Here is a 72,089-nt window from a genome sequence, read left to right as displayed (position 1 = left end):
TTTCCCAAATGAAGATAGGTTGTATTGCCAATTAAACTTAATGCAAACAAATAGAAATTGTTTAAAAATTTCTTTAAAAATATTTATTTTAAAATACAACATTGTTTTGATGGAGAATGATCCGACGACGATTGTTATTTTCCCTATTTCACTGAAGAGATTCCGGTAAACCGTTTTAAATGGTTGTGTACCATTAGGAATTGACCGATTTATGTTCCTGTAATGGTATAGTTGCCACATAGCTAGTTTTCCCCAAAAAATTATATTTTATTTACGTATTCATATATATCTGTCTTGCAATGTAACACAGCCTTATACATAAGTTGATCATGTATGCATTTATATACTAGTATATCAGGGACATTATCAATTTTTCATTTAATAAATAACGTAAACGAATAAGTACTTATAAAAATTCAAGAGTAAACTTGTGATTATTATTAAATTATAAATTTAAAAAATATAAAAAAATATCCATCAAAAATTTCGCCTGTGAATTTAAACAATAAAAGAAGAAAAGAACAAAATAAGTTAAATAAAATAACAAACTATGTTTCATTTTTGTTTAAAAAAATAATACTCAATTGTGTACTTTTAGTTTTTGGAGCAAAACTAATTAAAAAACGACTTCGGAGCAAGAATAATAATTATTTTTGCATTTTAAAATAAAAATTTTTTGTTTAACTTAGTATAAAAGTACAAGTTATTTGTGCATGGAAAAGTAACATGTAAAATATAACTTTTATTCTTGAAACAAAACTTAACGCAAAATTAACTATTATATTTGATTTTTAATTTAAAAAGCGAATATATTATATATGTGTATGTAAAAAAAGCATATTAAGCACAATGAATGATGTCTGAATGATAACTACAAACTTAAAAAAGAATTTACACAACTTTTGTCTGCAACTTTTTTGTTGAAAATTTTTATAACTATTATTTTTGATCCTTACTATACATAAATATATACTTATATACATATGTATATAAATTCGACAACATTATTTTTAGTTTTTAAAACAATTTTTAAAAAGTTTTACAATATTGCCTTCAACTATTTTGCTTTTTGCTTTTTATTTATTTTAAATATTATACTCTAAAGTGGCTATTTTGGTTTGAGAAGCAAAAAGATATTGTATTGAAATTATAGCAATTGGCCCTACGCTCCACTGAGAGATGAGGATGCAAGAAAAATATCAATTATGATGCATACATATAGTAATGATTGTTAATATACATCACGTCTTTGACGTTGCATTCATTCGAATTCAAAACTATGAGTTAATGGCACTGCGGTTCATCGCCATATGAAATTCACGGATTGTCTTTAAAATATATCGAATATTTTAATAAATATATCCATCATATACTTGATTTACCAAACTACCAACCAAAAACAAAATAATAATCATCACCTTTAGTTGTAACAAAGCACTATAATCGATTGATAACAATTTAATAGTTTGATATTTCATTTTTAATATATTGAACTAAAATAATAGAAATTGTGCTAAAAACTATGTGTTCCGAATAATTTATTTTAAGTATTATCGTGTTATTTTTATTTATTTTATTTATTTTATTTATTTAATTTATTTATTGTAATTTATTATAATTTATAAAGTCTTATAACTAAGATAGGAAAGATTTTTAATATTTTTAATTAACAAAATTTAATAAAATCAGTAAAAGGCATAAAATGTATTTTTTTCTTCCATTTATTATAATTTATTTTAAGTATTACCATATTATTTTTATTTATTTTATTTATTTATTGTAATTTATTACAAAATATAAAGTCTTATAACTAAGATAGGAAAGATTTTTAATATTTTTAATTAAATAAAATTTAATAAAATCAGTTAAAGGCATAAAATGTATTTTCTTTTTTTCATTTATTCTACTCAAATGTCAAAACTATGCAAGTTCATTGATTGACTTTTTCTTCTAGTTTAGTTCTGCTCCACAAAGTCTTTTATTGATATTATGAAATACACTTGTCCCTAACACTCCAAACTTCAACAGAAAAACTTTTAATCCAAATAATAGAAATTGTGACAGAGCAAATAACAGAAATTGTTTTGGAAGTAATGAAATACTTGATTGCCCACCAAAAGTTTATGAATTGCTATTAGTTTGCAGTACTAGTGTTCTGGCATTTCCAGCATTTCAGAATTTTCAGAATTAAATATTTAAGTAATTGTCGTAAAATGTACAATAGATTCACATTCTCTATTAGTTTGACTTATGTGGAAAAAGTAATTAAGTTTTATAACAGTATTTTAAGTTTTTTAAACTAAATTTTTAGCACACCTGCCTTTATAACAATATACACCTTTCTTTAATTAATATAACAATCTTAAATGCAATAAAATCACAAGTGTTATTTTAAGATCATCACAAAACTAGTTTATGGTTTATTATGTCAAGAAGTCTTAAATGTGCATTCACACTACAATTAATTCTCTGAGCGACTGCAAGCAAATGTTTAAGTAAAATATGAGAACAAAGAGAGACAACAAAAGCAATAAAATAACAGTCTTTGATACTGCGTCCTGATATTTAAGCAAATTTGCAAAACAATTGCTCAAAGCATAAATATAAATAGTCTCTCTGTGCTTTCTCTCTCAATTGTAGTGTTCACAGCAGTGACGCTATAGTCTTTAATTGAACAGAGTTAACATTTTGTGAGGTAATGTTAGACATGATCCTCGAGACAATCTTCGAAACAGTCTTCGAGACAAAATGTCTTTAAAAATGTCGCAAAATGTCTTTGAAGACATTTGGCTAATTTGTTCGAAAATGTCTTCGAAGACCATCATACATTTGGATCGATCGGTCTTTATGTATATATCCATATCTTGAAGACGTCTTCGATCACGGATTGATCCATTTTCTACTGGGTGCAGATAAACACAAAGAGGAGTAGCGGATTTCTTCAACTTTTCTAACGTAAGAAGGTTTAAAAATAATTAGAAGACTAAAAATATATGAGTTACAGATTTGCAACTACTAATGAGGTTGTACAGCTAATGAACATTTACGAATATTAACTATTTAAATACCAGCATTTCTACTGGTACCTTCTTAAATTACCTAATGAGATCGAAGAATTGAGATATAGATGTTAATAGTCGAACGATAGCTTTAAAAAGGCTGGATGTGACTAATTTTCTACATGGGATGAACAGGACGATATTCCTTTAGTTTTCTTAAATAACATTGATGAAGACCATGAATTGATGGAACAAAATTATTAAGCGTGATTTAAAGTTAATAAAATAACTTCCAATGCTACTCTTATCGATTATGTTGAGTTTGACAATGAAATTTGTATATCAAGCTTTCCTACAGATGATGATATTATTGTGCATTAACTATTGCTCTTAATTAATGCATCCGATTCTAAGCGCAACAGAAAGTGATGATGAAGGTTCGGTGAATGAAATTGTTCATTAGTCTTCCAAGAATAAAGTAGAAGATTCATTCAAAATTTTAAATTTTTTTTACAAAGGAATGATACCACAACTTGGAGGCTTGCAATAAATTTGAATCTCTTTTACTGAAAATAGAAAAAAATTAAAATCCCAAACCCTAATTTCTGAATATTTTACTTCACTATAACTTCTGTGCTGTATTTGATTTTGATTAGTTGATTTTGATTAGTAAAAAATAAAAAAATTCTCTAACTTGAAGTCTCCATAAATCGAACCTTTTCTTTGCAAAAAGAAACTTCGAGTTATGGAAGTTTGACTGTATATATATTTTCACCAGTCAAGTAATTACCTAACAAAAAGCTGGATTAAAAAAAATGAATAATTAAATAATTATTCTTAGGCATTATTATTAATTATACCAAAGGAAAAAAATTAATTTGTCTAGACGTTAAATAAAATAAAAGGACGAAAACATAAAAGTCTATACTCTAAGCTTGATATCTTTCATAGTGTGAACAAGCTAAGTAGTTAGAATATTTCTACGCTCTCAAAAGCAAAATTTTAAAGCAATTATGAGTTTTTAAGTCATAAGCAGCATGTTATGAAAATCATTATAAATCTTTAATGAAAACAGATTGTAAATATAATTAAATTTAAAGAATCGAAAATTGTGCTTATTTATTTTTTTACCATTTCGTGCGTAAATTTATCGAATAAACCAAAGAAAGTCAGATTGACTTAATTTAAAATATTTATCGTGTTAAGCTCATGTCTTAGCAAACTGTCTTAGCCCAACACAAATAAGGCATATATATTATAAATTATTTAAATTAAGTATTAATATATACAAAATGTAATCTTGAGGGCGTGAGAGACAAAGATTTATGTTCAATATCAATTCGATTTAGGGAACTTTTTTTTTTGTTTCCTTATTTGCCCTCACAAAACAAATAAATAAATTCCTTAAAAGATTTTTTTCCTTCATTTACTAAATTTACATATTGATTTAAAAACTGCTCCTCCTGACTATATAGGTTAAGTGTAAATTCGAAGGCACTCTCCGCATGCCAGGCTTAAATTATTTGCTTTGGTAGAAGGCAAGTATTTTTAGTTTTCCTTTGCTCATTATACAAATTTACAAATTGAGGCAATTTCGGTATCCTTGCCGCCGAACAGTAAGCGGAAATGTTATTAAAATGTGGGCAAATTGCCTTAGGAAATTTGAACGTGATTTGAGTTCAAATGTCCTTTAGAAAGACAGATAGGTTTTTTTAGTCTATTTTGATATAAACAAATAAAAAACAAATTTTAATGTGTTAATGGAAAAATAATTGAATTATTTACATAATTTTAAAATTTGATTCAAAACATTAAAATTTAAGTGAAATACTCAAATAATCGAATCTTGCGTTAATAGATGAATTAAATTGCAATGAGATAAGAAATGAGGCTAAAAATTGCTCTACAAAAGCAAAAAAATAAATAAATTTACATAATTTGTAGATAAAATTTTAAATTTAGAGTTTCGTTATATTTAAAAAATATCTGAGATAAATACGTAGAATAAAATGATAATGAACTCTTCTTTTAATAGGAAACGAATAACAATTTAAATTAATAATAAAAAAATTTGTGATTTAAAAAGTATTACATTGAATTACATTGAAGTAATATTTTCCTTAAAAATGAATAGAGAAGAATGAAGTTTCACTAAACTTACGATAAACCGATTTTTAGTGTTAAAAAAATGGCTAAGAAATAAACTGTGAGGTTAGCCCTAGAATATTATTGCCATTTATAAATATAAATCATACTCTTTAACTACCAAAGAAACTAGAAAACTAAAAAAACTAGAATAAGAAATATAATAAATAGAGAGGACACCAAGAAAATACGGTGTAAAGTGGTGGTCTGGACGCAGATCGAAAATCAAGAGAGTGGCTCGAAATGCCAACATAGAAGAGACCCTCCTCGAAGTAATGCGAAAGCGGTTCCGAGGGGGAATAGTCTCGCTGAAGAGCGGGTGTTTTAGTGTCCGTATACTACATATTAATGTTAGGGAGTCGGACACACCATTCCGACGACGGTTGGTTTTACGGTGCATAAAGCATTCCACCTCCTCACCAAAAAAAAAAAAATTAAACTACCAAAGAAGCTAGCATACTTCAAGTTGAAGTTCTAGCGATAAGGATGATAGGTTGATTAATTTCAAAAGAGAAGTGTAAGGTTGCTATTTTCATTTTTTGTCAAGCACCAATAAAAGCTGTATAATTTTTATCATTTAATCGAAACTGATCAGGTATATATAGGATCTCTGACGAGTCGATCGTTAAATCAACTCAGTGACATCACTCTGGTTTACGTTCCAAGAATATTCAAATGAATAATAAGCTTACAGTTTAATCTGCACTAATACTTCTACAAATGTATTCCTGGAAACTATTAAAGAGTGTACCTACCTTTGTTTACTTCAGTCGACTATTAAGAAATAGAGTATACTGATCCTACAACATACTGGTCCTAGCATACGACCCGGAACTCATTAATTATCAGGTCTTGGAAATTTATTAAAAGGAATAGTGTCAATATTCATAGGTTAATTGCAGTTCTCTTTGATTACTGCTGTATAGGCACGAATAGAAACTATGCATTTCTTATAGTTGAAAATACTTGAAAATAAATATTATTTTATAAAAAGGATATAAAAACTGATTGCAAATCAACTATGATAACAAAATATATGTTTTAAAATACTTAGCTTTAAATTTTATACAATTGTTGTTTTAATTAAATTTATTTTTTTATATATTGTTGTTGTTTTTTATATTTAAAAAAACGTAAAAGCAGTGGACTTTAAAGTAAAATTTTTATGGGTTGACTCTCAACAAAATATATATTAATACTTTAACAAAGTTATAAGTTTATAGTATTTAAAATGTAAGCTCTGTAAGTCTATAAATTTTTTGCTTTAAGTAATTGAAGCTGGCCTAGAAACCATGCCATAAAAACGTAATTCTTTCAATAAATCTAAGAATATGTGAGTCTCTCAGATCTTAAACGAAATTAAGGTACTTTCAAACAGAATCTAGTATATCTACATTTGTCTCAAATTGTGCTACTATGTATGCGTGAATGTCTTATGCAGGAACAAACTCGCAATTATATAAGCGCCGGAAGCAATTGTGACGACTATTTTTATCCTTTGAATTTAAAATGGCAGTGTAGAGAGATGTGAGACAATGCCTGCAACCGTTTAATATAAGAAAATAAGTACTTCTGCATACATTTCAACTTATTATTCTTTGTTTCTAAAGATGATAATATCTGTTGAATACTTAAAACTTGCAATTTTAAACTGTAGCAAAGTAGAGTAACAATTTGTAGATATTTTATTAAACGACTGTATTCACTTAAGATGCAAATGAAAGTATTTAAGATAAGTTGTCGCGATTTAAACATATTCTACTAAAAACACATTTCCCCTAAATAGCATTCGTTATAAAAAAATAGAAACTTTAAGTATATGAAATGTTCGAACTGTACTTAATTGAATTCAAAAAACTTTAATTACATTTAACAACGAAATAGAAAAAAAATACTTAAAAAAGAAAGTTTTTCCATACCAAAAATCCAGGATAAAAATCTTATTCTGATACATATATCATCAGAAATTTACTTCATATATTATAAAAATTTTATTTTCTACAAAGCAGAAAATAAAGTTCATCATTATTTGCACAATTTTAAGGCATTCAGCGGTTGCTAAACGATTCATATTGAAATATGGCACATCTTCAATTAAACATATGATGCCTTAGTTTGTCTTATGTCGCTTAAACATTGCTACTACTTGGTGCAGTGTCAACTGGTACCGGCGAAATTACTTGGAGTTCCAATATGGCGGTCATCGGCACATTATACCGATACGTGTTTTGGTAGCACCGCAACGTTGCGCCTTCATTGCAGCTTTTCATGTTAAAAAGCTACCAAATCAGGATCGCAAAATAATAACCATTCGGTATTAAGTCAGCTTTCTGACTTATCAGAATCAAAGATATCAATCTTGTGGTAAGTTTGCTTACAGGTCATTGCATATTAGGAAACCATGCTAAAGTATTGAATCTCCCCTTCAATCATACCGGTCACAGCTGTGGAAAAAATGAAGCAATTGCCTCTCATTTACTTTGTCTTTGCCCGGTACATGCACAGTGGCGACTTAACATGTTAAAGGCCGGACCACTTCCTTGAGGATCTTGTTTAATCACAAGACCTCCCAATAAACAGTATTATAAGCTTCGCCAAAGGTTTTAAGTGGTTTTAAGCTTCGAGTTTCTTTAACATGCGGTAACACAATGGGCCAATAGGCCCAACTTTGTTACAACTTATTTAATAGTTCATATAAATTTCATTTTAGTGATATAATCCTTCACGTGAAAATTAACCATCAATGATTATTATCAGTTTTTTTTATATTATTTATTGTTTTATTATAACATAATAATTATTATTAAAATTTTGAATATATTCTGGATTTAAAATATTTGGAGAGCAGAAACTTTTATGTATTTAAATTTCAAAAATACACCTGCTTTAAGCAAATAACACAAAAAATACCAAAAATTTAATTTCTCAACCAAAACCCTTTAACCAGATGGATAAAAATATAAAACTGAAATAACTCAGTTGGAAGTAATTTGGAAATATGATACATGATGAAGGTAGCAAAGTTGAAAGGACAAATATAAATTCAGCACACTTTACAAAGTTGACTTTTTTACTCATCACATAATTTACTAAGCTTTGGCTCACAGTGGCACTCTACAGCATACAAAATGCTGTAGTCCTGGCAGACATACATGGACTCTGGAATAAATTATGGTCTCTACAACAAATTTTTCACGCACAAAAATGTTTACTTAAAAAAATATTTACTTTATCGCTATGAAAAATATTTAATATCAGTTTTGTAAAATTTAAAGTCAAAAGAATTTTTTCGATTTCATTCAGTTGACTACACATATATTTTTAATTCAAATTTTTTATAGTTTTAATTTAAATAACATACAATAGTTTAAAGTTTTATATTGACATTTTATTGCAGCTGGGAAAAATATATATTATTGCACCACGACTGAAAAATTAAAAATATATATAAAACAATATTTAATTTAACATTTTGAGACAAACGAGTTGAACATGTTTAACTTTAAAAATGTTGCTTTAGCACTCAAATTAGTAATTAAACATGCTCAACTTCAAAAATGTTGCTTAAGCACTTAAATTACTAATTAAACATGTTTAACTTTACAAATGGTGTTTAAAAGCTTAAATTACTAAGTAAACATGTTTAACTTCACAATTTTTGTTTAAGAACTTAAAGTAATGTAATAACAATGTAATTTGGACAGAACATATGCATTGCAATGTTACCATGTTAGTCAAGCCCTTTATTAAATTAATATTTTCATCAGACCTTAAGTACATGCATATTTAATACTTCCAGTTTTCCAACGCGTAAAAGAAAGGTTAATTCTAACATCTTCTTTACTCTAGGTCCATAATGATAGCAGTACTCTGTGAGCTTTTAAAATTTTTATTTGAAAAGCTCAATCGTTATTGTTCAAATTTGATTTCAATTATAATATAATAATAATAGAGAGGTATTTTTAAACAGTAGTAAATAACAACAACAAAAATTTATTCATTTTTTTTATTATTACTGCTATAATTTACTACTATTCGAAAATACCACTCTAATAAAACAATAGTCTCTATAAAAAATCGTCATATTTGATTTTTAAAATCAAATTTATAATAACAATAGTTAATAATATATTAAGTGATGTTGGTTAAAATTAAATGAAAAAATATTAGTTACATGAAAACCATGAATTAATGGCAAAAATATGTAACCATAAAAAGGAATGGGTATTCAATCCGAATGAATGGGAATTATTGATAATTCTTTCAGAAGTTTCTTATAAAATAGAGACTAGATAGGTAGGTAGGTTTGTGTGGCGGCCTTGTTTCAAAAAAGCCCACTTGAGCTCAAATGATGGCCCATTGTGCTACCACAGGAATAGCGTTGAATTTTTTTTAAACAAATCCCAACACTCTTAATTAACTCAAATATAAAATTAATATTAAGAGGCATCAATATAAATACCAACACTTTTGAGTTACAATGTTTGTTAATTTATTTTGCCTTTGAATTCAATAAAATCACTTAAAATATTTATTACTTTGTTAACATTTTGAAATCTGTTAAACAAAATTTATTAGATTTTCAAAACTCTTTCATTTTCTGTTATCAATAATGGGTTTTTGCATGTAAATGATAAAATATACCTTGTTTTATAAGGGAACCATCAAAGGACATTTGCATATGGACTAGCTATAAAATTTCAAAAGTTTATGTAAATTCAATAAAGATCAATGTTAACGTATAAAAGTTTTTATACATATTCATGACAATTAAATACTAAAGTTTAACATTTTGAGATTTTTGGAAAGATAAAATAAATGTTGTTAAATAAATTTGAATATAAAATGTGTAAAAACCATTGACAAGGATTGGATTATATCAAACATTTGTATCTTTAGAGTTGTAAAATTCAATTGCTGCTCTAAAAATATTTTGAATTTTAGTTAAAGGAAAGTAAAAATGTCAAAAAAAAAGTTTTCATATTATTCGGCATACGAAATATCAAGAATTATTCAACTATGAATATAAAATAAACCCCCATTTAATATGTATATCTTTGAAACGAGTGAATTATACTAATTTTGCTATAACAAAAGTAGTGGTGTTAAATATACAAATAGATATTGTAAACGTTTTTTTTAAATACAATACAATCACATTCAAAAATAAGAATATCAATCAGATTCAAGTAATATCTGATAAAATATATATATGTAAAAACATAGGTGTGATATATATATCTGTGAAAGTAGATTAGATTAGATTAGATTTTAAGATGCATTGGAAACTTGTCACCACATCACTGCATCCTTTTAAGGGGAATATTGTGACATACCCACTTCAGTTCTTTAGACAAATAGCAGTTAAGAACGCCATTATGTCCTTTGGAGAGATGTTGCCTAATTCCGTAACAAGTGGATAGCCAGTGGTTAAGTCTGAGTCTGGCGAGACTATCACAGTGACACAGAATGTATTCTGCTGTTTCCTCTTCTTTGCAACAAAGTCTACAGCTATCGTCTCTAATAATACCTAGGTTCGATAGATGCTTTTTAACTCCGCAATGCCCACTGAGAAATCCTGTGACAAGTCGGGTGCCACTTCTGTTTAGCATAAGTAGCTCCCTAGTTCTGGCTTTTTTTGGCACATCATAAGTTCTTTAGCTTGTCTGCAGACAATTGTATTATCTTAATCAGTCTGAGCTGCTCTTTCTCTCCATTCATTAATTTTAAGTTTGAAAAAGCTCCATGAAGGACCGCACCTTTTCTGGCTAGTTCATCTGCTTTTTCATTTCCCTCAAATCTGCTGTGCCCTGGGATGCATTTTAAAGTAATTATAATTAATGTTCTAAATCAACAGGCATTTCCTTCGTAACGCATTGCTGGTTGGATACAATTAAAATATACTTCAGTTTTTCTAGCCGTCACCACACAACAATCGTATAGATAACTCCAGTAATCCTCGTTGTTAGCACATCACGAAATCATTCATAATATCATGCTTACAAAAGATAAAATAATGCATCTATTCATTATTATTATTATTTGATTGACAAATTTTGTACTTAGAAATCTATTGTTCCTTCTTCGTGGATTTGGACTGTTTTTTAGCGTTTAAATTCCTGAATAAATTTTATATTAAATTAAGTTTAAATGTTTGTTTTGACGAAATAAAGTAATTTATTTATATAAACTATTACTTTCAATAGAGTGGTTTTTATCGAACAGTAGTGAAATTACAACAACAACATTTTTTTTTATTATTTTTAATTAATTGAAATTTTGGCTGACCATACAGCTATTTCTAGTATTGCCGTTCTACACTTACTATTATTATTATTCAATTATTGTACTGCTAGTTTATGATTTCGTTCTGATATAACACAATAAGTGAATATGTTAATGAACTTTCACAGCAAATTAACAAAAAATATAAATCAGTTACGGCTTGGGGTCACTTGCCCCAATTATTATTCAATTATTGTACAGCTGGTTTATGATTTCGTTTTCATATAACACAGCAAGTGAATTTGGTAATGAATTTTCACAGCAAATTAACAAAAAATAAAAGTTAGTTACGGCTTGGGTTCAGTTGCATATAATGAACACCGATTCTGAACTTCAAATTTGGCAGGGTACGATACTTGGTACTTGCACTCTCAAAAAAATTATTTACGAATAATTAAATATTTACAAAAAGTTGTAAGACCACTGATGATGGGTGGTAATACTCGAATTAACTGTATGGTCAGTCAAAAATTTTATTAATTAAAAATAATAAAAAAAATTTTTGTTGTTGCAATTTCACTACTGTTCGATAAAAACCTCTCTATTGAAAACAATAGTTTATGTTATTTTAACAATAATATTGTTTGTTTATTGTAACAAAAGCATTTTATTTCGTCGTTTCCAATTTATCGGATATAAGCTAGGAACCTCCCAAGATTGAGGTTGTTTTTTTTTTAAACCAAATTAAAGTTTTTAATTTTTTTATTTCACTTTTAATTTTCTTGATATCAAAGTTAGTTTGTTTTGGCTTCGCATTGTTGTTCAACACAAGTACTTAGTCCATAACTCAATTTATATTTTGCGGTTGTTCTGGTTTGTCTTAATGCATTTATGTTGTTTTTAAGTCTTATAAATAACAACTTCTAAAACTTTTTCAATGTAATTGAAATACAACATTATTTCAAGTTTTTTTTTAAACATTAAAATGATTTAAATGTCAAACTTAGAGTTTGGTTCCAATTCAAAGAATGATGCAATATTGTTAATGGCCAGTTTAAACAGAAAAAAAAAGACTAAAAGGCTTGTTAATAAAATTCGAAAATTTAACTTTTAAACAAATGAATTTTCTATATTTCTTATTTTTTAGCCATTGATATACATGTAAATAAACAAATATAAAATATTAATCAAATTTGATAAACACAATATCTGTCCATCCATTGGTTTCCATTTAATCCAGTTTGCTTATGCTTAGGTTTTTTTAGATCCCATTAAAGAGAACCATTAAGTTTATTAAGAAATATGTACAGTGATTTGTACTGGCCCGTGATCGCATCTGGCCTGGACAGCCTTGGTGTAAGCGATGGAGATTTATTATAGAATTAAATATTGAATCTGGTTTCCTTAATCACGTACTACAAATATATAAGTATAAGATCATTAAAACATTTATCTATTATAAGTTTATCTATTATGAGTTTTATAAGTTTATAAGTGATCTAAAAGTAAAATTAGCAGTTCATTATTTACTATTTATTTAAATAATGTGTAGTTTAAAACACAAAACTCAATATAAATATAGTATTTCTGAGAAGAATAATACTTCACTTAATATTATTATTAAATTATTAATATACTTAAAAAACAAGCCAAAAATCTGATATAAAACAATATACAAAACTTACTCATATTTTCACTAAAAATCTTTTAATATCAAGTTTTCTTTTATTTTTTACTTAAAAACATATTTAACTATTATATTATTCACATATTACCTCCTTTCATGCAAAACTATTATTTCAAAATGTTAAGGAACAAAAGAGCAATCTATTTAAAATAAAGTGCAGAGTACATTAATTAAACTTATTCATATTTATTCCTGGTGAGCACATTTGCATAAATATTTTATAAAGGATTTTCTACTACATTTAAGTGATATAACCTCAAAAGAATTTTGTTTGAAGTGTTTTGCTTGAGGTACCAAGAAGCTTTGAATAACTGAAGCAATAGTTGAAAGGCTGGTAATAAATTTCCTAACAAATTTAAGAAGTCTTGCACTCCAGGTGTTAGGAACATTGGTAGGTGCAAATATAGTTTACCTAACTAAATAAGTAGAATTACAAATTGCGACAAGCACAAGTGGTTAGAGGTGAGGCTGGAGCTTTATTTATGGTTGGCACATGTGCACTGCAGTAGTTGGAAGAGGAAACTTAAATAAAATAGATTAAAGCACACTACTTGGTTTGTAAAATATAAGCAAATTAAATCAAGGAATTTAATTTATTTGACTCAATGAAAACATGTACAAGTAAGGATAGAATATATAAAATAAAAAAATATAAAGAAATTCCTTAAGAATTACAATATTTTTATTATCCTTTATTATCACACATATCTTTGTTTGACTTCAGTCTTTTTTATTAATTATTGCTAGAACTGAGATTGATTCTGTGATTCAATGATTCTACTGTAATGTATTTGACATATTCCAGGCAGAGGCCGATTCAAAAATCCTTGACTCTGCACTTAGGTGATACCTAACCAAGTGTTATATAAGATAGTTTAATACTAACGAATTTAAAACCTTTTTTGAATCGGTCAATAATAATCACTTTAACCTCGGAAATAGAAAGTTACTATATACTCAAATAATTAGGCCAGCACTACTGTACGGATGTGTTGCATACAGCAAAGCCACATATACTTTCACAAAACAATTACAGATAGCACAAAACCTGGCTATAAGAAGACTATTTTAGATTCCATGGTATATTAGAACAACAGACATACACAGAGATCTAAGGATCGATTTAGGGACAGAGCCCTAAAACTATTCACAAAAGTTAATACGCTGCCCAAGGCCGTCATAACAAACCGCAAGTCCACCTCAGGACCCACAGAAAGATATGCTGATCTACGGTCTGTAATCAATTAAAAGATAAATAAACGATGTGAATTCCTGCATAGTTAAACCCTATTGTGGGGCAGGAATAATCCCCCCAGCCACAAAAGAGTAAAAGTGCGCAATAGCACTAACTCAAGAAACCACAACAATAACAACAACAACATGTTATTTGTCATATATATTCATATATATATTATAATTAAAGAAAATTATATATATGTTGAATAAAAGCTGAGACAATATTTTCTTTATTATATTTTATTTCAAAAAAATTTTTTTTTGAATTTTTTTATTTCCTTTAAGTTGGCCATTACAGGTATGAGCCGTCCTTGGCTACGTCGATTAGCCTCCGCCAGTCAGCCGAATCAATGATTTGGTGTCGCCAGTTAGTGTTACCGACTGCCCATAAATTGTTGATCACCTGGTACTTCCACCAAAGATACAGACATCCTATACCGCGTTTTCCACCTGCAAGTACCGAATCAAATACCTCTAGCTAGAGCACTTTCTTCCATTCGCACGACATGACCAAGGCAGCGCAGTCACTGAATTTTTATGAACTTAACTATGTCAATGTCGGGATATAGCTCATACACTTCAACTTCATTCCGTCTAATTCGATATTACCAACGCAAAAGGAACCATAGAACTTCCAAAAAACACCTTCCTAACACCTTCCCATCATTGTTAGTAATTGTCCAAACTTCTACACCATAAAGCAGGAGACGCATGATATGAGACTTCTTAATTGCCTACTTAACCGGAAGTAACATCTGTTGGCAAGAGTGATTCTTCGTTAAATCTCTAGAATAACTTTATTCTTGATATTTAAGGTAGTTCCCAAAAAAACAAAATTTTTTTACAACTTTGAACTTATAGTTGACAACAGTGGTTTGGATCCCAAGACGCTGAGGAAATTTGTTGTTGTCCTCATTTACCACAAGATCCATTTATTTCGCATTTTCTTCGAAGTTAGAAAAAATGACATTGATGGCGTCGGTGTTCAGGACAATTATATCAATATCATCGGCATACGTAAGCAACAATACAATTTATAATATATTGTGCCAGTATGGCTTAAATTTGCTGCTCGGATTATCGTTTACTATATCCATATTATACACCCACACATTATGCAATACTATATTATTACATTATATGAATATTTTTTTCTACTTGCAGCTATCCCTGAGCAATATATATATATATTTAAAATAGTAGTTTTCATTTAATTTGAAAAAAGTGATAGTGTAAAGCATCTAAGTGTTTGTATTTATATTTATTATTTAAATTATTTTTAAATTATTTTATAATAAAATTTATTACAACTTGACATGTAACGTAGACTCTTAGGTACAATTGTAACGTGAGCCCTCATAGCGTACTGTGATAACTTAATTTCCTTACACCATTTTTTTATATTGCATATACATATGTTACATATATTTTAATTAAAAATTTATTTATTGTTATCATTGTATATTAATAATAACAACTTACATGAACCTACAATTAAACCAGGTTCTTCTGTCTGCTATGCATGGAGCACATACACTCCTTTTGCTTGTACCAAAGTTATCTTTTTACTCAATGAAAACCCCATGTGGAGTTAATCCCTTCATTTAAAAACACTGCATAATTACTGTAATAAATTTTCAGGATTTTTTTTCCACATCTTTACCATGACAATTATCAAGAAGTCACTACTAAAACCACCCAATCTAGTCTCAAATTATTCCAATACAGATTTCGGTTTGTTTTATTCTAATGAAAAGTATATTGAAAAGGATTAATTGCGAATGTCTTGCTTTAATTCCAATGTTTTCAATAATAACAACATATGTCCCAGTTGTTTTATTTTCCCACTTGGGCTTCCATAGATTTCAACTGAATGCCATTAGATTGACAGCTTTTATAGTTTCTTTGTTTATTATGCGGATTTAATAGTTCCCTAATGCACTTAAGTGCACAGGAGATATTACAAACCTATTACTGCGATTAGGGAGAACTAAAGCAACGTAAATAAAACTAACGAAACAAAGCTTAAAAGGATATTAAATGGAAGCGAAGGACAAACTAACTGCATTTCCAAGTAAATTGAACATTTTTACAAATAATGTAGTTTACAGAACAAATTGCCAATTATAATAATAAATATTGTCAAATTGCCTTTAATGTTAGAATGATAGTTTTCATTTCGACACGTGGAAAATTATTCAAGATTTCATGAAAAAATTGAATAAAAAAATTTATGGACACGTATACTATAGACATATATATTATATATACACATATAGTGTTACAGTTGTATAGTTTAGAGAAAATTCAGGAAAACCGCAAGAAAAAATATATTTCTTCAAAATTATTCCTTTTATATTAAAATTTATGTATAAGAAATAAATAAATAAAGCATAATGAATCTCTTTGTATTTGTAAAAATAATTAGTCTCATATTATTGTTTTTCCTTTTTCCAAATAATCTCTGAAAATTATTCCACTTGAATCTCAAAATACGAAAGCCAAAAATTTTTCAACCGATTGTTGACTTCGTGGTCATTTGGGAGCAATAACCCCGAGGTCCATCTCGGGCTTGTTGTTTTTCTTTAGGTGTGAAGTAATGGAATCATGTTTTATGAATTGTCACTACTCGACTCTACTACTCGCAATCAGCTAGATTGTAAATAAACATTTCCAAACAATGTTTTGAACGATCAAGTCGTTGTCTTTGACAAACGCGGCACCCATCTTGTCGAAAGTTTTTTTATATCCAAACATTCATGTAAAATATTCGATATAAATTTGTATGATATGTTTGTCATTTCTGTTAAAAAACACGCAATATATTTTTGGATAACCCAATAAAATATCGTGGATGTCTTCAATGATTTTCCGGTTGCGACCTCTTTTGAAGGACCCGGACGCTCTTCATCAAAAACACTTGTACAATCAAGTTTTAATTTAGCTTTCTAATATTTATTTACTATTATTATTGACGATGGTGCAAGATTGGCATAAACAGAATCCATTCCCAATTTAATTGCATCATTGTTCATTTCTTTGAAATGGAGGAAATTTAATACTAAACGATAATCTATATTTTTCAAAACTTTAACAGCTTGCGAAGTCAGGAAATTATCAATATACCTTGAATATGCTATTGAACCCATCAATCTCAACTGAAAATTTTTTGCGAAAAAATTATCTTCGATTCTATTTCAATATTTCAGACAAAAATTTTTGCCATTCTGCGAGTATGTTCTCTTACTTTGAACATCGACTTTCATGAAAAGAAGGTGTATATTCTTATTGTCATTCAGGCAGCTATTTAAGCTGTATCAGCAGTCTGCATTTCATCTAAATTAGTGAAAGAGTGAAGACAATTTGTTAAGACACGAAGCGAGATCTCCAAGGTAACTCTACTTTGGGTTCCCGGGCATTCTAATATGGTAGGAATTTAGCGCACAGATGAGCTTGCTTGATTGGGTACCTCTTCTACGGACACCTTTATTTCAATCCGTGCGCCTGCCACCTACAATCGTAAATTGATTTATGACCATTTTTTACGATAGACTAATTAAGAGTGGGCGCATACTTTCTCAGCAGCCAGGTCAAATAACTTGATACAAAGAAGCAAATCAGGGGTACCTAAGCTAATATATGTCTTTGCAGGGCACTGGACCACTGGACGACATGAAGTTAAACTCGGTCTAACGTATTGCATTTCCTACAACACGTGTATGCCGGCGCTGGAAGAAAAGACACCAGAACACCTGTTGTGTCTATGTCCAGGTTTATCCAGAACCAGGCTTAAGCTTTTGGGGATCCCGTTTTTTAACACACTCAGCGTATCTCCATCATTAAGATTACTATTCGTCTAGCCATTATTACGAGAAACTATGGAATGAAAATTGCTTTCTAACATAATTGAGGAGAACTCATTCCTCCCTCCCTCCATCTAATCTAGATGGCAGTTGGAGTAGATATCAAATACAATCGAAAGTAAAATAATATAATGATGTGATCCTATTGTGATACCACAATATAAAGACTTGACACTCAAGCAAAAAATCACTAAGCAGGACCAGCAAAGTGCTGCCGTGTTTGACACACCTTCATATATAAACTTTGCAAACAATTTTTCGTTAATAATATTGAAGAAATGCAAACATAAGTTATACTAAAAACCTTAGCAATTATTTAATGGTCTTGATTTATTTACTTTGTTTTAAAAACTTTACCTTTTAAAAAAAAGTATATTAGTATAAAGGTTATTTATTTGTTTTAATATATTTTCATTGTTCTTTTGTCTAACTGCATTGAATATCGTTATTTAAATTCTATATCAAAAAATTTCCAAATATTGAATAGCATGAAATTTTTTAAACTCACTTAATCCGCTTAATAATGTTACTCATACGCCATGAATAATTCAATATCCAAATTTTAATCAATTTGACTTAATGTTTATCGTTTACTTAAAATTCAATTTTATTAAGACAAAAAATTTCATTTGACTTATAATTTTACTTGAAGTTTAATATAATAAAAAAAATATTATGCTTCAAATAATACACTGCCATTAATATGTGCTCTCTTATTAGGAGTCTAAATCTTATGTACCGGTATATATTGTATAAATATACACATATGTGCATGTTTGAAATAATATAAATTTTGTGCGTAAAGCATGAAATACTATGAATCCTTAACATTTTCATGAAAATGAAATATTTTTCTCACCGTTGAACCAGAACTTGTGCGAAATTTGACGCCTTCACGTCTGAGGCAATGTACCCACATGTGTTGCAGGATACATATGATTTTTGTAAGGTAAATGTGTGTGAAATTATATTAAATTGCTATTACAACGATATAATGTGTACTTCAGGCTAATAAACAATTTATTTAAAATTTAATATTAGCTCTAAGAAAGTGCAAATACAAGTACACATTCATATTTAAAACATTCTAACATCTTTAAACGCACACAAACAAAACTGGAAATTTAAAAATTTAAATAAATAATTTAATTTGTTTATAGCAGATATACTTATGCTGGACTTATCACACCATTTATACTGTTTTAAATCAAAGGTATGAAAACCTATCATCGGCCATCGGGTTTATAAGAGGCCGAGAAAGAGACATTGGAGAGCATGTGAACTGTTTGTATTCTTAATTGGCAGTTAGAGATTATCCGATATAACGATATCTTTGTATTTACTTGAATAGTAGTTGATCCATTTTTTAATTCAAGTGAACGAATTTTAAACACGAGTAAAATTTGTTGATAGTTTTGTCGAAGCTTTGCCAGTGAAAGAAATCGTTTGATTTTAAACAACAGCTTTTACTGGTATTTGGTGGTTTATCAAATGTGAAAAATCATAACCACCACTTCGATTATATTCCACCTATCAAGAAAGTAAAACTGATGTTTAACGAGAAAAAAATTATACGACATAGATGAATGGATAGAACTATAGTGCCATAGGTAAGGTTATACCGGCGATTCCTGGGGGATGCACTTAAGCCTATTGGCGCATTGTGTTACCATATATATAGGGATAACTCAGGGTTTAAAACCACCTAGAATCTTTGGTGAAGCTCAAAATACTGTTTAGTATCAGGTATTTTAATTGATCAAAATTCGCAAGAAAAGTGGCTCCTAAAGTCTTAAATGGCCGCCATGCATGAGCTAGGCAAAGACATAGTAGATGTGTGCGACTCTCATCGTCTTCCAGACAGCTGCGACAGGTTTGATTGTAAGGGAGATTTAATCTACTAGCATAGTTCCCTAGTTTATAGTAAGCTGTAAGTAAAAAGACTAACAGACTGACATCTCTATGATGCATCTCATTGAAAATTTTGGATAATGCCATAACTGACATAAAATTTTGGTTTGTGAATTTTTATATTAAAAAAGCACTACTTCATTAAATATGACATTTGGGAATACCAAATGAAGCTAATAAAGACAAAATTAATGCATTACATTAAAGCATTAATTTATGTAAACCACTAAAAAATAATTTTTTAGGTCGCAGAACGACTAAATTAATAGAACTCGATCGTCCATAATCGCGTAAAAAACATTGATTTATTTTTAATTTTTGTTTACAGACGAAAAGTTAATCCATCGTATTGACATCCTTGATTTTCCTCTAAAAAATTTAAAAACGTTCGATTAATTTTTTACTAAATCATCACTGAATACTAGATATTAGCTCTTTACAAATGTCAATAAAATGTGGATTCAACAGGTTCAATACAGGTATCCTTTAATTACTAGTGATGCTATTTATTTGGTGGAATTTTAAAAGTATTGTTGTCATTTGAGCTTTTACCGAGCAACTCTGATAAAAAGCTAAGGTATACTGTCATTAAGTGGATATATAAGTTATTCATTTTAAATAAAATTATCTAAATTTATTAATAAAAGCACAGTCTTCCACTGAGATAATACGAACCTCTCCAAAATTTTTGCTGTTTGGATGAGATGTACTATGATTTCCATATATAGCACGTTATAAAACCCTTATTTAATACAGGATAACGAAAATTACTTAGATCAGCCTTGTGTCAAATAGGTGGCAAAAAATACTGGACTAAAATGTGAAATACGTATATCATTACAATATCTATACACATTCAAAAAACAAGACTGCTTTTAGAACAATCCAATAGTACATAAATAATTCGTAAGTTATTTTATTATTTATTAGTTACTTTTAACTATTTATAAAGGGTTATACAATTCATGATCCTAATTTGACAAAACTATTATCAAATCAAATATATATTTATTTAAAAATTTTTCGGTATCCTTCACTTTTCCTAAAATTTTAGTTTTTGCCGGAGTAAAACTTTATTAGTTCATAAACAGCGAGACTTTCTGATTACCGTTCTTTCAAACTAATAATGGCAATTTGCATGCCATTTCTAGTTATCCCTCTTGACAATCAATGTGCCCCACCTTGAGTAACACTGGACTAAAAAAAATCTGCCTATACCTCACAAATCTTTAATATGTCCATATTAATCAAATTTGACTACCATAATAAAAATAGTGAAAACTGTTAGAGCATACCTAATCCTATGGAAATTTCAATATACAAGTTAAGTAGCAATGACTGATCGGCCTTTTTCCAAAAATAATAAGACTCTTTTCCTTCCTTCTGTACTCGTAATGATGTATTGTTCCATATAAAAATATCTTAAGTTGAGGTTCTGAAACCAAAAATAAGAAGAAAAATTTGCTTACAAGAAATATGTATAAATTGAAAAGCTCCTTTTCGTCCACCCTGTATTTTCTCAAATTTTAATATAAATTTATGCAGAAGACTTCACGGCTTTTTAATAAGAATAATGACTTTTTTCTAATAGCAAAATTGAAAATATTAGCACATGTATAAGAACCTTGAAGAAATAACGATTTTTAAAATTGCCTCTAAGTTCTCTGTAAATTATTTTTAATGTAGCATAAAAATGGACAACAGATGTTCTAAGTGGTTTTGTGTGAAAGGAAACTAAATATTTTTCTTCTAAAAATATTTAAACATTTGGGCGTAACACATTTCTTGTAAGAAAATTTAAAACATAAAAAATTATGGGTATTTTCTACTTCAAAAGATTCATCAAATAAACTATAAACAAATTAAATATTGGAATATGGAAATAAGAGTTTCAACTTTAGTAATTATTCACAAAGTAGGTAAAATAATAATAGAAATCTCAGGATGATCCAAAAATTTTTATACGAGGGCTGCCTTTTAAGTCTTGCGCCTAATAATGAAAACACAGTGATTAATCAGTGAAAATAGTTTAATTTTATTTCGAGGTATTCACCATAATGATCAATAAATTTGTTACTCTGAAGTTGGTATCTCCAAAACCTAATTAGATTTTGACTGTCCTTTTCGGGCGTAGAAAAACGAAATATTTTTTTCTTAATATTTGGAACTGTAAGACGAATGACCTATCAATGCGACGTTTTTTGTGCTCAAAAACTTTTTTGTTTGAGTTGATGTGTGGAAGCTCGCATCGTGTGATGGAGCATGATCTGCCTTCGACGGTTGGTTTTCCTCAATTCTTCGTCCACCTCACAAATATGTTATCTAGCACCCAGAATTGATCGTTCTTTGTTGTTCAAGTGGTACAGTTGCAACATGACCGGTTTATCTAAAAAAACAAGCGAATATATACTTGGATTTATTCCACCCACTTACAATCCACACTAATACAGTAGATTGCTATTTTGTGTCAGGCGTAGATTTATGATTCGTCACCTGTTACGATGTCGTAGACGTGTTTTGAGCTAATTCTGCCGTAACTTTTCAGCATTTTATTGCACCAATTAAAACGAGTCTTCTTTTGAGCGATTGTCAAATCATGGGGATTGTCATACAACAGGCACAAATTTTTCTGACAACTAAATGTATAAGTAAATGCGTAGTAAAGGGGATGCCTCTATCCGATCCATCTCAATCATTTCTCACACTGCACCGATGTTTTTCTATACAACAGTCGTTTTTGGACAACCTTCACCACGCTCGAACTCACAAAACCAACTCTATCAAATGAGACCGAAATTATGAAAGAAATAATGAAGATATCTCCTTTATTGGTTTAATTAAAAGTTATTGTTTTTTGTAATAGTATTTAATTCAACGAAATTTGATTAAACAGTAATAAGTATTATCTTTTTCTTTCTTTTCAGTTTCCTATATCAAATGCAACCGTATTTTTATACCAAAGAAGTTCAGCGTTGCAGTTAATCTGACTATATCTGGGCAAAGCAGTTTTGAGCTCAAATTGGCTGAAGCTACGATTTGGGATGGCATGTTTAAAGGTGGACATTGGGTCGTGCTTAAAACAATATCTAATCTATCAGGTCCTCACATAAGAAATGTTCTACATTATGGAAGAAGTTAATACTCAAACATTTATATTTCGATTATAATTACTAAATTACCGAAAAATAATATATTCTTAACATTATTAATATATATTATAATTCTTTTATGTTAATTGTATACTATAATATAATTATAATTATAGTTATTATATAATATAATTATATAAGTGTAATTATTATGACCTTACATTATTCACGATTCCACCAAATTTTTTGTATATGTTTTACTTTCGCAAATATTAAAATCAACCTGTGAAATATATAACATCCAAATGATTTCTAAAAAGATCTATTAGTCACTAGCGATGTCAGATATGCATATAATTAAAAAGTTTCATTCCTAAGCCAATTATTTTTTAAAAATTTTTTGTAGAACTTTTTTTTGGAGACCTTAGTGTTATTTGAACTCATATACTACATAATGCAGTTCCAGCATACATACTGTACCCTTTCAGCAGTAAGATTTCTACATTATGTTACTTCTAGTTAATGTGATATAATATTGATATATATCTTCTTTTGTAACATTAAATGTTATAATAAATAATATGAATAATAAAAGACATTCATATTCACTGCTCCTCATTTCTTTTTAATACACTTTTTTCATAATTTACAAAATACTTTTATGAAGCTTATTTGTGCTTTATTTTAAAAATTTATTATTATGGTATGATGTATATATGTAATCATGATTTCTGTAATTTTGTAAATCGGACTTTAAGAAGTTTTTAATATATTAATTTTAATGCAAAGCTGAAATTATATATTTTTATTTTAGTCTGAAATTAAATTAAATTAAGCGTTAAAAAAAATTATAAATTTTAAAATAATTGTTGTTACATAGACAGTTATTGAACAATGAAATATATGTTGTTAAAGGCTGGAAACTAAAAAAAATAAAATACTAAATAACAGACATTTATTTTGTTTCACACAAGTCTGTAGCAACATAAATAATACTATAGTATATCGAATTACTAAATAAAATAATAAATATAAATTATATTAAATAAAAATAACACATATGGACACAGAGACAATCATAAAGTACACAGCCTTCCTAGAGTAGACACACTGATCACCGCTATTTGATTCTCGGATATCGTTTTCTGCCTTGCAATAGCTAAATTGACAATTAAAGTAAATATTTGGGGTTGGCAGTAAACCCCAGAGCATAGATTATGATTCAGATCAGAATACATACCTTATCTGAATTGTACAGTAGTTGAACCAGTCAACTATTCCAAATAAGTGAAATCAACTCAGTGCAATGGTGTCACTGCTGACAGAAAACTGCAGTTTAGCAAGACAAGCTTAAAGACTTGCTGCACTCCGCAACAACTTTTTTTCGTGAATTTGATTATACCTAGAAAAATGTTCAAAGTCTTTAGGGTCTCTTTTCTTACTAACTTACAACGTTGTCATCCTTTTAAATTAGCTCAGTTGTGTTTTTTTGAAGCGAAAGTGTTTATGAACTAGATGTTTATCTGTCCTTTTATGATGACTTTTTAGTTTTGGCCTATGTACAGTGTCTCATCTATAATATCACAACTGGTCGTATTTGCGCTGGAGTAAACTGTGACACGCAGGGCTGTCATTTCACCCTAACCTAACATTTATTGCATTGTAAAATGTATCAATTATTGCATGAAAAACTCGAACTTGATCGTCTGCTAATAAAATAATCAAACTTGATCGAACTTTGACTTGATCGTCTCCTAATAAAATAATATTCTTCCCACACCATTAAGGGCTTTACTGAATTTTTGGCATAAGACCCGCCTTATATCTTATAATTACTTTATAAAAAGTAAAATTTACATTAGTTAATCGTTAATATTATACAACATGACTCAGGTGTCCTATTGTTCTAACCCTAGTTGTTGAAACTACGGCTTAAACATGTTTGCGTCCGAAATGGAAAAGTCTGTTACTGCTCAGTTTTCGGCATTTACAAAAAATGTGTTTGGATGTTTCAACATCCATTCGTTCAACATCAATAGTGGCAAATGGTGGTCTCGGAAAGGCCATTTTGTTTGCGTTATAACTGAGTGAGACTTTTAACGTACTTTCTGCGATTTGCTTAAAGGAGCTGATGTATGTTCCACATTATGTTTGACTTTAACAGTTTATTTAGAAGTTTCTAAATGATGATTTTTCCTACTACCTACGTTTTTTACTATTTATCACTTTACCTGTGCTCAGGTCCAATTAACATAAGTGAGTTTGGGCTTATCATTTGGCAAAACAGTCCGCTGTTTCATCGCCTATTTTGACTCATGTTCCGGAACTTCCCGAGGGGTTTTTATGGTCCATTTTATTAAGCAGTGATAGTGGTTGTTTAATATTATTAAATGAAATTTGAATGAGTTTAAAGCTAATGAACCGCTAGACTGTCATATATGTGTATTGTTTTGTCGCTCTATTTGTCTTTGTCTCAGACATTCGCGAGCAGAGATTTCAATAGGAAACACCTCTGTTTAATATTAAATACTTTTGTGAATTGTTAACTACATAAAATACACCCTATGCATTGCTTTTCTTTATTATAATTTGTGGTTATCTTTTGAAAATAAAAAACTTTAATGATCCTAACAAAAGTCAATACTACAATGAACTTATTTCCAATTACGGGTACCTGCAATTCTAGACTTTAAAACTAAATTGTTCGCACGCAATAAAAGGCCATTCTGCGCTAGTAATTAAAGCAATTACCTGCAATTATCTTTACTATTGCAGTCTCCAATTGCAAGTGCACTAATTGCCATTTATGAAGATATTTTCCCTTTATAGCAGTATTGGGGGTAAAATGCTGATTGTCATTCCACAGAAAACAAGACACAGCACAAGGATACACGGCTTCATGCCTTCACTGAGTCAACTCAAAATTACCTTGCAATTGTGCAAATATTTTACAAGCGTTGTGGCATCGAACTAATTGCATAGTCTAAGGTATCTCATATCAACAAATGTTATTTTTATAGCCCATTGTTGCCCCTTATAGCCCCTCATAGCCCTTTATTTGTTCTTTTAGAAACCAATGAGTTGCCATTGTGAGCGGAGCGGTTAGTAAATTTCATGTGGTTGTGGTTCTACATTCACTGCCAGTCACGTAAATTTAAAATTGCCGACATTTGAGGAACATTTTTCTGTTGACCTTTTTGTTGTGGTCTCGTACCTGGCAATTCAATTGAACAAATATAAACGCGGTACGATATCGTTAAAAATTCATAACTTATTACATTAACTCAAAATGTCAAGTCATGTGTCAACCAATAAAATTTTGCAATTATTTTAACAAAGTATTATATAGTATGTAAACAAATTTTATATTAGTAATGATAGTACTATTTTTTAACTTGAGTTCTTTTTTGTAATTTAACTTTCAACGGTGTTTACCCGCTCTGCTCTGTAATTGTATGGTTTACAACAAATTCACTATAAACAGCGAAATCTATCTCTATCTCTCTCTGATATCTGATATCTCTATATCAGCTAATATAGAAACAATATAACAGCTTAAACCAATATAAAAAACAAACAAACTTGCCAGAACATAACGCTGAAAAAAATTCGAAAACCTCTATAGTGGATCAGACCGTCAGATATACTCATAGATTTGTCAATTGACACCATGTCATTGAAACACAATGCTCTCCACATTCTAGACGATGGGTAACCCCATCACAAGAGTATTACATATGCGTGCAAATATTCACTTTAACTTTATCTTATAATACTAAGTACTGAGACTTGTCTAAACAAGATATATATGGTATTAAGAACGTTGTTAGATCAATGTATCCATAAAAAGGTTTTACCGTCTTTTGTGTCACATTTATTAACACCATGAGAGAAATATTAAATTTCCTGTTGTATGTTATTAATAAACTATAATTATCTTACATATATTTATTTGACTTAAGTTCTTATTTAATTAAAAAAAAAATTCATATTACAAAATTCTCTTCTAATTAAAGAAACCTATCTACTTCTAGACTTTAAATTGGAAACTGCGTACTTACACTAAAAGTTAGCCGGCAAATACCATTCCACGCTAGTAATTAAACGAATTATCCGCAATTATCTCTATTATTGCAGTTAGTAATTGCCAGTATACAAGTTGCTGTTTATAAAGGAATTGACTTTGTCTTTTCATTGGTTTATCCTATACACTAATTACCATTACCAAAAACAAGGATTCATTGGTGAATAGCTTAACGATTTTGACTTGAGAATGCAAAATAAAAGTATTTCACAACTATTTTACAAAGATTTTGGCATCGAACTAATTACGCATTCCAAAATTTCCTACATAGACAAATATTGTTTTTACAACCTCTGCCCCTTTGTTTACTAATGACAACCAACAAGAAACAATCTCTCCCCATTTATTTATTAAGGACAATCAACAAGAAGAGAAGAGTTTATATTGAAGACATAGTCACAGTCAAATTGCTTGCATTTTCTTACAAATAAATTCAAAGATGATTGCATTTGCTGCATATTCTCAAACTCAATCTTATAGTTAGTATTACCATTGCAAATTCAACTGATTCAACTAAAGAACTACATACGAGGGCTGTTTGATAAGTAGCCTGTAACTGCATTAAATAGTTTTAAAGTATTTTTGTTTTATTTTCTTTTTATAATCTGGTATTATTTGTAAGTTTAAGTCTAGATTATGTCTTCAATATAGGAGCTTGTATTGTCTAGACAGCCGTAAAAGCATGGACAGAAAAGCATGGACATGACAGAATAATGAAGCAGCGCTTGTATTGTTCAAGAAAAAAATTCTTCGTAAGATCTTTGGTCTTCTACGAGTTGGCGACGACTACCGCATACGAATTATCCACGAGCTGTACGAACTTTATCACGACATTGATATAATTCAGCGAATTAACAACCAGCGGCTTCGCTGGCTTGGTCATATCGTGAGAATGGATGAAGATGCTCCACCGAAAAAGGTGTTTGAAGCAGTAGTTGGCGGAAGAAGATGTAGAGGTAGACCGTGTCTTCGGGAGTGTGATCAAGTTGAAGAAACACTAACTGGACTTGATATACGACAATGGAAAAAGCGCGCACGCAGCAGATGCGACTGGGGAGGCTTGCTACGTTGGGCCGAAAAGTCGGTAACGGGTTGTTATAGCCACATAAGTTCGGGTGAGTCTGTAAAAATATCGAAAGAAGAATTTTATAGCTTGACTTAGCACAACTTTTTCTCTAAAACAAAACAAATTATACTATATGGACTATGAACTAATTAAATAAAAATTCGAATATTTCCTAAGATCACTGATGATCAGTACTTGGCGGTACTCAAAATAGCATTGTATGATCAACCAAATTTCAAAACAATTAATCAAATTTTTGTTGTTGTTTCTTTATTATTGTTCAAAACCTTCTAGTTCTTTTTCCTCATACGCGCCGCATTCGACAAAATAAATTAAGAATAAAAATAAAGTTCACCTTACAATATGGAGACTGAATGCCTCTGCAAGGAGGGCTTATCAAGTTTAATTAAGGTTATGTGCATAAAAGAGGCACTAAATGAAATGAAGCCGCTCATCTAGTGATAGAAACGCAGAGTATACGAATGAACGTGATCCAATTTTTTATCACTCTTTAGATGTAGTATAGTGGTGTATACTATACTCCACAAAAACGTTATGTAAAGAATCAAATACTACCTAAATATAAGCAAAACGTCACAATGTTATGTGACATTTTGTACCATCTATATGATGAAATTAACAAAAAGAAGAGTTTTATTTATTACGAAACGAATTAGCTCATTCATTATAAATAGCAACAACTAGAATAGTCAATTCATGTCAAGCGGTGCTACCATATCCAACCTATTTACAAAAATTTGACCAAATTTTGATCTGAATTTTATTTATTTTTAATATGAAAACATGGCTTGTTAGGAAAGGATTTCAAACGAATTCAGTGGTAAATATGTATATGAGTCCTTAAAAATCTTGAAAAATACTGCTATAAGGCATAAATAATTTGGAGTGTCTTTGGAGGAACTCTATTTTTAGAAAGTTTAGAAAAATTGAAATAGTGTTGTAAATGTGAACAGCTCAAAAAGATTTACATTAAAAAAAGCAAACTTCATCTAATCAAAAATGCCATTATTTTTTTTATATATCATGGATTCATCAACCAGACCCCTGTCTTTTTATTAATTATACATTTTTATAAAAGGTAAATATAATTTTTAACTATTAATGAAACTATGAAAATCACACAATTATTAACTTATATACAAAATATAAAATTTCATATAAGAAGAAAGCATAAATTTAAATTAATTTTAAAATTAATTTATTATATATATTATAAAAGATTATTCATGAAGAAAATATATCTGGTTCAATTTATTTTAAATCCGCTTACTCTTTCTGAGAAGAAATGATTTTAAAATTGAAATTTTATGTTCTCTACTAAATACGTAAAATAGAGAATGACAAATGCAAACGACATACACAGCCATCCTTATAAGATCTTAATACATCCTTAAGCTATTGTCTCCTCCATTGTGTTTTGCATAAATATTTGTCCAGAAAATCCAAATGCACATCCCGGCAGAAGTGCAGTTTGTATGCAATCTGCTTTTGCATCACTTTGGTTTGTCATTTCCTCGACAAAAAGACACATTCAACTTTGTAGTGTCCATAGCAAAGCACTTCCTTTAACGGATGTGAAACCAAATTACTACAATATGGACACATGTAAATTTATATGCAAAACATAAATGCAACAAATCCCTCTTTTCCAATAAAAAAGGAACTTCAAAATGTTGAGTCAAATTACCATAAAATGTCAACTTAATGCAGTAGAGAAATAAATCTTTTTTAAGGAGCAGCACAAGTCCTTGTAAGATTCTTAACATTTATTTGTATTAAAATTTTTATTGTAAAACTTAAAGACTGTACAATTTTATTATAGATCTATTTCATGCTCATAAAAAATCTTTAAGTTTAAGTAAACAATCTCTCAACACTATAATCATATTTTTATGTATATTTGTCAGAGAAATCCTTTGCGCTGATAAGAGTAAAACATAATATTAAAATATACTAATTTATATTGTTTCATTTTTACACGAATGAAAATTTGTTTATGGTATATAATAATCCTGGAGAAGACCAGTTTCAAAGCGACACTAAGACTAAGGGCACTTTTTATGCCGCTATATCTGAATTTGGTATCCCAACAAAACTTATAACGGCTGTGTAAAATGACGTTGAGCAACATCACCAACTCTGTTATAGTTGAGAAGTACCTCTCCGAGTCGTTTGAGACCTAACAAGGTTTCAGACAAGCTAAATCCTTGTTGTGTAACTATTTTACCCTAATGTTGGTAACGATAATCCCAGCAGCAGATTAAAACCACACTGGCACAATATTTTACAAAAGTGTAATGTTGCTTGCATATGCCGATGATATGGATATCATTGTCCTGAACACCCGCGTTGTCAGTGCGACATTTTCCAACTTAGATAAACAAACGAAACAAGTAGGCAATTATAAAATAATGCCCTCTATAAATTTCTTGTCATGCCTATCCTGCTGTATGGTGAAGAAACTTAGACAATTACCAACAGTGGTGAAAAGGCTTTAAGAACATACGAAAGAAAAATTATGCATATGAACTGTATAGCTATACCATGACATTAACATAGTAAAGCCCATAAAAATATAGCTGCTTTGCTGACTTGATCATGTCATACAAATGGAAGAAATTCTCCAGCTAGAAAGGTGTTTGATTCGGTACTTGCAAGAAAACGCGGTAGAGAATATCTACATACTCGATGGAAGGACCAGATGATCAACTATGTAGGGGCGCTCGGTACTACTAACTGGCGACAGTAAACCACTGATAAGGCTACCTGGCGTGGGCACTGGATGTTAGCAATTGGGTATATAAAATATTATTCAGGGGCGCTCGGTACTACCAACTGGCGACAGTAAGCCACTGATAAGGCTAGCTGACGTGGGCACTGGATGTTTGGATTGGATTATAGTACGCTACAATATTTCATATTAACGGAGTCCTACTTAAAGGAGTCTTTTTAATGAAATATTTTTCTACAACATTCCGTACTAAAAGTGTAACCGCACTATATATGACACCCTTAATTCAAACATAATTCAATAGTAAACAATAATTCAATTTAAAATGAATCATATAACGAATTCTTACCAGATACGTAATATGAAACTTTATACTACTCCGTAAACACCACCATATCTTATCTATCTCATCTAAAATCTATTATGAAGTATAACCTGATCCAGAATATACAAGACATCTTGTTAGTAATATGCTCTACGGATTATTCTGCTAAAGATAGTCATAATTAACATATGCCTATAATTATGTTTACCTATAAATTTTTTATATGTAAATTGTGGAAAGGATGAAGTGAACATCTCCCAACTGATTTGCCGATACATCGTACAATAGATCATGTTATCGAAATTCATACTTTGTTAATATATTCGATGAACTAAATTATTTTTTCTCTTCAGAAAACTAAGATTAACATTTCGGAAATACAAATTAGAATAGAAAATTACATTAAGAAGTTGAAAGCCATAAGTAAATCATCCCTCCAAAAAATGTATGAAGAAATGGGGGCTCAGGATAGCGTTTGCACTTGATTTGACCCACTTTGATGGCGACAAAATAAATTTTGATTGATTGATGATTTGTTTTTGTTATATTTAATGAAAATGGATGTTGTGTACATTGAGATATAATCAAAAAATATTAAGATTTTTAAATAAAAACCATTTATAGCGGTGTGTTACAAAACGATGTTAACATCGTTTCACTGTAAATTTATAAAATCTTTAATCTATAAATCCATAAAAAATGCATGTATATTTTATAACATAAATAAGGCTATCATTTTATCGTAACAACGAAAGCAATATATCACATCACATATCCTTATTCAGTGTATTGTTTTATTAGAAAGGCAATTCCCCTTTTGCTTTCACCGTTGGTACATAAGAAAACCAGCAGGATCGTAAAATATCACGAAGTCATGTCAAAATAAATAAATTTCTTTTTAAAGGATAATATTTTTTCTTTAACTTCACTGTTATTACTGAGCGTGGTAGAATGTGAACTATTTTATCACATACATGATATAAAGTATTGTATATGATGAAGCTACAAAGTTTATGACATTTTATGAGTACGAATAAAGTAGAATGGCAAGAAACCAAATGGAAAATATAGATATTACTGAAAGAAAAATTATTAATGTAAAATTAATTTAAATAAAATTAAATTAAAAATTAAAAGAATTAAACAAAAAAAGAACCTACAATAAATATTTGAGTATTTATTTTAATATTGCAAAATATTTATAATAACATATCTATCTAATATAATATATCTATCTACTCTATCTATCCGTAAATAAAAGTAATTTAGAAAAAAAATGAAACGACAGGACAGTTTTTCCGACGACTCTTGAACATTTAATAAGTGCTGATCTTGAGGTTTTCACTCACTACGTTCGCATAAAACGCTCTAACGGCACTTGATAAGTTTCTAACTGAGAATTATAGCTAGTTCTTTCTATACTTACTGATATCTATACTTAGTGACATCTATACTTACTGATTTCCATATAACTGATTTCTATACCAAATGTCGGCCGTTGAAGACCTCCTAATGTCAGAAGGGGAGAGTAGTTCTCTGACCCAATGACCTCCTCCTGTTCCAGATCAAGGCTAGGCAGTCACAGAGAATGTGACTGGAAGTCTCGTCTGTTTCTAAGCAGGTATCAATCTGTTAAATATTCCACCAGCAACCTCAACTCTGTTCTGCTTACCATAACTGAAGAGATGAACTAACTCTTACCTGGAATGTCGCGACTTCTTTCGGTTGAAAATCATTAATCAATCAAAATGCATCAATCAATATGCATCAATCAATATGCATCAATCAAAAATGCATATTTACTGAACTATACGTTTACTATAAGAACTATGTATACTATCACAAGCCCAGTCCTGAAATTGTCAGATTGCAAACCAACCTCAACAGTTAAGAAATAATTTTTTTGAATATTTACCTGGTTTATTGGTTCGTGAAGTAGTATAGTGTAATGTTATAAACTTGCTAGGCTTTGACATTTGTGAAGAAAATATTCAGTTGTTCTTTTTTGACTTCTTCCCCGTAACTGCTGCATTTCTGGTCCAAATGGGTGCTCAATGTTTCAGCATGTATGCCCACTAAAGCATGTTCTCATAGCTCCTGTGGCACATACGCATGCTATTGTCTATATATGACCGATTTTAATAATATTGTATTGCCTCTGAGTGCTGACCAAACAAATTACGGAGCCTTCCAATCATCATTAAACTAGAGTAAAAAGATATGTATACATTCCTCAACTATTCTTTAGCGTTTGCATTCCGTTTACATTCCTCAACTATTCTTTAGCGTTTGCTTGTCAATTAAGCTATACACGTTTTTGCTCATTATAACCAGAGTAATAAGGATGATTTACCATACAAAGAGATTTCATATAAATGAGCTCATTATTAATAAATCAGCTCATTTATAGCAAAATATGACAAATTTAAACCTTGAAAATAAATTTCCCACAAGGGGTTATTATTATTATTTTATTATAAATACTAGTGAAAATAAAGGAAATAATCATAGCACATTTATATAATATCTTTAAATATGTAAGGATATATTATTCACATGCATTCAATTATGACCTAGGAAATTGAAGTTTCCTAGCGATTTTTTGCACTGCACTAATATAAATATTTGTTTACACTAATTTATTGCACTTATTTATTATATTTGGTTAAAAGTTTTCAAGTTTATTTATTTATTTATTTAACATCTTATAAAATTTTCACAATGGTAATATCTAATTTACCCTACTCGAAATTGGAATACCAACATCGCTGCCATATCGACATAATTTACTATTTCCCTCAATTTACCATCAAATTACTCGAATTCACATCCATTCAATAATATTGCTAAATATAAATTACATTAAAAATGCAACCATGTGCTTTGTTGTACAAATACTGTTGGTCAATATCAGCTGTTTAGTCTCACAGCCGGTTAGAATTACGTCGAGTACATAAACATTGTTTACTAACACGAATTTAATATAAATTAAAATAAAATGCGATTAGTAAGAAAAAATTTAAACATGTGCTCACTTTTCATAAAATTTATATTCTTTAACTTCTCATATTTCTAGTATTGTCTAAGTAATGATTTGGCAAAACCTTGTTATGTGCTTACTTTTAGAGGACTGCGTGTCATGTTGGACTGCGGTCTCACCGAACAGACAGTGTTAAATTTTTTACCTTTACCATTTGTGCAAAGTATGAAATTATCTAATTTACCAAACTGGATACCAAACCGTGATCATGATCAACAAATGGATGGTGAACTAAAGGAATGTTGCGGTCGCGTTTTCATCGATTCTGCACCAGAATTCTCCTTACCTATGGACAAAATGATAGAGTTCAGTGAAATTGATGTTATATTTATATCTAATTATCTAAATATGTTAGCATTACCATATATAACAGAAAATACCGATTTCCAAGGCAAAGTATATGCAACTGAACCTACTTTACAAATTGGTACATACTTTCTTAAGGAGTTAGTACAAAATATAGAAGTTGCTCCAAAAGCAAGTACAGCAAATTTATGGAAAGATATGCTTAGTATATTACCAACTCCATTAACTGAAGCATTTCGTCCAAAAAGATGGAAAACCATTTTTACACTTAAAGATGTTGAAAATAGTATGTCTAAAGTTATGTGTACAGGATACGATGAAAAATTGGTAAGTGAAGAAGTTCATAGTTGTGCTCAATAGTAATTATGATATTTAGGATATATATGGAGCATTTATTGCAACGCCGGTTAGTTCGGGCTATTGTTTAGGATCCAGTAATTGGGTTTTAAACACAATACATGAAAAAATTTGTTATGTGAGCGGCTCTTCTACTTTGACAACACATCCGCGACCGATTAACCAATCTGCACTGAAACATGCTGATGTGCTTATAATGACTGGATTAACGCAGGCACCAACTGTAAATCCTGATACAAAATTGGGTGAATTATGCATGAATGTTGGTAAGCTTTAAATATTAATTATAAGAAATAAAGAAAAGTTTATTTTGCATATAAAATAAATTAAGAAAAATTACTTACTAAATATAAACATTTTTACCTTCTTATTAATTTAAAAAAATTAGCTTTGACAATACGCAACAATGGCTCCGCACTTATTCCTTGCTATCCTTCTGGGGTTGTTTACGATCTCTTCGAATGTTTGACCTCTAATTTAGAAAACGCTGGACTCAACAATGTGCCTATGTTTTTCATTTCACCAGTTGCAGATTCTTCACTTGCTTACTCCAACATCTTATCAGAATGGTTAAGCGCAACAAAACAGAACAAATGTTACCTTCCTGATGATCCTTTTCCTCACGCTCACTATTTACGTAACAACAAACTAAAAGCTTATAAACATGTCTTCTCCGATGATTTCAGCAAAGATTTTCGACAAGTATAAAATTAAAATATTTATAAATCCATCTTTAATTCACAATCGTTTTCCTCTCATTTTAGCCCTGTGTCGTTTTTTGTGGGCATCCTAGTTTACGTTTCGGTGATGCGGTACATTTTATAGAGATGTGGGGCAACAATCCAAACAATTCCATTATATTTACAGGTTTTTTATTAAACTAAAAATTTTTATATTAACAAATTATTTAAATTACACATTTTCTATATTTAGAACCAGATTTTCCGTACATTCAAGCATTAGCACCATTCCAGCCTTTAGCAATGAAAGCTTTTTATTGTCCTATCGATACATCACTCAATTATCAACAAGCGAATAAATTAATAAAGGAACTTAAACCTAATGTGCTTGTAATACCTGAAGCCTACGTTAAACCATTACCAAATGCGCCAAATGTATTCATAGATCAACCAGTAAGTTAAAATTAAGTTATGACAATGTCCCACAGTTCGATTATACTCGAAATTTTATAGATTTTGCCAGTAAGATTTACAACATATATAACGTAATGATTTATGATCTATATTATTCAAATAATAAATTTTTCTTGATTGACGACATTTATTTTCGGAAAGTTTTTTGACACAATGGTGTCTCGGTCAATATTGAAAATAGATTCCTTTCTGATATCAAACATACTGTAAAAGTTATTAAGTATTTTTTTCATAATCTAAATAAATAATTAGAAACAAAATCATAAATACTTAAATAATTATATTTTTATTTATTTATTTTTTAGGATAAAAAAGTAATGACGTTTAAATGCGGTGACATTATTCGACTTCCACTGAAGCGAAAAATGGAAAGAATTTATTTAAATCCAGATGTTTCGCAAGCCATAGCACCACTTGATGTAGGAAATGGTTACTCTATAGCAAGTTTGACTGGGTTCATAGAAATCAAGGATAAAGTACATAATGTTTATGATTGTACCATTGAATCGGATCTCTCAAATGGTGGGCCTTCAACAAGTAAAATTGGGAAAATGACTTCAGCACCAATACCGGAAGAAACATTAAAAAAGGAAAAGATTTTATATGGCACACTTGATTCTGATACAATAATAAAATGTCTTACAAAAGACGGATTCAAAAATATTAAAATGGAGCGATTATCTAATACAGTATCACTAATACTAAACGACGATAACGCCACTATAAAATTTGAAGATAATGAATCAAATATAATTTGTGACAATAATGCTACACGTAGAAAAATATCTGAATCAATGAAGAAATGCTTTCAATCGTTTTAAATGAGATTTAGCTTATATTAATTCACCAAGATATATTATTTAAAGCTATTTATTTTAAACTCAAAACTTCTGTACAACGTTGACAAATACACGTCTCATCTTTAACAGCATACCGCCTACATCTAGGACATAAAATAATATCTAAAACTTTTATGTCAATCAAAAAGTCAGTCTCGGGCGTTCTTGCACTTTCAGCTATACTTGATAATAAAGTAACTTTGCCAACCTGTAAAATTTCACATAATTCTGACCTGCTAACAGGAGTATCCATATCAATTTGTAGTTTATTTAATTCTTCCAACGTCTCTTCATTCGTGGGTAAAATTGAGACTGCCAAAGTCCAAGTGTTGACATCACTCAATTTTTGATTTATTAAACGTTTATATTTGAGAGCTGTATTTAAAGCATTTTCAATGTTTTCATTCCTCCATGACGGATTCGATAGCACTTTTTGTTGATAAAATGCATTCTTAGCATCTAAAACGATAAAAAAAAGGATATATTTTGATATACTTACATCAATGGCTGTTCAATACTTACCATAAAAGCTCCAACTTTCTTCTATCAAAAATGGCGTAATTGGCCACAACGATTTGCACAGTATTTCGTAGCATTTGCTAACTGTATAGCGAATACTTGCTAACTCATCATTATCACCGCAATATAAGCGATCCTTGATTAAATGCAAGTACGTGGCTGAGATTTGGTTCGCAACGAAATTCAATATGTGTGATACAACACGATGATATTCGTAGCAGTTGTAACTGTTTTGACACTAAAAATATAAAAAATTATTTAATGAAAAATACATGTCAAAAAGAAAAGCTTAATACAAATATATAAATAATAAAGGATTGTGATTTGAAGTAAAAAATCTTCTGAAAGTTATAAAGTTTCTAAAGACACATCCTTGGTGCGTACTAATTATATCGCTCTCCACAAAGTTGAACTCATAAAACTTTATAACATTATCAATCTACTTTTCAACGACACAACAGATTACCTACGGATTAAATCAAAATCTTATAGATGATTACATCATAATAATGACTTTCTGTCTTAACAGCTTTGCCAAGTACGATTTCTAAATCGATACAACAAAGCATCTGCGATTGTGTTTTCATCAGAATGTGGCTGGCATTCTTTTAAAATAATCTACAGGCGCCGCAAAAAAAAATTGTGATAGATGGCGGAATCTATTACAATATGATTTGTTTAAAAAAATTCGCTGCTGTATAAACGATTTATTTTTGTTTGTTATATATCATAATAACATATAAATGTGACTTTCTATTTGTCACAACTAATTAAGTAAAACGGTCTATGACTCAGTATCAATCATCTATATAGACAACAATGTGCTGGTCATTCCTCGAATCAGAAAATTAAATGTCACAATCAGGACTACAACTACAATAAATATTTACACATTGCAGTAGTTTACCTAACAATATGTCTTCGCAATCAATTAATAAAAAACAAACTACATCCCAACCATCAAAATCGGATTATTGCCTTTATAACTATTACATAAAATATACAAAACATTTAGTTTTGTATATTAAAGAGGTATATATTTGAGAGATGATACCTTAATCGGAAAAAGTCGTAACTCTACAACAGAGAAAACTTTACCAATTAAAAATTTTAATTCATAATAACCGTAATATCTCAAGAGTGTCTAAACCGAATAGCTTACGTCATATATTTTTAGTTCATTAAATATGCCTTATTTAAATACTTAATCTGTTATTTTATTTTTGTGGATTTTAAATTTATAATAATTCCAACTTAAATTTTTTAAATATTTTTGTTTTTTTCTAATAATAAATTCATTTCTAGATATGGATTATTGTGCCGGTCCGAGTCCGTTTATTAGTTCCAACAATACATAACTACTGGGTAATTTATCCAGAGAGCGAGTAACCACAAATAGACCATTTGTTATTATATGAGTCGACTTCGCAGTTTAAATTCTAACATATTTTATAATCTAATGGAGGATGCTTTATAAATCATATATAGCTATACTCAACTGCTTCTCATCAAAGGCTGATCATATTAAAATAGATTCAGATTCATCGATATATTATTGGTGCAATAAAACGATTTATCAGTCTACGCGGCATATCAACAAAAATATATCTGGCTGACTTGGTGGGAACTGATAAAAAATTAAATTTTTTTAGAAATCTGTTTCATGATTTAAGAAATTGATCACGTGTTGTTTTCGTACACTGTTACCACTTTCCGGTACAATAATACAAAATAGAACGGTAACTCCGAAAGAAGAAAGGGTCTGCTCAAGGGTCTTTTTTTGGCATTAACAAACTATCTTATTAAATAGTTTAAACATTGGCGATCACAACACATTTATTCGCAAAGTAATATTTTTATTGTTATTATACAACAATATATATTATATATGTTGCGAGCTGATTGTGTTAAAAAGCACAACAAAACAAAAAGCATTAATGTAAATGCAAAACTAATGTACAAAAAAATAACAACTAATTTACAATATATCTATTTCTGACAAGGATATACCAATACAAAATAAGCCTGCTTAATAGTGAAAAAAGTTTCAATGTCTGATTTAAGAATTAATATTAGGAAATTTTATATTCGTTTTATATTTATATAACCTTTTTTAGCTTTGGAGTATTTTTTATAAATGAAATAAATTTTTTTTCAATTTTTTCTGTAGTTTACTAGTTTAAAATTTTTTTATGTCATTTTGTTTTTTTTCTTTGACTTTTTCATTGGTATTTCCTTTGTAAAGTAGATTTTACCTACTTCTAAATATTCATATATTAAATATCATGCAGTTAAAATCATACCTTTTCTTCAAAATCCACCAAGCAACTTAACAAGTATCTATTTAAATATGACTGATCATCACTATCCCAACTAGTCGTAGATTTTTCATTGATTACTCCATTTAAGTACCGAAGAGTAGCACGTATCTTGCTTAGACTTTCAGCAGATTGTTGTAAAATTTTATCGCTGACAATTATGGACATATTTTGTGTAGCATGTGAAGCAACCCACCATCTAAAACCAACAATTTACGTGTTAATAACATTTATAAAAATTATTGTATATTTTTTTTATCACCTTAACACATCGACACCATATTTTTTTGTAATTTCCTTAGGTGATATAACATTTCCAATTGATTTAGACATTTTATTACCTTTCTCATCCACTGTAAAACCATGCACAAAAATTGATCTGGAAGTATATAAAATCATTTATAATATATAATGTTATACATAAATAATAATTCATACTTGTAAGGAGCACAATTCCTTGCGGCAACACTCGTCAGTAATGACGACTGAAACCAACCAGTAAATTGATCATATCCCTCTAAATAGACATCTGCCACTTTTTGTTGTTTTAAAACACTCGACCAAGTACTGCCAGAATCAAACCAGATATCAAAAATATCTAAACCTTTTGTTATATTTTCAATAGGTAAATTCAAATCCTTAATTAATTTTTTTGGTAAAATATCATCTACAGATTTTGACCACCAAAAGTCAACATTACTCTCCTTTTGAATAATATCACAGATATGTTGTATTATATCCCTAGATAAATGAAAATAATTAATTTTCTGATATTTTTCTGAAAACTTTATTTACCTATTTATAATAACTTCATTTGTTTCGTTGTTATAAAATGCTGGTATAGGCACACCCCAAGCACGTTGACGCGATATGCACCAATATGGACGCTTTAGTAATTGTGTTGTTAAATTTTTCTTACTTGCTTCAGCATTAACTCGTGGATATATCTCAACCTTCTCCAACTAGAAGAGAAATATTTTAAATATTACTATTATAATTTTAAAAATTAGTATGTATTTGCTTGCGTCATAAGTTTTCTAAAAAAAAAGAATTTATTCAATTAACGCACCTCCTTCACAGCCCGATCTTTTATTTCCGCAGTATTAATAAACCATTGCTCACTTGCACGTATTATTACCGGCTCTTTAGTACGCCAATCAATGGGATAAGCATGTGTAAATTTACTAGCATGTACTATATCTTTGGCTATATGATCAATAACGAGTTTATCACCTTCGTCCAGCACAGATTTACCACGCAAAAATTCTGGTGCTTCCATTGTATAAACTCCATTTGCATTTACGTAGTTTTGCTAAATTGTATAATTTATTAATAAAAGTTGTTTAAAAAAAAGTTTTTATTAGATACATTAATAATAATATGTACGTACCACTTTTAATTTATGTTCTAAGCTAACAAGAAAATCTTCTGGTCCATGTGCAGGTGCTGTATGCACTAATCCAGTACCTTTTGTATCTTTTACATGGTCTGCAGCAAAAAATGGCAAGGTTTGCTGATCTTTATATATTGGATGTTGATAGGTACATTCCGATAAGTCTGTACCTACTCTGGAAAAATTAATATTACAGTATATATTGTACACAATATCAAAGCAACATAAATATAACAGGTTATATTGATCTATAAACGACAAAAAAACCTTTATCTTTGATCTTTGGAAATGAGTAATCATTATTTTAGACAACAAGTGCCAAACATTCACTGCTACCAAATTTGAAACGGAACCTCTAAACGGATTAAACTATATTTAGCCGTGTTAAACTGTGCAGGTAATAGGTTTGTTCCACGAGCTACACGTATTAACTTTGAGTAACACTGTGTATACACAAGTGCGTTCCACCAGCAAATTTTCAAGTAAATGATTGAAAATGATGTCAAAATTTGAAAATGCTACACAAACTTTACTTGAACATTTTCTTTCAAGTAAATTTAGTGGTAACCAAGTTTCACTCCTTTTAGTCCATTTTTTTATATTAGCTTATTAGGAAGATCACTAGTAATGTCCACAAATTTGGAAACATTTTTAAATGAAATAATTTTATATATTTATCAAGAAAAACGTAATATAAAACTATTTTAGATCTGTTCCACGAGCTACTAGTAGTAACTTTGTGTAGCACTGTGTATAGACAAGTGCGTTCCATCATCAAATTTTCGAGTAAATGAGAGCGTCTGAGAGAGCGTAACATCCCTGTCGAAATTTGAAAATGCTATACAGACTTTATTCGTACATTTTATTTTAAGTAAAATTTGTGTTTATATGTGAATCAGCTGTCTTGATTTGAATTTAAATTTTTGTATTGTTTATTTACGCGGCACTGGTGTTCGCACCAGACTTTACACAAAAGTGTTCCATGAAAATCTGTATAAAGAGCATAATGTACTACTTTATTTGGATTACGCGCTCAGTTTGTACTTTACTTGTGTTTTACTCGAGTTTTACTATAAGTAGCAGACCTGGAACAGACCTAATTTATGCTTAATCAAATTTATAGTTTCATCAGTTTTTTTTCTTGTCTTCTTAACAATAATAATGATATATATATGTATGTATTTTACCTTTTATTTTATGTAGGACTTCACACTTATATGTTGTGGTCTCTTCAAATTCTTGTATTAAATTTGTTGCTATCAAGTACAAATCACTCATATCTATTTTATTGGAATCATGCAACTTTACTATCGCATATTCTAATGCTGAATTATAACAAATAGCTTGATTGCTAGGCAATGTCCACGGTGTTGTAGTCCATACTAAAGCATGTATTTTACTTTCCATTTTGGTAATATTTGTCGGTAATTTGGTTAAAGCGAAACGCACATAAACAGACGGGCTAACAAAATTTGGATTATATTCCAATTCAGCTTCAGCCAATGCACTTCTAAAAGGAAACATATTTTATAATTAATAGAATTTCAACTAAAAAATATAGGCATTCTTTACCTTGAAGACGGTGACCAATAAACCGGCTTTAAATCACGATACACTAATCCTTTTTCATATAAATTCAAAAACAATTTTAATTGATTTATTATAAAATCTGGATTTGTCGTTAGATATATATTTTTTGGATCATCCCAATCAGAAAGAATTCCCCAATTTCGAAATTCGGTTTTTTGATTTTTAATAGCATTTAAAGCAAATTGTCGTGCTGTGTGAGGAAGAAAATTTATAAGAATTACTTTTATACAATATATTATTGCACTTTACGTACATTTTTCACGAACACTTTGTATGTCCTTAGTAACGTTATTATCTACTGCATTCAGCGCTTTCAATTCTATAGGCAAACCATGACAATCCCAACCTGGTATATAGTTGACCTTCTCACCATTGCTTGCATGTTGACGCAATGTTATATCTTTAAGAATCTTTAATTTTAATAAAATAATTATATATATATAAAAATTGTCATTCCGATATAACTTGAAATTATCTAACTTTGTTAACTGCATGACCCATGTGCAGGTCGCCATTAGCATATGGTGGTCCATCATGTAGCACAAAAGTTGGTTCCTTATTGTGTGCCTCCTGATACCGATAACCACTTGCAAATTTTGTCTGTTAATAAAAAATTTTATTAATTTCAAATAATTATTGGTTGCTTATTAACCGCATTACTTCCAACAATTGCTGTTCAATTTCTACACGCTTTGCTGCTGTCAGTCGGTTCGGAAATTTAGTTTTTGGTAAATTAATAGTGTGTGTATATTTAATTGGCTTTTCTGTGGCATGCTTAATTGAGTAAAACCTATAACTAAAACTTTTTTGTACAAACTTCAACATTTTTGTTCAAATGCCACAACATTGTACCGGTGTTACGAATGGCAACAGCTGATGTATTCACATCAGGTGTTTAGTGATCTATAAATTAAGCGAGTAGTCGGATTCTTAGTATTATTAGGTCTGTTCTACAAGCTACTCGTAGGAAACTCAAGTAAAACACAAGTAAATACAAACTAAAAGCGTAACACAAATAAAGCGACAAATTACTCTTTTTATACAGATTTTCATAGAACAGCTTTGTGTAAAATCTGGTGAGAACACCAGTGCCGCGCAAATAAACAATTAAAAAATTTAAATTTAAACCAAAATGATTGATTCACACATCACACAAATTTTACTTGAAATAAAATGTACGAGTAAAGTCTGTGTAGCATTTTCAAATTACAGCACGCACTTGTGTAAACACAGTGCTACTCAAAGTTACTAAGAGTAGCTCGTGGAACAGACCTATTATTGTTAAGAGATGTGACACTGCAACTATCGGGATATTGTGCCCCCTTCTGGGATTTGAGTAGGTCTCTAAGCACTATTGCGTCAATAAAAAAATAGTACAGAACTTACTTTACAAAATTTTATTGCCTCGTCCGTAAAGGTATACATTTCGTAGAGACTATTCCGTTTGTGCATTAGCGAGGAGCATTCTAACAGCACATGTCTGGCTGATTCCTTATCTCTTCGCAGAATTTACAGTTTATATCCGTATATATACCCAGTTTCGTAAGGTAGCATTTTGGTTCACAGTGTCCTATTAAGATTCCTATGATAATTCTAAGTTTTTCTTAGGATAATTCTATACAATCCTGATATCTCCTATTGTTATCGGTACCAATAAGTGATTTAAATTGTATTAATCCTGGTATATTATCCCAGTAATCCTTTTTCTTCTGGTTCTCATTTATCTGGTTCTCCTAATCCGGCCCTATCATCGGCCTGGCTGCTTTTTTCCTGGCTAGTTTATCTGCGTTTTCGTTTCCGCGTACGCCAGTTTGTTCCGGTACCCAGAGAATCGATATCCGATTTGATTCGCTTTGCAAGTTTAGGTTAAGCAAATCAATTAGTAATATAAGTTCAGTTATTTATACAGAATAAAAATTATTATTAATAGTGTTTATTGTAAAAAAAATCGTTAACAATTATGAATTATTTGTAAACAGCAATAATGAATTATAATAATTTCAATTTCACATTTAATAATATTATCGACGTCCTTTATTTTTAATTAATTTATATAGATATTATTTTCTTTAACTATCAAAGTAGCAGATTTTATTTTTCATTTGTTTGATATTGTCAAAAATGGTCCGCATTATTTTAAAAGAGGCTAACACCAACCCTTATATGTTTCCTACTATCAACTTTATTAATACTACTTTATAGAGCTATTTTTTTTATCTATTATCAATTATTTTTTATTATCTATTTATCTATTATCTATTATACACACTATTATATTATAAAGTGTGCATTAGTGTCAGACAAACTCCCAGAACGTGTTTTGTGCTCTCATTATCTGCTTTACAAAATCTACAAATACCACATACTGTGCCCGGACAAAATTTCTATAATGCATCTTGAGTTATTGTTATTTAATTTCATACAATTTTTAAAGAGATTTTCATTAAAGGTTTCTTTATACAATTTTGATTGATTGATAGAGCTGCTAAATTGTCCTAAAACTGTTTTCTCTTTTGCTCAAATTTTTGCCGAATAAATGGAAATATATTACGTTTATTGAAGCCCCAGAATTATTACATACCTACAAGCAGGGACACTCTTATTTCTAGTCAAGTTTGTCTGCCATTTTCCTACATAGAAATTCCTATACATCTTGAACCGCTAGGACTCAAACTCGACTGTTTTGGTGAGATATTATTAGAACACTCCGTCAACAGTCTTGATGTCACCTCATGAAAGTTGAGTGCCTTGATTGCTGCCTGAATATCAGTTAGGACATTTATTCTCTGGTAGTGAATGTAAATACACCTGTTTGTATTATTCAAATATTATATGTTTTTTGTTTAAACTAAGCAACCTATGTTTCCATAGCAACTCTTAACCAAAATCAAGCAATCAAAACAATATTTTATTATTCAGTTGTCATTAATAAGATAAAACTTATTAAGGTATGAAATGGATGAACTATCTGAATGCACTTCTGAAGTTATAGAATTTTTGCCAACCACTCCATTAGGAAGTAAGGTTCTATATTTGGATAAAGGTACTACTACTGATATAAATCCAAAATACGTGAACAAATCCACTGAAACCTTTGTAAGCAACGATGAAGGAACACAAACACAAACTGGAGTAACTTCTGTTAGCACCTCAACGGTTGATGATGAAAAACTGGCAAGTTGGTTACAAAAAATACTCCCAGGTGTTGAGAATGAACTTCGTAAAGGTGCAACACCATTATCACAGGTTCATGCAAATCGCTACGAAGAAGATTTAAAAATTGAACCGTATCAAAAAATATCAATTGAAAATATTACAGAAAACTCACAAGGTTTAGCTATTTGGCTATCGATTCACACCAACAATGCACCTATGTTAGCCGTCACATCGGTTGCACCACACGATGATTGGTGTGAACATATTGAACAGAGTATAACCATTTTTGTGCCACAACGTATTAAAACTGATTATGTTGTCTTCAATAAAATGAAAAGTGTACCGGTTGATGCATGTCTGAAGTGTCTTTCTACAAATCCCTACAATAAAAATATTTTTGCTGGTTCTACATATAATGGCGAAATCTATGTTTGGAAGTGTCAACATGATTCCAACTCAAAAACACTTGAAGTACAGCAATTGTTTAAAGTGACTTCACAAAATGGTTCCGCTGTTGGCATAGAGTGGACATCACCGAATTCTTTGTTCACTGCTCATGCCAATGGTAACGTTTTGCAATGGTTCACTGGAGAGGAAATGGTTAAATCAAATCAGTAAGTTAACAATTAAAAATGGAACATTATAGCTTCTTTATTGTAAATCAGTTATATCATGTAAGTACCAAACTTGACTTGTCTGGGCATTTAAGTCACGTGACTAATTTATAAATAAATATATTATTATTAGTAAACGAAGAAAATAAAAAACTATTTTTATAGATGGTTAAATATTCTCCAATCAAATGGTACAACTGAGATCACGACAATATTATGTTTGAGTCCTGAAAATTTTGTTATTGGGACAAGTGATGGCAACATCTATAATTGCTTTAATGAAACTCTTCGCACAGGTCAGAAGGTTCTGAAAGTAATGAAACTTAAAAACCATCAATTTGCTGTCACCACACTTTTGAAAGGAACACTACCTGGTGACAGCTATGTAATAAGCTGTGATATGAGTGGCGAACTCTACTTTCATGATATTAAAATAGAAGAAGTATTTTATTTAATTAATTTAATTAATCTAATTTTAACAATTCTATGTTTTAGAAAACTGATAATATTATAAAAATTCCTTTACCCTTTAAAAATGTTATTGCAAGCTCTCGAGACGGTAACGTTATTTATAGTCCAGGAACAGATGGTTCATTAGTATATTACAGGTGCTATTTTTTTTAATAATAAAATCTAATTAAATATTCAAGATCTTAAACTTGTTCAAGATAACTTGTTTAATATGACAAGTGGTTTATAATTAATAGTTATTAATATTTATTTATATGTAATTTTTTAACTAAAAATAATTTAATTTCATTTACGTCAAATTTTGGACTGATTATACGGCTGTTTTGGATACTACCAAATATTCATCACTAGTAGTCTTTCGATATATTTGTTAATTTTAATTATGACTATATAATTATGAATATTTTTTATTTATAATTATAACTATATGCAAGTAATGAAATTAAAAAAATATTTTCAAACGCAACTGAATTCATATATGTTGAAAACCCAAACAAGTACATGGTCAGTCCAAAAATATTTTTATATAATTATAATTAATTAAATATATTTATTTATAAACGTTTAATTAAAATACAAATTAATTCGAAGATGATGCTAAAATTTAAAAAAAAAATTTTTAATTTATTTTTTGGACTGTTTTGGATAACTGTTGTTTTAATTATCTGTTTATAATCATATATATTATTTAATTAATTTTAATTATATACAGTTGGTTTCTGAAATGTTTTTAATTGTCTGTATAGATTCATATATAATTATTAAATAAATAACTATAATTTTACAATTACATATATACAAACAATTAAAATACTTTCAACTGATGAAATTTAAATATTTATTTTTCATGAAGTGAGTTTTTGATCACATACAGCTGTTTCGGATATTGTTAAATATTCATTAAAGTCATTATGAATTTAAGTTTTTATAATTAAAATTATATACAGATAATTCAACTGAAAAATATATATATATATATATAAACTTATTTGTTTGGAATACTTATGTTGATGGATATTTTTCAATATCCAAAACAGCTGTATGCAGTCAACCGCATAATTCACTTTATATAAAATAAATTATTATTATTATATAATAGGCTATGAATGTACCTCGACCTAAAAGATCTATTGTGCGCCTAAAGACCAAACTAAAACAATTCTAGACTATTTATAAATCTCGTAATTACAATGGGCTTAATTTTACCTATTTGATTATGGACAAAGATTTATAATAATTATTATTATATTTATTTATTTATAATATATATTAAATAACTAAAATTGATTTAAATATTTTTAAATATATTTCTTAAAGAAAATCTGATGGAAGGTACAAAGAAATTAAAGGAGCACTCCGTGGCAAAGGAAATACTATCAAATTAACAAATAATGGGTACACAATATTCTTCTTCTATATACTTATAATATATAATATATATAATATTATTTCTTGTAGTTATTGGATCGTTACTGGTTTATATGGTTGTGACTTTCAACTATTTTATCTTGAAGACTAAACAACGCAATTGGGTTTAATGAAACAAATTTTAGAAATTTTTTCTTTACTTTGCGTTATATATTTTCAGAATAGTTTATTACATTAAAATTTCACTATTTACAATAATATATAATTGCATTTACTTAATATACATTAAATAAAAACCAATATTTGTTCTTTTTAATATTTAAACTTAGATTAATAGCTTGCAATTGATAATAACATTATTCACATCGAGACAGACATTGTTCTCTTACACACACATCTTATGTACTGTAATATGTAGGTTGTAACAGTATTCAATATTTAAATTCTACATCTTTCAACTTTTACTCGTACATAAATTAAATGTAAACAATTAAAACATTCAAATTTTGCACATTAAAATATATCAAAAATATATTGGCATAAATCCATTTACGAGCAATTATAAAAAAATAATAATAAACGAATAGTAGTAACACATCGATTTTGTTTAAATAAAAGTTTTTGCTTACAAAAGTTATTAATGATTTTACATTTAAACTAAAAATGAGTAAATTAAATATAATATCTCAATAGTCACTTTAAAAGTAAATTACGATCACTTTATATAGCATAATATTACAAATATAATAATAAATAATTTTTTATAATTAATGACGTTAAATATATTGTACATAAAATATAATTACGAAAAAAATAAACATCAAAAAATTAATATAGATTTCACATAAAAAATAAAGAATTTTACTATTAATGACAAATATAAACAGCATTTTAAAATGCTAACGCGTACATCTTAAAATGACTGTCGCTAACAATAATGTTGCAACTTAGTTTACTTAAATTAATTTATATTTAATTAAACAAAACCGTGTTAGGGTCTTCATCATCCATTTTTTTCACATGCCGCAGTACATCCTTTTTCGTGATAACACCCAAGAGACGTCTATAATAAAAAAATAAGTTATTTTAATATTGAAAATATATAAATTTTTTTTATAATTTTTAATGCTGTTTAGCTAGCAATTTTTAGTTCCTTTATTTAATTTTTCTAATGTGTCATTATTTTTAGTGCTGTTACTTGGCACTTAGTTATTTATTTGAATGAGCTAAATTGATCACATAGTACATAACTGTAAAATGTGTTGGGGTTAAAAGATAATATATACGTTTTTTTTTTTGGCATATGACAAAAGAACGACTGACATTTGTAGTATAAAACTGGTTAGATTAAATTCCACCCAGAACGCGTTGTGGCATTCTTTAATTACCCATAATAAGATGTTAAAAAAATAACAATTAATTTTATAAAAAATTAAAATTAAAATTTTCTGTAACATTATACTGCAATGACATCTTAGACATTAAAAAAAAAAATAAATTAGATTAACTCAATATATAAACTCAGCAATTTGAATAAACCTTTTTTAGGATAGTGCGATTTTTTTAGAAAGGTCTTTAGACACACTTTATTTTGGTAAATATTCAAAATATTCTATACAATTTTTTCGATTTCTAAACACCCCTAGTTTAGTTCAACTCCAAAATTTACGGGACGTTTTCAGTTCTTGAGCACTTAATATATATAAATGTACTAGTATATATAAAACAATTGATAAGAATATGAATGTAAAAGGAATTTAAATATACAATATATACAAGCAATATGCATATAATATACAAACAAACATATGAAAACATATAGCATAAATGTTGTGGAATTGATATGGATTAACGGATTTGTAACTATATAAAAACATAATTATATACTTATTAAAAAAAATCTTTGATTCATTTTACTTATTAAATATTTAAAAAAGGATTTTATTCAGATCAGTTCTGATATTCTTATAAAATTAGGATGAAAACTTATTAAGACACTCACTTATCATTTGTATCAATATCGTTATTAAATTATAGTAATAATCATACTATATCCTACTTACCCATTATGTGTTACTAATGTTTGTCGTAAACCTAATTTACGGAACATATCGACAACTGTTTCCATTGGCGTTTGATCCGTAACGGTAATTGGTGCCATATCGAGAATTTTCTTTAATTTCAAAGCAGGTGGTCCAAGATTTTGTGTTGGCATAGTGGATGTGAATAGTACTACTGATGAGCCATTAAGACCCTCAATAAGTCGTTTGGCATTTGCTAAAAAATAATAAAAGTGTAATAACATTTTATCTATGATTGTAATTTAATTTAAAATTCTGCTTACCAATTGCTAAATTGAGATCTCTTCTTAAAACAAATCCTACTAAGTATTGATTTTCTTTCGATACCACAACAGGATACCCATTATGTTCAGTTTCTTTTAGTAAATTTTCAACGTCATCAACAGTCATTGAGTCCTGCGTTATGACATTTAATGTTTCATTTCGTCTGCAATTTAAAAGTTTAATTAAAAATACATTTAAAAATAAATAGTATTTAAATTTATATAAATATATTAAGTTATGCTTACTTAGGCTGCATTACATCTGCAGCGAGTGTTGTATGAGCAAACTCCTCTTTGCTATCCAAAAATGGATACCCATTTAGTGCAATGTGAGCATCATATATACCCTAAAATATAAAATATTTTAAATGGATAAAATATTTGGAATAAAATTATTTGTATAGCTTTTAATAATAAATATTAAATTTATTTATTTATTTTTTTCATAAAAATTAATAAAAAATTCGTATAAATTTAAAATAGGTACAAATAAAATTATATTTAATATATAAACAATTATTATTTTTATTAAATTTTAAGTTTAATAAATAAAATGTAAATAGGGATTATTAATTTCAAATTAATATTTGATAATATATTAATTTTAGGGCCCATAGATGACCAGGGTTAAAAACTAGTAGACATTATCTGCCGCTAAAGAATGTGGGGTATATAAACTGCAGAGATAGTAACACTACAGATTAGTCTAAGGCACGGTTTCTCAATAAACCCGCGGCGTTAACAGCATAGGTGTAAAAGAATCAAATCGAGTTCAATTAACTAACAAAGCTTTTTTGTTATCACTTTTCTCGATATTATGGAAAGAAAGTTGGGTATTTAAACTATAAATGGTTTAGATTAAGTCCCAAAAATGGGATGCATAAGAACTTATGTCTTTAGACAATTACTACAAAAGATTTGTAAAGCCTGGTTCCATGGCGTCATATAGTCAAGTGTCCCGCTAGGACCGATATTACCTTAGATACTTGAAATTTACTAATGTGGACTAATTTCAGAGGTTCTAGATTTGGAGTATGAAACTAGTTAAAAGCCACAAGATTTAAAAATTGAACCGTATCAAAAAATATCAATTGAAAATATTACAGAAAACTCACAAGGTTTAGCTATTTGGCTATCGATTCACACCAACAATGCACCTATGTTAGCCGTCACATCGGTTGCACCACACGATGATTGGTGTGAACATATTGAACAGAGTATAACCATTTTTGTGCCACAACGTATTAAAACTGATTATGTTGTCTTCAATAAAATGAAAAGTGTACCGGTTGATGCATGTCTGAAGTGTCTTTCTACAAATCCCTACAATAAAAATATTTTTGCTGGTTCTACATATAATGGCGAAATCTATGTTTGGAAGTGTCAACATGATTCCAACTCAAAAACACTTGAAGTACAGCAATTGTTTAAAGTGACTTCACAAAATGGTTCCGCTGTTGGCATAGAGTGGACATCACCGAATTCTTTGTTCACTGCTCATGCCAATGGTAACGTTTTGCAATGGTTCACTGGAGAGGAAATGGTTAAATCAAATCAGTAAGTTAACAATTAAAAATGGAACATTATAGCTTCTTTATTGTAAATCAGTTATATCATGTAAGTACCAAACTTGACTTGTCTGGGCATTTAAGTCACGTGACTAATTTATAAATAAATATATTATTATTAGTAAACGAAGAAAATAAAAAACTATTTTTATAGATGGTTAAATATTCTCCAATCAAATGGTACAACTGAGATCACGACAATATTATGTTTGAGTCCTGAAAATTTTGTTATTGGGACAAGTGATGGCAACATCTATAATTGCTTTAATGAAACTCTTCGCACAGGTCAGAAGGTTCTGAAAGTAATGAAACTTAAAAACCATCAATTTGCTGTCACCACACTTTTGAAAGGAACACTACCTGGTGACAGCTATGTAATAAGCTGTGATATGAGTGGCGAACTCTACTTTCATGATATTAAAATAGAAGAAGTATTTTATTTAATTAATTTAATTAATCTAATTTTAACAATTCTATGTTTTAGAAAACTGATAATATTATAAAAATTCCTTTACCCTTTAAAAATGTTATTGCAAGCTCTCGAGACGGTAACGTTATTTATAGTCCAGGAACAGATGGTTCATTAGTATATTACAGGTGCTATTTTTTTTAATAATAAAATCTAATTAAATATTCAAGATCTTAAACTTGTTCAAGATAACTTGTTTAATATGACAAGTGGTTTATAATTAATAGTTATTAATATTTATTTATATGTAATTTTTTAACTAAAAATAATTTAATTTCATTTACGTCAAATTTTGGACTGATTATACGGCTGTTTTGGATACTACCAAATATTCATCACTAGTAGTCTTTCGATATATTTGTTAATTTTAATTATGACTATATAATTATGAATATTTTTTATTTATAATTATAACTATATGCAAGTAATGAAATTAAAAAAATATTTTCAAACGCAACTGAATTCATATATGTTGAAAACCCAAACAAGTACATGGTCAGTCCAAAAATATTTTTATATAATTATAATTAATTAAATATATTTAGAAGGGTTTTCGAATAACAAAGAAAGAAATAAAGGACAAACACAAAAATTTATTTTTTTAATTTTATTGAAATTTGGCTGACCATACAACGCTGTTTCGAGTATTGCCAAGTACTCTTCATCAGTGGTCTTTGGAAAATAATCGAATTTTATTTATTAGTTTATTAGTCCGTATATAATTTGTATCGCTTCTAATTTGACAGGCACGAGTTCTAAGCCTGGCACTTGCAGTCCAAACAAATTATATACGGACTATAAGCTAATTAAATAATATTCGATTATTCCCAAAGACCACTGATGAAGAGTACTTGGTAATACTCGAAACAGCGTTGTATGGTCAGCCAAACTTCAATAAAATTAAAAATAAATTTTTGTGTTTGTCCTTTATTTCTTTCTTTGTTATTCGAAAACCCTCTAAATTTTAATAAAGCTTCTTTGTCCCCATACAAAGAAAGCGTAGCTTTATAGTAACACTAATACTTTATTCAAATATTAGACTTGTGAAAAGTAAAGAACAATATGTTAAAATATAATATTGTTCAACTTTTCCTAACCGCGAAAGCGGATTTGTAGAATAACATAGCATAGCTTCTTTGTAAAAAGCACCAAAATGGTCGCTTTACATATAGTAAGTAAAACAATATGCATTACAAAATGTCTCTACAAAAAGAGTAGCTTTGAAAAGAAATAAAGAAATAGGCAAAACCCAAAAGTTAAACTTTCAATTCGCTGAACTTGTGTTTCTAAAAATAAAGCTGAAGTTTATAAGCTCGTTCTTATTTAAAAAGCACGGCAAGTGCGTTGGTTGTTGTCACTAATTAAATAAAAATAAGTGACAATAAAACCTGGAACTTGAGCATTGAAAGTTTGTGCAGCCTTGGCTTCTTGTGGATAAACACGATTAGTCATCGCTTCTAATTTGACAGGCACGAGTTCTAAGCCTGGCACTTGCAGTCCAAACAAATTGTATACGGACTATAAACTAATTAAATAATATTCGATTATTCCCAAAGACCACTGATGAAGAGTACTTGGCAATACTCGAAACAGCGTTGTGTGGTCAGCCAAACTTCAATAAAATTAAAAATAAATTTTTGTGTTTGTCCTTTATTTCTTTCTTTGTTATTCGAAAACTCTCTAAATTTTAATAAAGCTTCTTTGTCACCATACAAAGAAAGCGTAGCTTTATAGCAACACTAATACTTTATTCAAATATATTTTATTTATAAACGTTTAATTAAAATACAAATTAATTCGAAAATGGACTTAAAATTTAAAAAAAAAATTTTAATTTATATTTTGGACTGTTTTGGATAACTGTTGCTTTTAATTATCCGTATATAATCATATATATATAATTAATTAATTTTAATTATATACAGTTGGTTTCTGAAATGTTTTTAATTGTCTGTATAGATTCATATATAATTATTAAATAAATAACTATAATTTTACAATTACATATATACAAACAATTAAAATACTTTCAACTGATGAAATTTAAATATTTATTTTTCATGAAGTGAGTTTTTGATCACATACAGCTGTTTCGGATATTGTTAAATATTCATTAAAGTCATTATGAATTTAAGTTTTTATAATTAAAATTATATACAGATAATTCAACTGAAAAATATATATATATATATATAAACTTATTTGTTTGGAATACTTATGTTGATGGATATTTTTCAATATCCAAAACAGCTGTATGCAGTCAACCGCATAATTCACTTTATATAAAATAAATTATTATTATTATATAATAGGCTATGAATGTACCTCGACCTAAAAGATCTATTGTGCGCCTAAAGACCAAACTAAAACAATTCTAGACTATTTATAAATCTCGTAATTACAATGGGCTTAATTTTACCTATTTGATTATGGACAAAGATTTATAATAATTATTATTATATTTATTTATTTATAATATATATTAAATAACTAAAATTGATTTAAATATTTTTAAATATATTTCTTAAAGAAAATCTGATGGAAGGTACAAAGAAATTAAAGGAGCACTCCGTGGCAAAGGAAATACTATCAAATTAACAAATAATGGGTACACAATATTCTTCTTCTATATACTTATAATATATAATATATATAATATTATTTCTTGTAGTTATTGGATCGTTACTGGTTTATATGGTTGTGACTTTCAACTATTTTATCTTGAAGACTAAACAACGCAATTGGGTTTAATGAAACAAATTTTAGAAATTTTTTCTTTACTTTGCGTTATATATTTTCAGAATAGTTTATTACATTAAAATTTCACTATTTACAATAATATATAATTGCATTTACTTAATATACATTAAATAAAAACCAATATTTGTTCTTTTTAATATTTAAACTTAGATTAATAGCTTGCAATTGATAATAACATTATTCACATCGAGACAGACATTGTTCTCTTACACACACATCTTATGTACTGTAATATGTAGATTGTAACAGTATTCAATATTTAAATTCTACATCTTTCAACTTTTACTCGTACATAAATTAAATGTAAACAATTAAAACATTCAAATTTTGCACATTAAAATATATCAAAAATATATTGGCATAAATCCATTTACGAGCAATTATAAAAAAATAATAAACGAATAGTAGTAACACATCGATTTTGTTTAAATAAAAGTTTTTGCTTACAAAAGTTATTAATGATTTTACATTTAAACTAAAAATGAGTAAATTAAATATAATATCTCAATAGTCACTTTAAAAGTAAATTACGATCACTTTATATAGCATAATATTACAAATATAATAATAAATAATTTTTTATAATTAATGACGTTAAATATATTGTACATAAAATATAATTACGAAAAAAATAAACATCAAAAAATTAATATAGATTTCACATAAAAAATAAAGAATTTTACTATTAATGACAAATATAAACAGCATTTTAAAATGCTAACGCGTACATCTTAAAATGACTGTCGCTAACAATAATGTTGCAACTTAGTTTACTTAAATTAATTTATATTTAATTAAACAAAACCGTGTTAGGGTCTTCATCATCCATTTTTTTCACATGCCGCAGTACATCCTTTTTCGTGATAACACCCAAGAGACGTCTATAATAAAAAAATAAGTTATTTTAATATTGAAAATATATAAATTTTTTTTATAATTTTTAATGCTGTTTAGCTAGCAATTTTTAGTTCCTTTATTTAATTTTTCTAATGTGTCATTATTTTTAGTGCTGTTACTTGGCACTTAGTTATTTATTTGAATGAGCTAAATTGATCACATAGTACATAACTGTAAAATGTGTTGGGGTTAAAAGATAATATATACGTTTTTTTTTTTGGCATATGACAAAAGAACGACTGACATTTGTAGTATAAAACTGGTTAGATTAAATTCCACCCAGAACGCGTTGTGGCATTCTTTAATTACCCATAATAAGATGTTAAAAAAATAACAATTAATTTTATAAAAAATTAAAATTAAAATTTTCTGTAACATTATACTGCAATGACATCTTAGACATTAAAAAAAAAAATAAATTAGATTAACTCAATATATAAACTCAGCAATTTGAATAAACCTTTTTTAGGATAGTGCGATTTTTTTAGAAAGGTCTTTAGACACACTTTATTTTGGTAAATATTCAAAATATTCTATACAATTTTTTCGATTTCTAAACACCCCTAGTTTAGTTCAACTCCAAAATTTACGGGACGTTTTCAGTTCTTGAGCACTTAATATATATAAATGTACTAGTATATATAAAACAATTGATAAGAATATGAATGTAAAAGGAATTTAAATATACAATATATACAAGCAATATGCATATAATATACAAACAAACATATGAAAACATATAGCATAAATGTTGTGGAATTGATATGGATTAACGGATTTGTAACTATATAAAAACATAATTATATACTTATTAAAAAAAATCTTTGATTCATTTTACTTATTAAATATTTAAAAAAGGATTTTATTCAGATCAGTTCTGATATTCTTATAAAATTAGGATGAAAACTTATTAAGACACTCACTTATCATTTGTATCAATATCGTTATTAAATTATAGTAATAATCATACTATATCCTACTTACCCATTATGTGTTACTAATGTTTGTCGTAAACCTAATTTACGGAACATATCGACAACTGTTTCCATTGGCGTTTGATCCGTAACGGTAATTGGTGCCATATCGAGAATTTTCTTTAATTTCAAAGCAGGTGGTCCAAGATTTTGTGTTGGCATAGTGGATGTGAATAGTACTACTGATGAGCCATTAAGACCCTCAATAAGTCGTTTGGCATTTGCTAAAAAATAATAAAAGTGTAATAACATTTTATCTATGATTGTAATTTAATTTAAAATTCTGCTTACCAATTGCTAAATTGAGATCTCTTCTTAAAACAAATCCTACTAAGTATTGATTTTCTTTCGATACCACAACAGGATACCCATTATGTTCAGTTTCTTTTAATAAATTTTCAACGTCATCAACAGTCATTGAGTCCTGCGTTATGACATTTAATGTTTCATTTCGTCTGCAATTTAAAAGTTTAATTAAAAATACATTTAAAAATAAATAGTATTTAAATTTATATAAATATATTAAGTTATGCTTACTTAGGCTGCATTACATCTGCAGCGAGTGTTGTATGAGCAAACTCCTCTTTGCTATCCAAAAATGGATACCCATTTAGTGCAATGTGAGCATCATATATACCCTAAAATATAAAATATTTTAAATGGATAAAATATTTGGAATAAAATTATTTGTATAGCTTTTAATAATAAATATTAAATTTATTTATTTATTTTTTTCATAAAAATTAATAAAAAATTCGTATAAATTTAAAATAGGTACAAATAAAATTATATTTAATATATAAACAATTATTATTTTTATTAAATTTTAAGTTTAATAAATAAAATGTAAATAGGGATTATTAATTTCAAATTAATATTTGATAATATATTAATTTTAGGGCCCATAGATGACCAGGGTTAAAAACTAGTAGACATTATCTGCCGCTAAAGAATGTGGGGTATATAAACTGCAGAGATAGTAACACTACAGATTAGTCTAAGGCACGGTTTCTCAATAAACCCGCGGCGTTAACAGCATAGGTGTAAAAGAATCAAATCGAGTTCAATTAACTAACAAAGCTTTTTTGTTATCACTTTTCTCGATATTATGGAAAGAAAGTTGGGTATTTAAACTATAAATGGGTTAGATTAAGTCCCAAAAATGGGATGCATAAGAACTTAAGTCTTTAGACAATTACTACAAAAGATTTGTAAAGCCTGGTTCCATGGCGTCATATAGTCAAGTGTCCCGCTAGGACCGATATTACCTTAGATACTTGAAATTTACTAATGTGGACTAATTTCAGAGGTTCTAGATTTGGAGTATGAAACTAGTTAAAAGCCATATGGCTTTTAACCTTGTTCTGAAGAAATATTCGCTCAATTTCTGTTGGTTTGTTGCAAAAAATGATCGTGTGTCATGTTTCGTCTATGGATTGCAAGAGCAGGAAAATCCATATTTGCAACAGCAGGTTTATAAAATATTGTATCTTAGTCTTTTTTGATTTAATTTTTTCAAAAAAAATTGGTACAAGTCTAACCAAGAGACATTGGATATTTTTCCAATCCTCAATTCATGCAGAGTTTATTTACACATTTGTAAGAAATGCTTTGATAAATAAATCATATGTATTAAAATTAAAACATGTGAACAACTATTACTATTACTCACATGATTTTAATTGAACTAAATTAACTTAATTTCAATTGAAATCTTTTTCTTTTATCTTACACAGAATTATCTAAAAAAACATGACTATTAATCTTTGTCTACGTGCTATGACTCGGTAATATTTCCTACGTGTGACGTTTTGATTTCTATATAACCTAATAAACTAGATATTTTTATTATACATTTTATTTACAATCTAATCTAGAAGAATAAGTAAATTTGAATGGTAAAGATAAACATTAAGACTCCAAGAAGTCTACTTTAACAAATGAATAGTATTTATGTATTTTTTTAAGCAAAAATCAAATCTTAAATACGTGAAATTCATATTTACCTGTCTACCAAGTGCATCTCCTACCCATTTTGAAGCCATAGCAGCTGCCATTAATGGTACGATATAGCCAACACCACCAGTTAGCTCAAACATTATAACTACTAGCGAAACTGTCATACGCGTTACCCCACCCAAAACAGCTGCAGCGCCCACCATTGCATACAAACCAGGAGTGATTAAATTATTACCACTGGAGCATTCGCCAGCTAAGAACCAAATATTTGGATAGCTGTATGCAAATTGTTCAACACCTTAATAAAGATATAAAATATATTAATAAATTTTATTTTTATTAAATTTATTTTTACTTACCGATACCAACGATTCTACCCATGATTGAGCCTAACAATAAAGATGGCACAAATAAACCTGCGGGCACCTTCATGCCAAATGTGAAAACTGTTAACGCTAACTTTAAAAAGAATGTGAAGATAAGCAGCCATATTGCACTGTATACTCCTGGACCAGGCACTGTAACCTCAATCATTGATGAAGCGCCAATTGTGATGTTTTTCCGCGTGTAATCGCTGAAATATATATACGTATTTTTGTTATAAAGCGTATAATAAAAACATTTATACTTTAAATTAAAAACTACACATCTTAAGGAAACTATAAGCATACATTTCACTTACCACAGTGGATTAATTGTGTCTCCAGGCGAGCATTGATTAAAAAGTAAATCGATTAGTTCATTCATATTCATGCGTGTAAATGGATTGGGAAAGCAGACAATTGCAGTGACCAAAGTAACGACGAGTACTTCTACTACTGGATATTGACCCAATTTGCTAAACTTTCTATAACGACACCACCATAAATTCCCTTTAATAAATACTGTGCCAATGACACCCTAAAATATATTTCGACAGAATAACATATGCAAAACAATCAAATATTTAAACAAGTACTTACTCCCATAATGCCCAAAAATACAAAAGGTATAAGCTCGAAAAATATCCATGGTGCGTTGTACTCCAAAAAGAACAATGCTGAATGTTCATTACCGAATGGTGTTACAGATCGCAATACAAATGCAGCAATCAGCGCACAGAAAAATGAGCGCCATAATGTTTTTAAAGGAAAATAATATGATACTTCTTCGAGTGAAAAAAGAACACCACCGATTGGTGCACCAAAAGCTACCGATACACCTGCCGCTGCTGCAGCTGAAAGAATTTCACGTTTCTTTGCTTCATTGCGTCCATACTTTGGAAAAACATGTGAAAAAATATTTCCGATACAACTAGCAATATGCACCATTGGTCCTTCTTTTCCTAATGTTAAACCAGCAGATACTGACAACATCAGACCAACAGATTTTATTAACAAAGTCCATTTGCCCAAATATCCACGTATTATAAATCCTGAGAGTATTGTTTTAATTTCTGGTATACCGGAACCACAAGCATATGGCGCAAACATGCGTACCAACGATGCACTCAGAGCGGCAAAGAGTAACGCCCACAATATATACCATATGTATGAGATGATATATGGACCAGTGCCATTTCGACTAAATCCAAATATTTCAGGCCATGTTTTCCACTAAACAATAACAATAAACATATTAATTTGAGTTGATGATATATATATAAATTATTAGTTATAGTTACCGTTGAGCAATTGCCCTCTTCGAAGACTGATTGTTTTGTTGGCCAACAACATTGCTCTCGATTAAACCAAAAGGCTTGCGGGCATATGCCATGTTTTAAATCTGACATCCAACTTGCGCCAATATCAACCATGCCAGCAACACAACCCGCCGCAATACCCACAAATAACACGCACAGCCAGCCAGACCAAGCATCGTGGGCACCCTTAAATAATGTTGAATAAATTTTAAGTTAAATTATAAAAAAAAATAACAATGAAAAATGTTCTCACCTTTAGTAAATCCAATAACGAATCTTGTCTCTTCTTAACTATATACCTGTGTCGCATTCGATCTCTGGCAATATCACGTTGCCAATCAATAGTATGGAAATCTTCATACTGACCGATTCCCAGCATATCATCATGTACATCTATAAAATATTAAATTTTAATTTTAGAGATCAAAAGTTAATTACATTTTATATTATTAACATATACCATATAGCTTACCTGATGCTCCTCCATAAAATGATAATCCCCCTGCAAATATATAAAAATAATATTTTTACATAAATTGAGAACTCTTATATGTCATAGTACCAAGTCAAACAATAGAGTTTCCTATTACATCGAAAGGGAATAATTTAATATTGTAAATATTTACATATTTTTTAACGCAAAAATCAAAATAAATAAACTACTAGAATATATTCGGTTCATAGGTTCGGCAAGTTGGGAGCTGGAACATTATAGTATTAAGTGCTCACTTGGCCATAAATAATTACCTAATATGATATCACAAAAGAGAGACTGTCCGTACAGTACACCTAAACGATCACGTTAAACGTGAATAGAGAAAAGGTGCGGCTTACTCTTTCAATGAAAGAGATCTGGAAACAAGATATTATGAAATGAATTACAGTATGAATACATGGATCAAAATGTGGATAAATAATAGTTGAGTGAAGGTGGAGAGGACTCGATTGGGGAGTAGGGGTGGATTGGGGATGAGAGGGATTTTAATTGAAATCAACCGGGATCAAGGCGAAGAAACATGGCCACTTCAATGGAGTGTGTACAAAGGGCGATTGGACTCAGGTTTGTGTGTGCAGTGGAGCAAAAGAACAGATGAGCAATGTCATGAGGGATAGAGCTGCAGCTTGAGCACACATTAGGAATAGATGTGTTTATGCGTGACAAGTAACTGTTTAGCACATGGCTGTATACTATCTCAGTTGTGCTAGGACTGTTCATGCTGGCCAGGGGAATCGTCATTTTCTTGAGAAATGTAAGTCGAAAATCTGTTAAGAACCTTTTTAGGCCTTATTGATGTTAGCTCCGCTGCAAAAGGTATCAATATATCTATGATATGAATAAAAGGATCGTTGGATGCATCTTAGAAAGACGGCTGTACTGAACATGCCGCCATTTGTGTGTCCGTATGTATGAAACGCAAAAATGTGTTGCTTGGACAGTAATTGCTTGATTTGCTCTTTTGCTAGAATCATCTGCAAGAATCGATTCTGGATGAATTCCCCCAAAAGGATTTTACAACCTGATAAGTCCATAAAGTTGGCAATATAAGGATATTCAGATCTGTCAGAACAGTTACAAAAGATTTTGATTCATTGTGAACACAGACACATGAGGTGGAGTACAGTTTCCCTTTATCCACAGAGCATCAATCCCAACAAAAATTGTTAGAAGACAGACCGAGCCTTATTGCATGTCTTAACATATCTACCTTACATGCAGTGATCTGCCAGGTGTAGTAGAGTTTCTGCCCGCTTTCATCAACCCCAATGAAAATCATTAGAGGATACACCAAGTCTGATTATAAACCTTCCTAACACGCAGCACCATTACCGTTGTACTAAATTGAGAAGAATCTTCATGTATCCAAGCTTTTCTATGCACTTAAAATATATTCACCAATGAAGAAAAACTTTTTATTAAGACTGTTAATTATAAAACGGTCTAATGGTAAGTTATTAAGAACAGAGTTTCAGTACATTTTCAGTTTATTAGTTAAACAATGTTTTTAATAAAATAAACTTCTAATATTTTTACTAGCTTCGATAGTCATTTTCCCAAAACTGATAAAATAAACAATATTGTATCACATTAAATAAATTTAATTGTATTAATAATAATGTAATACTAACTATTTTGTGGGTGGATACAAGGTGCTTTCTAAAACCTTTGTATATATAAAAAAATTATATATAAAAAAATTATTCAAATTATCAATATAGAACCTATTATAAATATTTACCAGTCATGATTTGAATATAATTATTATAATAATAAATAAATGGAAATGTAATAAGTATATAATTTATATACATATTATACATATCAGCACGAGTATGTCATATTGTGAAGCCATTGGTATAAACACGTAGAATAAAAATAATGGAACTGATAAAAAAAACTGTTGTACAAATAAAAGCAGACTCCGTACCAGCATATCAATAGTATTCACGTGCTTGAAGTGTAAATAAATTTGTTTAACACTAATAAAGCGTTAATTGCAAAGTTCCACAAAATCTTTTAGATTAATTCATCAATTATTTTATCTATGACTTTTCGTTGTAATGACGCACGCAAAATAACGTTGAAGGTATTCAAAACAGATAAAAAGATATTATCATCACCACCTGTAATATATATATATCAGACGTGATGTTATACCCTCAAGACTACGCCTATGGTTTAAAACAGAATTCATAAATATTTTTATATACGATTATATATATATATATAGACATATATGTATATATGCACACATGACATACATGACTGGTAAAAACAATTAATAATTCCAAGTACACAAAGTATATAAAAATTTTATTTACCATCGTTTGAGTCACCAAAAGCGCTGTGTGTTGGCACATGTTGTCTGACGTTGCGATCTCTTTCTCTTTCCATGTCTGAGTCTTCGGCTACATGCCTGCTATATGAATTGAATTTGTTACTTGGATGTATATCCTCCGGACTTGATCTGGGCGTTATGTCAATCATTTCATCATCGTCTGTTGTATTTAATGATGTAGTAGCTGCCACACCGAGTACTCCAGATGAGGCTAGCGGATGATCTTGCGAATTTACGTCACTTCCTGTATGACCGTTTACCTGAGATAATGTAACATAAATTTAATTTTATTTTTTAACATTTTAACAATCAAAAAACAATTTTAAATAGTTGCTGCTCCATTAAGTTGTGCAAAGATACTAAATTTATGAGATTTATAAAGCAAACCGAGAGCAATCTTAACAAAACAATGTGTTAATTATTAAAATCGATAATACGAGTAATTACGATCTCTGGTCTAACAAAATTAAACATATGGTTTTTGAACATTTATGATTATTCTGCAGATTCATTTAATGAACCCATATAATTTCAGTGAGTTATAAAAAATAATTAAAATTAATAAACAATTTTTTAAATTTATTATTTAATTATTTTATAACTTTTCCGGCCAAAATGAAAAATTTAGTAAACGTGCGAAACACTCTTTTATATGCTAGTTTGAAAGTATCAAGAAGTTCTCCACAAATCATATTTTCAACACATTCCTTTATAGAGATTTCGATGACGACCCGAAAGTATCGTCATTTTCGCACATGAGTACTTTTTAAGAGACGACATTTTAAAAGCGCGACTAATATTATTATTAGAAGGGAGAGAGAATCTCCTAAGTTAACTCCCATGAATACTTTTTAAATTAACTTTGTTCTTTAATAGTACAACTAATATTATTAGTGCATGGGAGGTGGGAGACCCTTCTAAGTTTACCCGGACAAATTAAGGCTATTGGTAAACCCAATAATATCTCTTGGCTCTACATCTCTTTCTATGCAATGAAAGCCATGTAGAGATGCCAAACTCGCCTCCTGCTAATCACAGACCACGAGCAGATAAAATGGACGAATGATTCATTCTACATTTTACAGAATCTGCATTAATCAATGACTTTAAATCCCAGATAATAAGTGATAGGCGTATGTCCAGTATACATATCGATGATTAATCCGAATTTAGATATACTTAAACCAAGAATCCAATCAATATTTCAGATATATTTACACGAAGCATCCAATCAATATATTTGTTCTTAACTCCTATTGCATTATAGCTTTAAAATTGAATCAAACCTAAATAGATATTTCTACTCAGGCAATCTGACAAATGAATATCCCGAAAAATAATCAAGTCATATGAGCAAAATTGCAAAATCTTTAGGCTGAAATTTTAGCTATTAGGGAGGATGGCCAGTTAAGTTTAAACTGAACCTCAATCACCCAATTATTGAAACCCAATCAGCGACAATTGAGGGTATCAATCTTTTACTATAAAATCAAAGTTAGTCGAACAATGTTAGTTGACAATCAAATTCGACCCCTGACATTACCCACATCAGGCCTTCTGTCATAGGAATGTTAAAAAGAATGAAATGGCAAACAATACGACACGCCTCGGAACTTCCTTTTCTTCAGCTAACTAATAATAGGTGGAAGTTACTCACAATTTGTGTAACATCTTGGTCGTCCTGGCCTACACCGTTTTCGTACAAAAATATAAACGCCTGGTGACTTATTAAGTCACCGAGTGAATACTAATAGGCTAATTACAGTTCCTTCAGAGCACTGGTCTATAGAAACTGTTCATTACGTTTATCATTTTTAATATCAGAATTTGTAAACTAATTAGTTAAGATTGAGTCAAACAGTTAGGCTAATTGCAGTTCCATCAGGTCATTTACGTATAGGACTATATGCAGAGAAATTGATCATTCCTTTCAGCATATATTGTATTATAAAAGTGTGGAAACTAAGATTAAGAAGAGCAATTACACATTTCCTTTGTGAGTCCCTAGCGTTGGTTAGTTAACACACAGACCGGTTTTTAAGGAAATACTTTCTCGGGAATCTGTTGGATTGCTCATCGGTAAAAACAAAGGATCTATTAAAATGTATAAAGTCCAACAGAAATGACTTAGTTCATGTGAAGCAGTTTATTACAAGAAAGGTAGTGTTTAAACGGTGAATATGTGCCAAATTATGAGAAGCCTAAGAAAATCAACTGATCAGCAGCTGCAACTAAACAACTAAGTTCCCAGACTTTGTTCTGATTAATGTTACTGCGCAATGTTCACATTTTCTTATCTTGTATTTTAATATATTTTTTATATTAAAAATTGCGGAATTGATAAAAAATTTAAGACGCCTAACTTTAATATATAAAACTATATATATATATATATAGTTTTTTGACTTAGTTATTTAGGAAGTTACTTTATATTTTAGAATAATTTTATGAAGCCAATAAGTTGCCTCTTAATTTTGTTTGAAGTGAGCAAACAAAAATTTTATCTATTTTTACTGAATGCTTAAATGTGTTTATAAAAGAAATTTTTAAATTAAATTAATGCTCATAAAAAGTATTGTAAAAAAATCTTATCTTAAAGGTTAATGAATTTGTTATGAAAATTTTTTTTATTATAACTTGAATACATTTTATATGTTAATTTAATAAAAATGTATATTTACTAACACGTTCTATACAATTGCATTTAACTAGAAAGAAATTTTTTAAAAAAAAATAATGCATTGTATATTAATATATACCATATATTAAGATATAGTTAGGAAAGTAATTCCAATGATTAAAATAAGAATAAGAATATGTTATAGATCTAACTTTTTTTTAGATTTTTATATTTAAATATGAAGTGTTGATAATAATTTCTGGTTGTATACTCTTCCGTTACCAAATAGTCAAAAACTAGGTCTGTTCCACGAACTACTAGTATTAACTTTGTGTAACACTTTGTATATACAAGTGCGTTCCATCATCAAATTTTCGAGTAAACGAGAGCAACTGAGAGAGCGTAACATAACATCCCTGTTGAAATTTGAAAATGCTACGCAGACTACTCGTACATTTTATTTCAAGTAAAATTTGTGTGTTCCATGAAAATCTGTGTAAAGCGCATAATTTGGTACTTTATTTGGATTACGCTCTCAGTTTGTACTTTACTTGTGTTTTACTCGAGTTTTACTATGAGTAGCTGGTGGAACAAACCTACTATAACATGGTAGATCACCATCTACACTGGCTAGACATTGGCAAGAATTTTGCCAATCACAAAAGTTGAAAATTCTACGTAGTTGCATATGACCATAAGAATCTTGCTAAAATCTTGCCAGTGTAGGCATCGAGTTATACAGTAAATTATATTATTTATTGAAAACTCTGATCAATTACATGACATTAATTTTTTCTAATAGTTAAGGTATTATTAGTTAGGAATCGGAACTTTAATGAATAATAAAAGAATACTCAATTTAACATTGAAGAGCAATTCACAAAATTTGTTTGTCTTACAATCAGTATCAACCGAAAAATAACTTAGATATAGAATAACAACCATACTACCTTTAATTTTTTAACTGAACGTGACTCATATACTCTATAATTTCAAAATATTGAATACCTAATATTTAGTAGAAAAATACTCAAGCAGATTCCATAACGTGGGTTTGCAATACTATTGCAATATCATCAATTGTTGTTAGGTCTGTTTTTAATTTTGCTGGTAATAAGTATTTTTTATAAATTGCTTATTTGCTTTTGCAAAATTCAATTTTTTCTGAAATTTTTTATTTATTAAGTCATAAAAATATCGCCTGCTCTTGATACTCTGAAAACTGAAATACTTAAAAGTGAAGATAAGCTTGCATTATAGTATCTACACAAAATAATAACTATAATATGAGAAACCAAAACAAGTTGCCCTATTAAATTAAAAAAAAACAGCGATAAAATGTATATAAATATATCTTAACTAAGTATTTCTGACAAAATATATACAAATAAAATCGAAAATCTCGCGTAAAGAGGTGTGCGGCTATAGCCGAAGCTGTCAAAAAAATTGTAGCGCTATAGATAATAACACAAATAGAATGGGCAGTGCGATACGTCAAAGGCAATGACAGGCTCTAGCAGATCTTGTTAGGGATCTATATCCCAATGTTAGGTCCCTCGACTCTGGCGTTATATGCTGACGATACTTATACGTTATACTCGGATAAATATGGTCTCAACATAACCAATACATTTCAATAGTATATAAACCTCATCCTGGAGTACTTTCAAAAAAGGAAAATAAAAATCAATAATGAAAATATTAAGGCTGCCTTTATAACACGTAAGTGCTGACAGAATCCGTCGATAGTGAGAGTGGGAGATATTAACTGAGAGGATAGCATTAAATATCTAGACATCACGGTGGACAAATTATTTACATGACTTAAACATGTTCAATTGAAAAGAATTTGCTGTGCCAAAATTCTTCATCACCTCTAACCGCTATTTAGAAATGAAAATCTCAATGCTAAGAGGAGAAAGCTGATATATAACCAAATAATTCGACCGTCACTTCTATATGGATGTGTAGCGTTTAGCAAGGCCTCAAACACTACAATTCGCCATCTAGAAATTGCACAAAGCCAGACTTTAAGAAGAATTTTCAAGGTACTATGGTACATTAGGACGAATGACATGCTCAAGGACCTCAAGATTGATCCGTTGAAAAAATACATAAAGGATAAAACCCTAAAATTATTTACAAAAACTGAGAGGGTTACCAACTCCGCGTTATCAAATCTCAGAATGGTTACAGGATCCTCGGGCAGTTATCCATCTCAATTATAGCTTAGTCTAATGAAGTGATAAACAATAATCCAGTCAAGGCGTAGAGAGGGGTTACGAAGAAAGCTCGCAGTTAATGGAGAGTAAAAGTGCTCAAGTCACGTTAAATATGAAATTTGTATTGTTTTCAATGAAAATTAAAAAACTGAGTTTGAGGAACAGAGAGAAATTTTGATTTAAATTTGATTACGGTGACAGAATTGATAAAATGACAGAATTTACGCCTATTAAGAGTAGATCGTATTTTTATTTTTGTGTGGATATTTAAGCAAATTTTTGTGTGGATGATGTTCAAACAAAAATAATTACTTTTTAAATTTAGGCGCAGAAAAACGTATTAGAATAGTAGTATAGGTAGGAAATTGACAATTGTGATATGACTCTCTGAAAAATATATCTTTTGGTCATGACCAAATATAGTGTAAAATTGCAATAACAATTCTCATATGACTGTTTGTGTGATATGGTCCTAACTAAACCTAATCTAACCTGAACCGACCAATCAGTTCAGAAATTAATGGAATTTGAACAGTAAACACCCTGTATACGCATATATATATATATACATATATATATTATTTTTAGTAAGTGGTTGGGTGTTGTTTTAAACTGAAATCATCTATTGCTGTGGTTTACAGCAATATACTTCAGATACAAAATCATACTTCAGATATATAATATGTATATAGACTGTAATTGTTTAAAATTAAAAATATACAAAAGAAGCATTTGCAAATGAAAGAATTTATTTTGAATGTACATATGTAAGTATGTATTTAATAAACTAAATTATATATTATTTTTTTATATTAATTTTTAACATGAGCACGTACGTGAGTAACATTTACAGTTGAATGATTTATATAGCGAAATAAACTAAATCGTGAAACTTTATATACAATAAATTAAATGAATTCGTGTTTGGGTATTCCAACAATACAACAATAATGCAAAGTCATAAATACGAGTATCTGTAAGAGTTTCAAATAAATTATATATATATATATATATACTACTTGATTGTTTGCATTATTAGAATTTCAGCCCAAATACCACCTTAAACTTTAAATTTGGGTTAAGTAATTAAATATTAATATACTGAATGTTAGTATTCAGTATTCGAAAATAGAATCAACAATCGAATAGAGTAGGATGTAGAGTAGATATGCATTTCCGCCCCTATCTCTCCATGCATTTCTAATCAAATTAAAAAATTAATTTTTCAAAGAAAAGAATGAACATTTTTGTTCTTTACTGAGATAATTTCCTAAAGTTGATTTTCTATTATTATTCACACAAGATGCAATATTAAATTATCTGCCCAACGTTCGTACGCCCACTTGTTCAAGCCACTCACCTTCTTCAGTACAGACTGGTACGCAGTTATGTAGCTGTTTCCTTCGGCCGCAACTTCCCTGTTACCCTTCAATGGAAACTTTTCCATAACTTTTTATTGCAAATACACAGTTTGCTATTTGTCCATGCAGGGATTTCAAAATATCTTTACATATGTTTTTGTTTGGTAGAACTTTGTTTCACTGAATGCACTTAAATCTACAAAATCTATTTGTTTGCATTTTTAAGGGGAAAGGAATATGCTGAAGGAATACATAACGTATTTGTGTTTTTCTATGCTCACTTCATTCACACACACGCACTTTTTTTTTGTATAAATAAATAACAAAAATAAGCAGGAAACGTACGTACTCACTGCATTATAAAATAAAATATTTAACACAATTATCTCCGAAGTACAACTCACAATTTTGCACAATTTGTAGAAAATAAAGAAAACTAATGACGTGCTAAAAATGTTTGTAGAATACAGTAGCTGTCAAAAATAATACATAGTTGCATTTCATCTCGTACACTGACAAAAATTTAATAAAAAATGATATTAGGTCTGCTCCACGAGCTACTTTTAGTAATTTCGTGTGGCTCTATGTATACACAAGTATGTCCCACCAGCAAATTTTCAAATAAATGAGAACATCTGAGAATGTGTAACATCCCTGCCGAAATTTGAAAATGCTACACAGACTTTATTCGAACATTTTCTTTCAAGTAAAATTTAGTTCTTTTCCACGAGCTACTCATAATAAAACTTAAGTAAACACAAGTACAAACGAAGAGCATAACACAAAAAAGTGCCAAAATACGCTCTTTCAGATTTTCTTCGTACAGCTTTGTGTAAAGCCGCTTTGTGTGTAAAGCCGCGCAAATAAACTATACAAAAATTTAAATTCAAACTCCATACATCATTTGTATCTGAGAAATTTTAAAAGTTGATTATTTTAGCTATAAAGGATGGCATTTAATAGTTTTATTAGCTTTAGTGGATTTCAGGTATGTGAATTATTATTTTTTTCTCTATTTTAAATTAATAACAGTTACAGTTTTTTCTCTATATCCATTTTAAAAATTTACAGTATTTTTAAAATATTTTCCCGGTTTTCAAAAAAAATGTTGGAGATAATGACTCTGATAATAATGACTTGTATGTTCGAAGTTGAAGTTTTGTTAATTTACTGTGAAAGTTATTTAGCAAATTCACTTGCTGTGTTATATTAGAACAAAATCATAAATCAGCTGTAGAATTATGATAATAGACTAGACTAGTACTGACGTCTCTAATAGTATCTTTTTACTGCTTTTGTTAAAGTACTTTATATGATTAGGGTAAGACAAATTAAGGTGAATCACACCAAAAATGTCGAATGCAAAATTGCTAAATATATTTTCCAAAATAAAAATGATCTGAATTCTAAACAAGTAAAAGCTCTTCCAGAACTTTTTGACATATAAAAGGTCTCTCGCATGCATAAATCAACTTATACCAATGGAAACGAACAAATCTTAACTTGATAAAAATAAGTTGTTTTTGCTGCATCTTAAAAGCAACTTTGAATTTTTTTAAATTGTTATAGTATGAAGTTATGTGTATTAAAACAAATTGTTTTTAACTATAATTAATTCTGAGCTTCACATTTAGCAGGACCCGAGTTCGATTCCTGATACTTGCAGTCTCAAAAATAATTATTTACAAATAATTAAATACAAGGATTATTTCCAAGACCACTGATGATGGGTATTTGGCCGAATATTCCCTGTATGGTCAGCCAAAAATTCAATTAATTATAATAATACAAAAATGAATTTTTGTTGTTGTAGTTCACCACTGTTCGAAAAAAACTCTATAATTAATTTTGTTTCACTTAATTTATTGTAAAAGTCAAGACATTTAAGGT

The 72,089-nt window shown here is 29.2% G+C and overlaps 6 protein-coding genes across 8 annotated transcripts; 3 read left to right on the top strand and 3 right to left on the bottom strand.

Moving 5' to 3' along the window:
- Positions 1-34,305: 34,305 nt before the first annotated feature.
- On the top strand, positions 34,306-37,077 carry LOC119684308 (integrator complex subunit 9). Its single transcript, XM_038098326.1, has 7 exons — positions 34,306-34,389; positions 34,459-35,055; positions 35,105-35,351; positions 35,474-35,787; positions 35,850-35,952; positions 36,019-36,218; positions 36,545-37,077. Exons 1-7 carry the CDS (start codon positions 34,381-34,383, stop codon positions 37,058-37,060), a joined length of 1,986 nt encoding a protein of 661 aa, XP_037954254.1. The 5' UTR covers positions 34,306-34,380; the 3' UTR covers positions 37,061-37,077.
- A 16-nt stretch (positions 37,078-37,093) lies between these two features.
- LOC119684300 (isoleucine--tRNA ligase, mitochondrial-like) lies at positions 37,094-43,786 on the bottom strand. The gene is made up of 13 exons (XM_038098317.1): positions 43,559-43,786; positions 43,379-43,498; positions 43,152-43,308; positions 42,881-43,088; positions 42,496-42,818; positions 41,306-41,478; positions 40,985-41,227; positions 40,711-40,877; positions 40,354-40,656; positions 40,178-40,294; positions 39,901-40,114; positions 37,601-37,835; positions 37,094-37,537 (listed from the first exon to the last, which is right to left on the bottom strand). The coding sequence occupies exons 1-13, from the start codon at positions 43,721-43,723 to the stop codon at positions 37,110-37,112; spliced, it is 2,853 nt and encodes a 950-aa protein (XP_037954245.1). The 5' UTR covers positions 43,724-43,786; the 3' UTR covers positions 37,094-37,109.
- A 2,040-nt stretch (positions 43,787-45,826) lies between these two features.
- LOC119669850 lies at positions 45,827-48,696 on the top strand. Its single transcript, XM_038079880.1, has 5 exons — positions 45,827-46,668; positions 46,834-47,110; positions 47,164-47,276; positions 48,457-48,534; positions 48,598-48,696. Exons 1-5 carry the CDS (start codon positions 45,854-45,856, stop codon positions 48,656-48,658), a joined length of 1,344 nt encoding a protein of 447 aa, XP_037935808.1. The 5' UTR covers positions 45,827-45,853; the 3' UTR covers positions 48,659-48,696.
- A 646-nt stretch (positions 48,697-49,342) lies between these two features.
- Positions 49,343-51,599, bottom strand: LOC119680003 (H(+)/Cl(-) exchange transporter 3-like). Its single transcript, XM_038092614.1, has 5 exons — positions 51,582-51,599; positions 51,098-51,198; positions 50,852-51,015; positions 50,571-50,784; positions 49,343-49,570 (listed from the first exon to the last, which is right to left on the bottom strand). Exons 1-5 carry the CDS (start codon positions 51,597-51,599, stop codon positions 49,480-49,482), a joined length of 588 nt encoding a protein of 195 aa, XP_037948542.1. The 3' UTR covers positions 49,343-49,479.
- Positions 51,600-51,668: 69 nt separating this feature from the next.
- On the top strand, positions 51,669-55,658 carry LOC119679994. Its single transcript, XM_038092601.1, has 6 exons — positions 51,669-51,684; positions 51,910-52,408; positions 52,574-52,850; positions 52,904-53,016; positions 55,419-55,496; positions 55,560-55,658. The coding sequence occupies exons 1-6, from the start codon at positions 51,669-51,671 to the stop codon at positions 55,618-55,620; spliced, it is 1,044 nt and encodes a 347-aa protein (XP_037948529.1). The 3' UTR covers positions 55,621-55,658.
- A 631-nt stretch (positions 55,659-56,289) lies between these two features.
- On the bottom strand, positions 56,290-70,647 carry LOC119666240 (H(+)/Cl(-) exchange transporter 5-like). 3 transcript variants are annotated; one of them, XM_038075521.1, is made up of 13 exons: positions 70,199-70,645; positions 63,980-64,256; positions 61,620-61,661; positions 61,413-61,552; positions 61,142-61,345; positions 60,441-61,073; positions 60,161-60,378; positions 59,838-60,052; positions 59,526-59,776; positions 58,057-58,157; positions 57,811-57,974; positions 57,530-57,743; positions 56,290-56,529 (listed from the first exon to the last, which is right to left on the bottom strand). In XM_038075521.1, the coding sequence occupies exons 1-13, from the start codon at positions 70,283-70,285 to the stop codon at positions 56,439-56,441; spliced, it is 2,637 nt and encodes an 878-aa protein (XP_037931449.1). In that variant the 5' UTR covers positions 70,286-70,645; the 3' UTR covers positions 56,290-56,438. The 3 variants fall into 3 exon arrangements, with proteins under 3 accessions (XP_037931449.1, XP_037931451.1, XP_037931450.1); XM_038075523.1 differs by having other exon boundaries at positions 56,439-56,529; positions 70,549-70,647; XM_038075522.1 differs by having other exon boundaries at positions 56,439-56,529; positions 61,632-61,661.
- Positions 70,648-72,089: the final 1,442 nt, after the last annotated feature.

This window comes from Teleopsis dalmanni, chromosome 1 (genome assembly GCF_002237135.1).
Source record: "Teleopsis dalmanni isolate 2A chromosome 1, ASM223713v2, whole genome shotgun sequence".
Classification (NCBI taxonomy): domain Eukaryota; kingdom Metazoa; phylum Arthropoda; class Insecta; order Diptera; family Diopsidae; genus Teleopsis; species Teleopsis dalmanni.
This window is presented reverse-complemented; position numbering and strand designations above follow the sequence as displayed.

Bases quoted from the DNA above. Each gene is read 5' to 3' on its own strand.
- LOC119684308 (XM_038098326.1), top strand. The intron at 35,953-36,018 runs GTTTTTTATTAA...TTCTATATTTAG, and splicing joins CAATTCCATTATATTTACAG to AACCAGATTTTCCGTACATT. The intron at 36,219-36,544 runs GTAAGTTAAAAT...TTTATTTTTTAG, and splicing joins ATGTATTCATAGATCAACCA to GATAAAAAAGTAATGACGTT.
- LOC119684300 (XM_038098317.1), bottom strand. From the start codon at position 43,723: ATGTTGAAGTTTGTACAAAAAAGTTTTAGTTATAGGTTTTACTCAATT. The intron at 43,499-43,558 runs GTAATGCGGTTA...TTTTATTAACAG, and splicing joins TTGAACAGCAATTGTTGGAA to ACAAAATTTGCAAGTGGTTA. The intron at 41,228-41,305 runs GTACGTACATAT...TATACAATTTAG, and splicing joins TAGAACATAAATTAAAAGTG to CAAAACTACGTAAATGCAAA.
- LOC119669850 (XM_038079880.1), top strand. From the start codon at position 45,854: ATGGATGAACTATCTGAATGCACTTCTGAAGTTATAGAATTTTTGCCA. The intron at 47,111-47,163 runs GTATTTTATTTA...TCTATGTTTTAG, and splicing joins ATGATATTAAAATAGAAGAA to AAAACTGATAATATTATAAA. The intron at 48,535-48,597 runs GTACACAATATT...TATTTCTTGTAG, and splicing joins ATCAAATTAACAAATAATGG to TTATTGGATCGTTACTGGTT.
- LOC119680003 (XM_038092614.1), bottom strand. The intron at 51,016-51,097 runs GTAAGCATAACT...TTTAAATTGCAG, and splicing joins GCAGATGTAATGCAGCCTAA to ACGAAATGAAACATTAAATG. The intron at 49,571-50,570 runs GTAAGTAGGATA...TTTTTATTATAG, and splicing joins ACATTAGTAACACATAATGG to ACGTCTCTTGGGTGTTATCA.
- LOC119679994 (XM_038092601.1), top strand. The intron at 52,409-52,573 runs GTAAGTTAACAA...CTATTTTTATAG, and splicing joins GAAATGGTTAAATCAAATCA to ATGGTTAAATATTCTCCAAT. The intron at 53,017-55,418 runs GTGCTATTTTTT...TATTTCTTAAAG, and splicing joins GGTTCATTAGTATATTACAG to AAAATCTGATGGAAGGTACA.
- LOC119666240 (XM_038075521.1), bottom strand. From the start codon at position 70,285: ATGGAAAAGTTTCCATTGAAGGGTAACAGGGAAGTTGCGGCCGAAGGA. The intron at 64,257-70,198 runs GTGAGTGGCTTG...ACATTATCTCAG, and splicing joins ACCAGTCTGTACTGAAGAAG to GTAAACGGTCATACAGGAAG. The intron at 61,662-63,979 runs GTAAATAAAATT...ATATATTTGCAG, and splicing joins TTTTGGTGACTCAAACGATG to GGGGATTATCATTTTATGGA.